Source organism: Nicotiana sylvestris, chromosome 1, assembly GCF_000393655.2.
Source record: "Nicotiana sylvestris chromosome 1, ASM39365v2, whole genome shotgun sequence".
NCBI lineage: Eukaryota > Viridiplantae > Streptophyta > Magnoliopsida > Solanales > Solanaceae > Nicotiana > Nicotiana sylvestris.
Window position 1 is genome coordinate 166,196,042 of NC_091057.1, and position 72,089 is coordinate 166,268,130.

The following is a 72,089-nucleotide window of genomic DNA, read 5'->3' on the forward strand; positions in this document are numbered from 1 at the left end:
GTTTTAAACTAACAAATTTTGTTTGGTTTGAAACAGGTAAAAGAAATGGCATTGATGTCGGAAAATGCATGCCATAAGGGAGATTGTAAAACCTGGGGCAGAAAATTTTCCTTTCATTTGGAAAATTTTCTGGAAGTCAGGTACCCATTCGAGGAAGAATAAAAATAACACCAGTCTCAAGGGAAGTGGTCTTTGAACCAGTGTTGCCCCAATATAATAAGTTTCAATGGAGAAGTTGTTCCCCAGCAGACATAACAAAGGGATGACACTTGTGCTCAGAAAAACAAAAGCCATTATCATCCGCAACAGCTTCCATAAGAATGAAGCATCGATTTGAAGGGATAAAATTCCCCAGCAGCGTTATCCTCAACAACGTTATCCCAAGAAGGTAACACTTTTATCTCAGCAGTGTTGAGAGAAAATAAAAATAAAAAGAAAAAAAAGAAATGTTTTTTTTTTGAAATTTGAAGGAGGGGAAGAAAGAAGACTCCCACAGTGGTATTATCCCCAGCAAGCAAGAACAAAGCAGCGCAAAGGAAAAAGAAAAGAAAAGAAGAAATTGCAAAGGTAAGTTTCTCAAATCATTGATCTTTACATTTTCCTCTTAGGATAAAAAGTCCTAATCTGATGAATTTCCCTCCCGATACAATCTTGGTCCGATGAAATTTTTCTCCCAAGATAAGATATCAAATCTTAGTCCGATGAAATTTTCTCCTAAGATAACAAATCTTAGTCCGATGAAATTTTCTCCTAAGATACCAAATCTTAGTCCGATGAATCTTTCTCCTAAGACAGAAATCTTAGTCCGATGAAATTTTCTCCTAAGATAACAAATCTTAGTCCGATGAATCTTTCTCCTCAGATCACAACAAAATGGACCTAGTCTGACGATTTATCTCCTAGAGTCAAAATCTTGGTCTGATGAAATTTTTCTCCCAAGATAATATAATAAAATCTTAGTAGGATGAATCTTTCTCCTAAGATCACAACAAAATGGACCTAGTCTGACGATTTATCTCCTAGAGTCAAAATCTTGGTCTGATGAAATTTTTCTCTCAAGATAATATAATAAAAATCTTAGTCGGATGAATCTTTCTCCTAAGATCACAACAAAATGGACCTAATCTGACGATTTATCTCCTAGAGTCAAAATCTTGGTCTGATGAAATTTTTCTCCCAAGATAATATAATAAAATCTTAGTCGGATGAATCTTTCACCTAAGATCACAACAAAATGGACCTAGTCTGACGATTTATCTCCTAGAGTCACAATCTTGGTTCGATGAAATTTTTCTCCTAAAATAATAATAATATCCAAATCTTAGTCTGATGAATCTTTCTCCTAAGATACTAAAAAAAAAAGAAGTTTGAATTGAAAAAAAAATGGTTGAAGTCAGGAGCCCCCCTGAAGAATAGAATGGCGATTTAATGGTTGAAGTCAGGAGCCCCCCTGAAGAATAGAATGGCGATTTATTGGTTGAAATCAGGAGAAACCCTGAAGAAAGGAATGGCGATGTATTGGTTGAAGTCAGGAGCCCGCCTAAAGAGAGGAATGGCGATTATTTTCAAAGTTGTTGTTGAAGTCAGGAGCCCGCCTGAAGAGAGGAAAGGCGTTTTTAAAAAAGTTGTTGAAATCTCGCCAACCTAAAGAAAGGAATGGCGATGTATTGGTTGAAGTCAGGAGCCCGCCTGAAGAGAGGAATGGCGATTATTTTCAAAGTTGTTGTTGAAGTCAGGAGCCCGCCTGAAGAGAGGAATGACGCTTATTTTTAAAAGTTGTTGTTGATGTGGGGAGCCCGCCTGAAGAGAGGAAAGGCGTTTTTAAAAGTTGTTGAAATCTTGCCAACCTAAAGAAAGGAATGGCGATGTATTGGTTGAAGTTAGGAGCCCGCCTGAAGAGAGGAATGACGATTATTTTCAAAGTTGTTGTTGAAGTCAGGAGCCCGCCTGAAGAGAGGAAAGGCGTTTTTAAAAGTTGTTGAAATCTTGCCAACCTAAAGAAAGGAATGGCGATGTATTGGTTGAAGTCAGGAGCCCGCCTGAAGAGAGGAATGGCGATTATTTTCAAAGTTGTTGTTGAAGTCAGGAGCCCGCCTGAAGAGAGGAAAGGCGTTTTTAAAAGTTGTTGAAATCTTGCCAACCTAAAGAAAGGAATGGCGATGTATTGGTTGAAGTCAGGAGCCCGCCTGAAGAGAGGAATGGCGATTATTTTCAAAGTTGTTGTTGAAGTCAGGAGCCCGCCTGAAGAGAGGAAAGGCATTTTTAAAAGTTGTTGAAATCTTCCCAACCTAAAGAAAGTAATGGCGATGTATGGTTTGAAGTCAGGAGCCTGCCTGAAGAGAGGAATGGCGATTATTTTCAAAGTTGTTGTTGAAGTCAGGAGCTCGCCTGAAGAGAGGAAAGGCGTTTTAAAAGTTGTTGAAATCTTGCCAACCTAAAGAAAGGAATGGCGATGTATTGGTTGAAGTCAGGAGCCCGCCTGAAGAGAGGAATGACGATTTATTTTCAAAGTTGTTGTTGAAGTCAGGAGCCCGCCTGAAGAGAGGAAAGGCGTTTTTAAAAGTTGTTGAAATCTTGTCAACCTAAAGAAAGGAATAGCGATGTATTGGTTGAAGTCAGGAGCCCGCCTGAAGAGAGGAATGACGATTTATTTTCAAAGTTGTTGTTGAAGTCAGGAGCCCGCCTGAAGAGAGGAATGGCGATTATTTTCAAAGTTGTTGTTGAAGTCAGGAGCCCGCCTGAAGAGAGGAAAGGCGTTTTTAAAAGTTGTTGAAATCTTGCCAACCTAAAGAAAGGAATGGCGATGTATTGGTTGAAGTCAGGAGCCCGCCTGAAGAGAGGAATGGCGATTTATTTTCAAAGTTGTTGTTGAAGTCAGGAGCCCGCCTGAAGAGAGGAAAGGCGTTTATTTTAAAAGTTGTGTATTTGAAGTCAGGAGCCCGCCTGAAGAGAGGAATGACGCTTATTTTTAAAAGTTGTTGTTGATGTTGGGAGCCCGCCCAGATAACAGAGGCATACATTTCAGTCTTTACATTTCAGTTGTTGAAGTTGGGAGCCCGCCCATAGAACAGAGGCATACATTCAGTCTTTACATTTCAAGCATTGAAGTTGGGAGCCCGCCCAGATAACAGAGGCATACATTTCAAGTCTTTAATTTTCAAGTATTGAAGTTGGGAGCCCGCCCAGATAACAGAGGCATACATTTCAAGATCAAGTCAGAGGACAATAAAACAGAGGGTTACAATAGGAATCCCCAGCAGGAAACAATAAAATTCCCCGGCACCGGGAAACAGAAGGTTGCAACAAGAGGTCACAGTACAAACTCAAGTACATGTGTCAAAAGAAGTAAAGCACCGAAAGAAATGCAAGCAGACAAGGAAGCAAGGCAACAAAAATAAATTGTACTCTAGCCTAGCTTCTTGTTTTCTTTTAAGCATGGTGTAACAAGGAGATCGGTAAGCAGTGGTAATAGCATGCAACAACAGTAATAATGCAGTCCCACGGTAGTCCCAGCTACCAAAATTTCCCGAACTACATTGACCTGATTCCTGTTTAGCCCAGGATATGTAGGAAACCTTTGAAGCAAAGGTTCGGTCAAATCTTTTTCAAAAAATGCTTCAACAGAGTACTCGGATGGGCAAAAATCGCTCGCTTTATCTTTGCACGAAAACCCTTCGTGTCTCCGGGCAAAGAGGGGCAGCTGTAAGCACGTGATTTTTGCCCTATATGAGAATTACTCCCAAAAAATTCAAAAATAAAATGATTTTTCTTTGGTGTGCAATTTTGTGATATTTTGTGATATTTTGAATAATTATTTGTATTTGTCTGTGCATGTTTATTTGCTAAATTAATAAAAAATACAAAAATATGTCGCATTTTGCATGTAGGATTTAATTCTACAATTGTTAGTAATTAAATTTGTTTTACAAAAATTAAAAATTACAAAAATAGGCATCGTTTGCATTTTTAGCATTTAATGTCCAAATATACAATTTTATGCTTAATTATTACTTAATTGTGCGTTAATTGTTATTGGGAGTTAATTTGCGCTTTTATAACTTAATTTAATTCTTAATAATAGTTTAAGTATTTTTATAATTTAGTTTTAGAGAAATAAAAGAAGAAAGAGAGCGAAAATATAAAGAAAGTCGGAATTGGGCCTCTTCTTCGATTTCAAGCCACAGGCCCAAAAAATGGCCCAATCTTCCCTACGACCCAGTCCATTTCGAACTGGGTCGACCCAGTCCATAACCCAAAATACCCAAACCCCCTTTGTCTTTCATTTTTTACAAAACAAAAAACAAAACAAAAATAAAATAAAAGAAGAAAACCCTAGACTAAGTCATTCGCCCCCACCCCTCCTATCTTCTTCTTCTTCCTCTCTTTCTCCTCCTACCCCAAGCTCCTCCCATGGCAGCCCTTCCCCCTCACACCCCTGCCCCCCTCATGTCAACACACACACAACACAACCACTCTCACTCCCACGACATCCCCTCGCTGCCATGGCTGCATTTTTCAAATTCGTCGAGCAACTTTTTACGCCACCATTGTTGCCCGTAGTTGCTTCTCCTCCCGCTGTTGCGTTTTCTTCTTCTCCGACACTGCTTCTGATGCGTTTTTCATCCTTCATGTTGTAGCTGCGTCGTCCAAACAAACCACCACAACTGCTGCCCGCCGCGTCCAGCCATGGACGAGCTTCATCGAGCTCGAACTCGAGCTCCCATGGCTGCCGTTGCTTCTTCTCCAACACTGCTGCTGCTACTGTTTCGTGCTGCTACTGCTTCAGCAGCATGGCAGCAATGTGCTGCTGCTGCTTCAGAACCCCACGTTGCCAAACACCCCTCCGTCGAGCTTCGTCTACTGTTTAAGTTTCCGAGCAGATTCGAGTCGATTTTGGTGCGATAATCGCTTCCGGGCAGATTTGTTTTGTTCAAGTTCATCATTGTTTCGATCCGGTTAGTGGGTTTTTGAGTTTCATTTTTTGTCCATAATTTGTTTGATATTTTTTTCGGATCCAAAATCGATAAATGTTCAAGTTTTGTTCGTTGTTCATCATTTGATTAATTTTTAGTTTGTTCATGTGCTTTGTTAAATTAATTTTCAGATTTCAAAATAGAAGTTTAATTAGTTGTTTTCATATTCATTTCATGTTTGTATTATTGTTTAAGTGAATATTTGTTAGATTCAAATTGAAATTTAATTAACTATTTCTTCAATTTGTTTCATTTGTTTATGTATTGTTAGAAATTGTTAATATTGTTAAGTTCAAGCTTAAGTTCATAATTGTTTATTCGTCGATCTTGTTATTTGTCTAAAAGAATTTAGTTGTGTTAGGGAAATATGTTGGTTTAATCGTTTAAATCCATCATGTTTGTTATAGATTTAATTCATGTTCATACTTTGTTTGATTGTTCTTGAATCCGAAATTTGTATAGCTTGATTTCTTGTTTACCATTTGTGATTATTTCTTGAATTTGTCTCATAAAGTTTAATATAGGAATTGTTGGTTGTAATGTTGTTAGAATTGATTTTAAGTTCAATATGATTGAATTTAGAAATCTAAATATACTTGTTTGTTGTTGTTGAATCCGAAAATAGGATTGTTTGTTGCTAAAATATTGTTCAATCAAATTTTAGTTGTTCTTTGTTGTTCAATTTATGTTCATGTGATTTGTTGTTGAAATGTTGTTGAAATCATGTTCATGTGCTTTGTTGTTGAAATGTTGAAGAAATCATGTTCATAAAATTTGTTGTTTGAACATTGTTAGAAATTAATCATATTGTCTATATTTTGGTTAAGTTTGATTAATTGATGTGTTATAGCTGATGGGTAGTTTGGTAATTTATAGTACTTTCGGGGGGTAAAATAGTAATTTGTAATAGGATCGGAGGGGTAGTTTAGGAATTGTACATTTTGTAATTGTTTATATGAAGCATGAGAGACAAAATGAAATGGGGTGGGTTGTGATATAGTTGTTTAATATAAAGGGGGGACAATACAAAATTTAGTGGGGGGAATCTTGTATTATTTTATGTTAGCATGGGGGACAAAATATAATGGGGTGGTGTGATATGTTTATTTAATGTAATGGGGATGAGTGGGAAGATAATGAGTTGGGTAGAGAAAAAGTATTGATTTTAATTAATTGAAAGATTTATGGGATGGGTTATATATAGGAAGTCTTGAAATCAGATTGAGGAGAGACAGATAGAGAAAAACACACAGAGACAGATACGAGAGAAAAAAAAAATACAGATAAAAGAAACGAATCTGAAAGAAAAAATAAGAGAGAGAAAAAAAGGTTGAACATTTAAGAGGGAGAAAATTTCGAAAAATATTTAAACTTTCAAAATAAAAACTAAAAAAAATATTCTGCTTTCTTTCATTGTTTGAAATCAGAATTAATTGTTGTTTCATCAAAGCTTGAAGCTTTTGTTTTTGGGATTACTACTCCACCGGTCTGTTACTGGGTTGTTACTGTTGCTGGGCAGTTGTTGTTGCTGTATTGTTATTACTGTTGCTGATTCTCATCTTCATTTTCTTTTGCTTCCAATATCAGGTACACAACTGACACGCTGGTTATTGTAATCCGAAATATGAAGCATGAATACATATGAAGAATGAAATTTTGAAGTTTTAATTTCGTTTTTCTTTATTCCTTTTGTTGATTGTATTTAAGCTATTTCATGTATTACTAAATAATAATTGGAATAAGAAAAAATAACATAAGTTAGTCTTTAATGAATCAGTTCGGCAAAACAGGTTAATTCACTAGTTATGAAGGTTTCAAGATTATCAACAGTAGGTTAATCATGAATAACTAGCTAAATTTAGCTAAGACATGAATTTAAATTAAAACTTCGTAAATTAGGCATTAAGGCATGACTTGAGTTCAAGCAAGACTAGAAGAACGTTTAAGTTTAATAAACTTTCTAATAAGCTTTAGTAATTATGGTTAAATCAAGTTTCAAATGGTTGTGAATAATTAATCTCAATAAATTTTTTTTATAACAATGCTGAGTTTTAATCTAGCTATATTTGATTCTTTTGGATATTAGTTGTTGAACTTATATTTTATTTATAATTTTGAAATTAAGAATAAAATTCCTTTTTCATCAATATTTGTATTAATCAAGCAATTAGCATGTCATGTTTTCTTAATAATAATAATAAATAAATAAAAAAACGTAATTAATTAGGAGTTTCTTTATTCATTTTAGAGACTAATTTTAAATAGCAAAATGTAGTCGCTTTAAGATTTGTCCATTTAAAATAAATGAGACGAGCCTCGCCAAATAAAACACACAAATTGCGGGGCCCTCGATAAAAATTTAATTGATTACTTAAACTTCGGGATGAGCCGTTTAGCAAATTTCACGGCCCTCCCCAAAGTAATAAAGCACTAATCGCTTTAGGCGCGATATAATAATAATACATTCTTAAACACGGGTACGCATTTATGCGACCCAAATCCAAATCCCAAAACATTGAATAAAAATATGTTCCGGATCGTGGATGCATTTTATGTAACGCAATCCAAAGACATGTTTTTAAACGATGTTCACATTCTTTAAAAATATAATAATAACAATAAAAGCGGTTAAAAGTTAAAATTGCACTATAGTTTTTGAACATGTATTAAAATCAGATATTTTAGCCATTACAACAGTTTAAGCGACCGTGCTAGAACCACGGGATTTGGGGGTGCCTAACACCTTCCCTCGGGTCAACAGAATTCCTTACTTAGAATTTCTGGTTCGCGGACTTCATTTGGAAAGTCGAATATTTTCCTCGATTCGGGATTAAATTGGTGACTTGGGACACCCTAAATCTCCCAAGTGGTGACTCTGAAATAAATAAACAAATCCCGTTTCGATTGTCCTTTAATTGGAAAAACTCCTTTCACCCCCCACGGGGGCGGAAAAAGGAGGTGTGACAATAGTATCTTGATCTACTCCTGTAGTCGAGAGGAGCACGAGCAGCATCTTCAGATGGCACTTCAGACTTTGAGAGACAGCCAATTATATGCGATATTTTCAAAGTGCGAATTGTTGTTTGACTCAGTCGCTTTCTTGGGACACGTGTCAACAAAGGGCATAAAAGTGGATCCTAAGAAGATTGAGGCAGTTTAGAACTAGCCTAGACCCACTTCGGCTACGGAGATCCGGAGTTTCTTGGGTTTGGCGGGTTATTACCATCGGTTTATGGAGGTTTTTCATTCATCGCAGCCCCATTGAACAGGTTGACCTAGAAAGGCACCCCGTTCAGATAGTCACATGAGTGTGATGGGAGATTTCAGAAGCTCAAGACCGCCTTGACTACGGCGCTAGTGTTGGAGTTGCCCACAGGTTCATGATTTTACACAGTGTATTGTGATGCATCTCGTATTGGGCTTGGTGCAGTATTGATGCAGGATGGTAGGGTGATTACACATGCATCGTGGCAATTGAAGGTTTATGAGAAGAATTACCCTGTTCGTGTCTTAGAGTTGGTAGCCAATGTACATTCGCTAATGATTTGGAGGCACTATCTTTGTGATGTATCGTGTGAGGTATTCACGCATCATTGGAGCTTGTAGTATTTGTTCAAACAAAAGGATCTCAATTTGAGGTAGAGGATGTGGTTGGAGCTATGGAAAGACTATGATATCACTATCTTGTATCATCACGTGAAGGCCAATGTAGTGGCTGATGCCTTGAGTTAAAATGCAGTGAGTATACAGTCTTGCGTACGTTCCAATCGATAAGAGACCGCTTGTATTAGATGTTCAAGCTTTGGCCAATCAGTTTGTGAAATTAGATGTTTCAGAGCCCAGTCATGTTCTAGCTTGCACAGTCGCTCGGTCTTGCTTGTATGAGCGCATTAGAGAGCGGCAATATGATAACCCTTATTTGCTTATCCTTAGGGACACAATGCGTCACAGTGGTGCCAATCAGGTTACTGTTGGAGATGGTGGAGTTTTGAGGATGCAGGGTCGTATTTCTGTGCCCAATGTAGATGGACTTCGTGAGTTGATTCTTGAGAAGGCTTACAATTCCCGCATTCTATTCATCCAGATACCACCAAGATGATCAGGACTTGAGCCAGCACTATTGGCGGAGAAGGATAAAGAAGGATATAGTTGAATATGTATCTCGGTGTCTAAATTATCATCAAGTAAAGTATGAGCATTAGAGAGCTAGTGGTTTGCTTCAGAAGTTAGAGATTCCTGAGTGAAAGTGGGAGCGTATCACTGTGGATTTTGTTATTGGACTCCCACAGACTCAGAGGAAGTTCGACGTGGTATGTGTTATTGTGGACAGGCTAACCAAGTTAGTGCATTTTATTCCTATGGCAGTTACATATTCTTCTGAGCGGTTGGTTGAGGTTCACATCTGTGAAATCATTCGTCGTCATAGTGTGCCCATGTCTATAATTTCTGATCAAGGTACGCAATTCACATAGCACTTCTGGAGGGCAATACAGCTTGATTTGGGCACGCAGTTTGAGTTGCGCACATCATTTCATCCCCAAACGAACGGACAGTCCGAGCGCACTATTCAAAAATTGGAGGATATGCTTCGCGCCTGTGTTAAAGATTTAGGGGGTTCTTAGGATCAATTTTTGCCACTTGCGGAGTTTGCCTACAATAAAAGCTACTAGTCGAGCATTCAGATGGCTCCCTATGAGGCATTATACGAGAGTCGGTGTCGTTCGCCAGCTAGATAGTTTGAGTCGGAGGAAGCTCGGTTGTTGGGTACAGATTTGATACAGGATACTTTGGCTAAGGTTAATATTATTCAGGATCGATTTCACACAGCCCAGTCCAGGCAAAAGAGTTAAGTTCGTGATATTGCATTCATGGTTGGGGAGGGGTTTTTGCTCCGGGTTTCACCCATGAAGGGTGTGATGAGGTTCGGAGAGAAGGGCAAGTTGAACCATAGGTATATCGGACCTTTTGAGATTCTCGAGAGAGTGGGTGAAGTGGCTTACAAGCTCGCATTGCCACCTAGTTTATCAATAGTCCATCCGGTGTTCCATGTATATATGCTCCAGAAGTATCACGGTGATCCATCCTATGTGTTAGATTTCAGCTCAGTCCAGTTAGACAAGGATTTGATTTATGAGGAGGAGCCGGTGGCTATTCTAGCCCGATAGGTTTGATAGTTGAGGTCAAAATTTATCCTTTAGTTCGAGTGCACTGGAGGGGTCAGCCGGTCGAGGAAGCTACTTGGGAGTCCAAGTTGGACATGCAGAGTAGATATCCCCACCTTTTCACCAATCTAGATACTTTTTTATGTCCGTTCGAGGACAAGCGGTTATTTTAGAGGTGGAGAATGTGATAACCTGGTAGGTCATTTAGAGTTTTAAACCTTAATTCTGTGTTTCAAAATCTTCAATATCTCATTTTAGCCTTTCTCTGTATGCGTGCAATCTTTTTCCTTTTCCGAGAGGCCTTTATGTTAAAAATCGATAAAATGTGAAATTATGCCTTAAAAATCTATTTGAGTTGACTTCGGTCAATATTTTGAGCAAACAAACCCGGACCCATATTTTGACGATTCCGGTGGATCCGTATCGTGATTAGGGACCTGGGCGCATGCTCGGAATCGAATTCGGAGGTCCCTAGCTCGAGTTATCACATTTTGTCGAAATTTAAATTAAAGGTTTAATAAATTCAAAGATTTGACCAAATTTGACTTTATTGCTACCAGGTGTGGATTTCGGTTCCGGAACTTGGTATATGTTCATTACTATATTTATAACTTGTCTGCAAAATTTGGTGAAAACGGAATTAGTTTGATGTGATTTGGATGTCCGGTTGTTAAAACGGAAATTCTTAAGTTTCATAGAAAATTTCATTTGATTAGGTGTCCGATTCGTAGTTCTAAGTGTTATTTTGGTAATTTGATAGCGTGAACGAGTTCGTATGATGTTTTTGTGCTTCTCTGCATATTTGGTTTGGAACCTTGAGGGCTCGGGTGAATTTCAGATAGGCTACGGAGTAAATTCAGACTTAAAATCATAGTTGGTGTTCTTCTATTTCTTTACAGGTCTCCGACCTCGCATTTGCGAGGTCTGGCTAAAATCTAGGATTTGCAAGGTCTGGCTCACAATTGCGACCAATTTCTTTACAGTTACGAAGTGGGCTGGGGAAAGCAGTGTTCGCATTTGCGATCAAAATGGTCGTAATTGCGAGGAGTTCAAGTTCGCAATTGCGAACAAACCATCGCAATTGCGATGACAGTAAAAATGTGAGACTTTTGCAATTGCGAAGGATTTCTCGCAATTGCGACATGTGCACCTGAACTTAAGATGGAAAAAACGAGATTTTAGTTCATTCTCTCAAACTTTCAAACCTAGAAACCTTAGAGGCGATTTTTCCAGGAGCCCTTCTTTCCCAATTCGTTGTTAAGTGATTCTAATCTACTTTCTTTCAATTACCCATCGCTTTTAATAAGATTTCAACCTAAAATCTAGGATTTTTATGGTAAAAATTGAGAATTTGAGTAGGATTAGGGTTTTTTGTAAAATTAGAATTTAGACCTCGAATTGAGGTCGGATTTCGAAACAAATTGCATAACCGAGCTCAGGGGTGAATGATTAATCGAGTTTTGGCCTGAATTTTGGGTTTGGACCAAGTGGGCTCGGGAGTTGACTTTTTTGACCTTTTCAATAATGACCTAAATTGAACCTTTTCATTCATGTGTAGTTCCGAAGGCTTATATGGAATCATTTCGTTGATAATTTGCTAGACTTGGTTGGTTCGGAGGCTTGTTCGAAAGGCAAAGCCATGGTTGAGCTTTGAGTTAATTTTTGGAGCGAGGTAAGTGTCGTGGTTAACCTTGACTTGAGGGATTAGGACTTGTTTGCTTATTTGCTAGATGTTTAAATATTGGATACATCGTATAAGTGAGGTGAAGAGTACTTATGCATTGTTGTTGGGTTAAAGTATGTGGGTGAGACTTGTTTCTTGTAATTTACTCCCTTCTTTGATTATGATATCCATGCTTAGACTAGTTTATTACTAAATTGATCATTCTTTCCGCATTTATGGGCTATTTGTGATAATTGAGTATTTATTTTGAAGTTGAGGTTTGTATTGTGGAACTGTTGTTGACGTAAGGTTTATTCTTGCTTATTTTATCTCCCAAATTGTTATGTGTTCATTGTTACATGGTGAGGGGGAGTGTTAAAATACGAAGGGTGATGCGGTGCCGATTGTTATTGTAATTATTGATTTATACATAGTGAGGAAGAGAGTTAAAGCACGAAGGGTGATGCCGTGTCGTATTTATTATTTCATGATGGAATTTAAAGTAAAAGCATGAAGGGTGATACCGTGCCGTATTTATCATTTTATGAAGAGATTAAGAGTAAAAGCACGAAGGGTGATGCCGTGCTATTATTGTTGTTTCATGGTGAGGTTGAAAGTAAAAGCACGAAGGGTGATGTCGTGCAATTTTTATCCATTTTGTTTATCCGTTTCATTAGCTGAAGTTTATTGATTGTTTCATGTTGTCATTTCCTGTTGTAGTTACCTTATCTTGTACCCCATTCGCATGTCCCCTCCCAATAATATATGTTTAATTTTTATTTGTCGTTAGGTTGTATGTATATTTTCGTCTGTTCAAGTTTAATTACGTGGGTGTCCTGTCATAGCCTCGTCACTACCTCGTCGAGGTTAGGCTCGACACTTACAGAGTAAATTGGGTCGGTTGTACTCATACTACACTCTACATCTTTTGTGTAGATTTTGGTACTGGTCCTAGCTGTATGTGAGGTACATTAACTCAGATTAGCATTTGGAGACTCGAGGTAGATTTGCTGGTGTCCGTAGACCTTGAAGTCTCCTTCTTCTTTCCCCTATTTATTGTTGTTTTCATTCGAGACAGCTGTACTTATTTCAAACCTATTTATAGAAAAATTTAGAAACTCGTGTACTTGTGATTTCAGATCCGAATTGTATTAGATGATTGGATTATTATGCTACTTGTTCAATTTAGTTTCATTTATGTTTAAATTGGTTAAATTGTTCAAAGTGTTCAAAATTTATAAAGGAATTACTCTGACATTGGATTGTCTAGCAGTGAAATATTATGCGTCATCACAGCCCCAAAGGTGAGAATTTCGGGTCGTGACAAGTTGGTATCAAAGCATTAGGTTGCCTAGGTCTCACGAGTCACGAGCATGCTTAATAGAGTCTGGGAGATCTGTACGGGGACGTCTGTACTAATCTTCCAGAGGCTATAAAAGTCTCGTTCGTTCTGAATATTTTTGATTGTTATAATAAAGTGTTGTTATAAAAAATATATATTATAACATAACATGAAAATTAAGTGTTTACGTATAATACTTTCATTTTACGTACAAAAGAAAAGAAGTTCCATCTGATTGAGATGAGCATTGAAGAACAAATTAAAACTGGAAAGGAATTATCTGTAATTAGATCCAAAAGTAGGACGTTATTGTCGCATAACAAAATTTGGAAGAGAGTCCAAAGTTAACTCTAACTCCTACTTCTTCTTTTTTGTATAAAAGAAGAAAGTCAAAGGGGACAGTTCGGCGTTCAAAGCAGCCTGTGAGGCGTTTCATTTGTGGTTCCAATAGGGAAATGCCACGTCGGATTTCGTGATGCCAAACGTAACGGCCACAGTATGAATGATCTCACCACATCTACAATAAGTTGCATAACAGTAATAAAATGTGTTGAGTAATTATAAATGTTAAAGAAGAACGAATTTCAATCAATTACATCATCGACACCTTTGGCGGTAAAAAGCTTTTACAATTTAAAATTGATAATAATAGTCTTAGTAGTTAAAGAAAATGTTGGTCAAAATAATTCGTACAAATTGAGAATCAGTAACAGTTAGTAACGGCGGTAAGACCGCGCCGTCCGATTCTTGTCTAAAGCTTGTGGTGTGTGAAGGAAGCAAAGGACAGAAAGGCTTTACTTGGACCCACAGATGACAAGCCACGTGTCACCGTGAAATCCCTTAAATGACTGCTTGCTTACGTTAGAACAGTCGGTTCTTCACCAAACACAAGAAGCTCAAGGCATAGTACTGACTCATCTCATTCAGTGAGGTCACCTTTTTATTATTGTTTTTTTCTTTTTTCTTTTCCTCTTCTATTCGACACCACGACACGTCTAGCTACTCTAATTTGCAAGTTCTCAACGGTTAAGCAAAACTCCGAAGGCTCGTTCAGAGGATTAGTTATGTTGAAATTAATTATATTAAGATTAGTTATTTTGATTTAAATTTTTATTTACTGTTTGGTATGTTGTATTAATTCTAAAATCAGTTTTATTGTTTTATCATGAGATAATTTATTCTTGGATTGGTATTTTACCCTCTAACAAATATAATTTATCATGCTAATATTTTAATCATATGGTAACTTATCCAATATTGATAGCCAAATATAAGATAAGACAATATTAAGTTTTTAATTTAAGATTATTTTTGCTTATCTATCTATCGTACCAAAGGACCCCTTAGGATGGCTAGCCGAGTATCTCGGGACCAATAGAAACCCATCAAATAAAACAAGATAAAGTTGATAAAGATCTCGTTTGGATAATTTGATATCTTAATAAAATACTAACAGTGTTAATCTTCGGATTGTAATTGTGACGTGCGTTTTCCGTATTATCACTTAGTTATTTTGTTATGTATGGAGCAGTTGTGCATCAAATGTGGTAAATTGGTGACCCTCTATAGGAAAACTATTATTGGAAAAAAGAAATTTGGTGGGAAAGAAATTGAGGCAGAAGATTGTTGTACCTTGAACCTTTGACCACTGAGGGGGAAAAATAAAAAGCGATTTTAATAGAATATCAGATTTGGAAATTGGACAAAATTTCATCGAGAAGAAAAATGGTATGACCTTAACTACTCAGAATCTAGAAACTAACAATTTCAAAGATGTGGTGCATCCCCTGTCTGTTTAATTTGTACTAAGTACATTGCCTTAACGTCCTTTCTAAGTAAAGAAAATGACGTTATTTGATGGTTTGAGACTTTGATTTTGTATGTTGTCGGACAGCTGCTACTCTCTTTTATTTATTTAAATTTTTCATTTAATTGTTTTTTGGATTGCCCTTCATAATACTAGCACCAAAAAGGTAGTTAATGAATTTATTTTCATTTTTAGGCGGTGGTAGAGGCACTCTTAGGCTTTATTTTTTTTTCTTTTCAAGATTAAGACGTCTGAATCTGAATACATATTTGAATATCAAAATGTGTATTAAGATTAAGATATCTGAATTTGAATACACATCTGAATATATTAAGATGTGTATAAAGATCTGAATATTAAAAATTAAGACTGTTTGATTTATAACATCTGAATGTATAAAATTTATCTTTATTTTAAAAATAATTAGCATAAAATTCAAATGAAATACTAACTAATCTAATATTCTATCAATAAAATATATAATTTTTAAAATATGATAGTTGTTGATGGTGATGACTAACGGGTGAATGCCGACTAGAGGCGGTTGTTGGTGGTAATTTTGGTTGATGATGGTGGTTCATGCTAGTGGCTAGAAGTGATTGGTTGTTGTGGCGATTATGATTGAGGATGGTGGTGGTGGGTAATGATAATTAATAATGACAGGTGGTAGTCTGTGATTGAGTAAGATGGTGGTAGGTTATAATAATGGGCGGTGCCGGCTGTGATTGTTGATAGTGATGTGATGTTTAGTTGTGGTAGTTGAGGTGGATAAATATTGATTGTGGGTGAGAATGATGGTGGTCGGAGTGGTGTAGATGGTGGGTGGTGATGGTTGATAATAGTGGCGGGTATGGTTGAGGATGATGGTGGCGTGGTGGTGGTTGAGTATGGTGGTGGCGGCGGCATGGTGGTAGTTGATAATGGTAGGCGGTGACGCCAGTTAATAATGGATATGTGATAGCATCTTAATGAAATTAAGTCTCTGTTATAGATCTTAATCATACAGACCTATTCAAACCCATTAAGTGGTTGTAAAGTAAAACAAACAAACACACTTAATGATTAAGATCTGAATAATTAACATTCAGACTTTAAAAACAAACACACTTAATGTCTGAGCTCTGAATGATTAAGATTCAGACCTCCATTAAGTGCAAACAAATGAGGCCTTAATCAAGTAAGGGTCATCCAACAGTGTTTCGTTAAAAAAAATTGTTTTATATTGTGTGTTAATAATACAAACTTTAGCTATACCAAAACTAATAAATGTAATATTAGTGAGAAAATAAAATCTTAAAATCATTGCAATCTTAAACTCTAACTAGCTAAAAATCGAACTTTGAATATCCGCTTTATTGACAAAGGTAGTTAACACTTCATGCAAGTCACAACATCCATACAGTACTCTTGTAAAAGTTTAATTTCTAAAACCTAAACATGATTTCTCTCGTTTGTTTTTCTCTTTCTTTTGTGGTCAAAAAAGCAAAAAGAATAATTGTATCGGTCAAAATCTGACCGCTACGGTCGATCCAACCGACATTCCATCCAAACGCGAGACAGTGAAAGACGACATGGTTTATTCTAAATCCCGCACTCATAATACCCGCCAAGTCAAAGAACAACGCTCAGAGGATGACGAAGACAGACGTAGTAGGAAAGTGTATCGAACAAAGCACATAGCAAAGATGTCATAACTATATATATGGGGGAAATCTTTCTGAAAAAAGGGGGTTTCTTCTCTTTCTCTTTCCTCTTCTCCGTAACCTTCATAATAGAAGGAAGAAAAAAGTAATCATGTTTTTCTCCGTCGATTAATGTGAGGCAAAATGAAAAGCTTCAAAAAGATTGTTCACCTCTATTTCGTCTTATGCATTATTTTCTAATTAAGTTTATAGATCTGGAGTTTATTACATTTGACTAAGATTTACCTCTTCATCTTCTTTAATTGATTTAATCAAAGATGTTTCAATATCTTTTGGGTCAAACAATTTGGTGCCGTCTGCGGGGATTTCTTAGTGAAAACTTCCCAATCTCCTCCAGATCAAAAATCAGAAACACGATCATCCATCGAAGCGAATGGTAAGTAAACATCACACGCCAACCCAAATCATGATGCTATAGACAAGCAAAGGTTGCAACCAACATCCTCCCTCGCACGCCGAGCAGCCCACGAGCCATCCAAAACGAGCCTAGCTCGCACAAGATGATGGCAAGAAAAAAAGGGGGAAGGGAAAAAGACCCGAATACGGCTACCGAGTTCAAAAAAAAAAACATCACCTCCGTCAACCATTGAAACTCCAAGCAAAGCAAGCAACGCCACAGGATCCACCTTCTGTTGTTTGCTCAAACAAAAACACAAGCATCGCGCGGGCAATCGCGTGAGGAAACATCCCAAATGAAGAATAGGGAATTGCTACAAAGTGACCAAAATATCGTCCGCCAAACGAGCCCAACTCTTAGGAAATGATACCCCTTGAGTGATACCTCCTCTCCCTCACTAAGAAGTTGTACCGAGAAGGCCATACCAGGGATTTAAAGACCGGGCCGACGAGGGAGAACTCCCCAAGATCAAAAGGTCGACGAGGGAAAAACTCCAACAAGAGTGAGAAATGAGTGCTAAGTAAAGCAGCATCGTTTTCTACTCTCCAATACCACATTCCCCGACTCAAATAAAATAAGGCGAACTGGGACTCCCCCAGAAGATACCCAATTCTCCGGAAAACCCGGAACAACGACGGGTTAATGTTTCAACGGAAGTTAGAAATAACACCCTAAAGTCCAAGGGCCTTCGCCAAAAAGAAGAGTTCGACCTCGATCGAACAACGACGGGTTAATATTTCGACAAAAGTTTGAAATAACGCCATGAAGGCCAAGGGCCTTCATCAAAAAGAAGAGTTCGATCTCAATCGAACAACGACGAGTTAATATTTCGACGAGAGTTCGAAATAACACCCTAAAGGCCAAGGGCCTTCGCCAAAAAGAAGAGTTTGACCTCGATCGAACAACGACGGGTTAATATTTCGACAAAAGTTTGAAATAACACCCTAAAGGCCAAGGGCCTTCACCAAAAAGAAGAGTTCAACCTCGATCGAACAACGACAGGTTAATATTTTGACGAAAATTCGAAATAACACCCTAAATGCCAAGAGCCTTCGCCAAAAAGAAGAGTTCGACCTCGATAGAATAACGACAGGTTAATATTTCGATGAAAGTTCGAAATAACACCCTAAAGGCCAAGGGCCTTCACCAAAAAGAAGAGTTCGACCTCGATCGAACAATGACGGGTTAAAATTTCGATGAAAGTTTGAATAACACCCTAAAAGCCAAGAGCCTTCGCCAAAAAGAAGAGTTCTACCTCGATCGAATAATGACGGGTTAATATTTCGACGAAAGTTCGAAATAAGACTCTAAAGGCCAAGGGCCTTCACCAAAAAGAAGAGTTCGACTTGGTCAAACAACGGCGGGTTAATATTTTAACGAAAGTTCAAAATAACACCCTAAAGGCCAAGGGCCTTCACCAAAAAAGAAGAGTTCGACCTTGATCGAACAACGACGGGTTAATATTTTGACGAAAGTTCGAAATAACACCCTAAATGCCTTGCCTTCGCCAAAAAGAAGAGTTTGACCTCGATCGAACAATGACGGGTTCATATTTCGACGAAAGTTCGAAATAACACCCTAAAGGCCAAGGGCCTTCACCAAAAAGAAGAGTTCAACCTCGATCGAACAACGACGGGTTAATATTTCGACGAAAGTTCGAAATAACACCCTAAAGGCCAAGGGCTTTCACCAAAAATAAGAGTTCGACCTCGATCGAACAACGACGGGTTAATATTTTGACGAAAGTTCGAAATAACACCCTAAAGGCCAAGGGCCTTCACCAAAAAGAAGAGTTCGACCTCGATCGAACAACGACGGGTTAATATTTTGACGAAAGTTTGATATAACACCCTAAAGGCCAAGGGCCTTCGCCAAAAAGAAGAGTTCGACCTCGATCGAACAATGACGGGTTAATATTTTGACGAAAGTTTGAAATAACACCCTAAAGGCCAAGGGACTTCACCAAAAAGAAGAGTCCGACCTCGATCGAACACCGACGGGTTAAAATTTTGACGAAAATTTGAAATAACACCCTAAAGGCCAAGGTCTTTCGCCAAAAAGAAGAGTTCAACCTCGATCGAACAACGTCGGGTTAATATTTCGATGAAAGTTCGAATTAACACCCTAAAGGCCAAGGGCCTTCACCAAAAAGAAGAGTTCGACCTCGATGGAACAACGATGGGTTAATATTTCTACAAAAGTTTGAAATAACACCCTAAAGACCAAGGGCCTTCGCCAAAAAGAAGAGTTCGGCCTCGATCGAACAATAACGGGTTAATATTTCGACGAATGTTCGAAATAATAACCTCAAGGTCAAAGGCCATCACCGAAGAAAATTGGGACTCACGACGGGATATTATTTCAGTGTAGGCTCGAAAATAACATCCCTGCAACTAAGATCGTTGTTACAAATAGAATTGGATCTCTTTCAGGCTATGACAGGATAGTACCTCGACATAAGCCCAAAAGCATCATCCCGACGGTCAAAGCCGTTATCAGGGTCCTACTCTACCTATGTGACATTAAATTCCCTAAGAGTCGAGAACTCATCACATGGGAATCTACTACTTTGCACCAAAATTATGAAGAGCAAAACAGGAAAGGAAGTACAGAAAGCATATGACAATGGAAAATCCCTCTTTATACAAAGTTACTGCACAAATAGCCGCAGATTACATACGGCTAAAATCAATGGAGTCCAAGAAAAAAAAACAATAAACAACAACAGAAAAGAAAAAAAAAAGAAGACAAAAAGAGTCTTTCACTCGGCACCATCTCCAGGAAGTCCTCCCTCATCATCCCCGCCCTCATCAGCCTCTGGTGTCGCGGAGTCATATCCACAGTTAACACGAGCCTCTCGTTCCTTCACCCGTGCTCCTTCATACGTGGCCTCGGTAACATTTCCCGCCTCCCACGGACTCTTATATATATCCCGCTGGGCTTCAGCATGAACCCAAAGCTCGTGCAAGTGGCGGGGAACAGCGGCATATGAAGACTCGACTTAAGCCAACAATTGCTCCTTTTCGCCCTCTAGAGCGTCGACCCGATCCCCCAAGGTTGATGCTTCCCATTCGATCTCACCAATGCATTCCTCAAGCCTCGCCTCCCTTAGCATGGCTGTTGCCCTCTCCGATTCCTGCTCGGATTGGAGGACGCAGATAGTGTTCTCCAGGGCCGCCGCCCTTGCCGAAGCCGCTCGATGTTCTCCAACCCGGTAACCTTTCTCTCCAACTCGTCCAATTTTCCCATCCACTCCGCGCTCATCGCCTCGACCCGGATAAGGTTCTGATCCATCTCAGACTTCATTGACCTCAGCTTTCCCTGAAGATATTCATACTCTGCAGCAAACCCTTTGCCTAACTCAAGCTCCTCGTCCTTTGCATGAAGTTGCTCCTCGAGCATGCTACTTCTGGGAATGGCCTCCATCAATTTCTGGTCCCTCTTCTCCAGTTCCTCGCCAAGGGATCAAGCACCAGGATTCTCCTTCAGGCGCTCATGCATCTCACGACACTTATTGCGATAGCGCCGATATTTCTCCAACACCTTCAGGAAAATCTTAGTCCGAATGTCAGCCCTACGAGCGCTCTCAATATCCAACATGTACGTCTGAAAAACGAAAAGATGGGTTAAGACCATATCGTCAAGAAAAATAAAAGGAACATGAAAGAAAGGCAGAATGTACCCTCAAGCCCATTGCGGCCATTTGATGCATTAAGTCAATATCAGGAACATTCCGAAGGGCCTCATTCTCGATAGCGGAACACAAAATGTCGAACTGCGGCACCAGATCCTCCGTGTCCCCCAAGAGATTAATATTCGATGAGATCTCAAGAATAAGGGACGGGCCTCCCGCATGAACCACCAAGCGAGTAAGACCTTCTTCAAACATCCTAACATCATCGGGATCGAGGTCCGACTCAAATTTGTAGTCATCGACTACGACGCCTTTTACCCTCTCAACAGCCGAGGAGGAAGCACGACCAGGTATTAAGGACGAAGGCCCGTTCGAAAAAACAACAGCAGCCTCAGAAATCTGAGCCCCCATCGCGGCAGGTTGCTGATCAATGACAATGGCAGAAATCTCCATCGATGGGGCAGATACAACGGCTGGCTCTATCTCTACAGGCAGAATGGTATCAACCCTCGCCCCAGATTCCGCCAAGGGAGATTCTTCCTCTAGATGTATTATAGCCGGAGATGTTGTTCCGGACTCCACTCGTCGCCTCTTGAACGACCCCTCTCCTTCCTCAACACGGGAAGATTCATCAGCCGGGTAAGCGGCACGACTCAGAACCTTAGTTTAAGAGGTGGCCTCCGTAGGTATGACCACAGTCGTAGACTCAACTGAAGTAGTCCTCGACGAAGGTCGAGCTGTAGACACTACAGCAGGGCGAGCAGACGATGCAGGCTAGCAAAAAGCTAATGGAGGAGCCCCCGCTCTCCGCACTCTCCCTGACATCGACGAATAGCACATACGAAATCAAGTAAAAAAGGAAAAGGGAAAAATAGCGAACAAAAAAACATCTCACCTGTAAGAGGCTTGCATCCATATTTCTCATAGAAGGTCGACCATGTGCAGATCCCTGCCGTCTGAGGAAGGATAACACTCACCCACTCTCGGATACCTTCAACAGGTGCAGTGGGTAGTTTCGCAGCTGTAAAAACATAATGGTGTTTAGTACTACAACGGAAAGCGGTAGGACATCTCTCTCACTAAAAGTATAGAAACTTACGTGCAAAGTTCCACTTCTCAGGGAACCCCGTAGGATCCGCCACAAGGTGCTCGGTCCGTACATAGAAGTAATTCTCATAAAAGCGACGGTTATCCCTATCGTCCATCTTTACCACCAGACTCTTCGACCCTCGATAACGCATGTGAATCATCATGCCGCGAATGAGCTGAGGGGCGAAAATACTGAGCATGTGCCCCAAAGTGATCTCGCGACCGGCGAGCTCCACAAACTTGAGCAGCATAATGAACAGTTTATACAGGTACGTTGAAAGTTGAGCGGGGAATACCTTATAATAGCGGCAAAAATCTACCACCAGGAGTGGAAGAGGAAGCGTGTATCCAACAATGAAGAGGTAGGCGTAGAACACGCAATACCCTGGACGGTCAAAATGGACTATGTCGTCCCCCACCGCTTGCAGTATTTCGACGTAGCGAGGAATTCTCCACCTAGCCTTTAAATCTACGATCCCCTCTTCATTTATAATAGAGGAGGCAGGTTCCGGCTTCTCCCTAGTGGGTCTGTAGAAGTCAGTCCATGCTTTCCCAAGGCGAGGCAAGATCTAGGCCACCGATGGGATCTCCTCATCCTCTGCCACTTCTGCTCCTCCGGTGGTCAGAATATCACTTTCGGACGCCGGAATTGAGACATGGAGGTTAGCACGAGAAGAATCACCAGCCATTTGTGTAAATTTGGTAAAGCAAATGGATAAAGAAAAGGAAAGATAAAAGTTTTCGACTAACTGGGGAAAATTAAAAATTCAAAGTATCAGAAGGAAAGAATATTCGCAAAGTTCTTTCAAGTAAACCGCAAAGGAGTGTGCCAATCGAATGATGTATTCCTTCTATTTACAAGAGACATAAATCCCCAAGCACGAAATCCAAGAGTCACCAATCGAATCTGATAGGGCATGAAAAGTTTCACTTTCCTGGGAACGTGTGTCAAAATGGAGGCAACCACGAACAACGTTTCGATCCAAATGACGTTTCGGTTCTGAAACAGCCGCAACGGTCCAAGGGTATTAAAAGAGCGTTGTTACCTTACTTGAGCCTAAGGATCATACCCAAGGGGCAGGTAGTCAGATTTCTCTATGATATGTAACAATCATAGTCCGTCCGCCAGGCCCGACAAGGGACAACCCCGGCGGACGGAGGGACTAACTGTATTGGTTCAAATCTGACCGCTACGGTTGATCCAACCGACATCCCGTCCAAGCGGCGAGGCAGTGGAAGACGACATGGTTTATTCTAAAACCCGTACTTACAATACCCGCCAAGTCAAAGAACAACGCTCAGGGGACGACGAAGGCGGACGTAGAAGGAAAGTGTATCGAACCAAGTACATAGCAAAGATGCCATAATTATATATATGGGGGAAAACCTTCTAAAAAGGGGGGCTTCTTCTCTCTCTCTTTCCTCTTCCTTGTAACCTTCATAATAGAAGGAAGAAAAAAGCAATCTCCAAGGGAGCATGTAAAATGTTTTTCTCCATCGATTAATGGGAGGCAAAATCAAAAGCTTCAATAAGATTGTTCACCTCTATTTCGTCTTATGCATTATTTTCTAATTAAGTTCATAGATCTGGAGTTTATTACGTTTGACTAAGATTTACCTCTTCATCTTCTTTAATTGATTTAATCAAAAAGATTTCAATATCTTTTGGGTCAAATAATAATATAATTAGCTTATTAAACCTCTTAGTTAATCGATCATATTTGGATGACGCTATATATTTCATGGCCCTACAAGTTTTCTTTCATTTTATCTAATGGCTAAAGGTTTGATTCTCACTCGTGTGGTCAAAACCTTGGAAACATAAAACTAAGGACTATAGTCTATGTATATTTTAATAAAATTGAATGTAGTCTAATCTAAGGTATTATATTTTTGGTTTTATTTAGATTAAAAGAATATAAGAAACTACCAAATTTCTGGAAAGAAATTGTGTTTTAAATGACAGGATGTCACCCCGACATACGGCATGGTGGGTGTTCATTGTAAAATCAGTTTGTTTCTGTGGCTTTAAGAAGAAAGGAAGCCCTATTATTTAGTGTTCTTATCTAATTATAAATTAATAAAAGATTATTAAATTAATAAAAGGGTACTGAATAATTAAAGGAGTCAAAGTAGAGGTAACAGGACTACTTGAAGTTTGAAAGTAATGCTAATCATGGTTATTTTCTTAGAACGACTTTATGACCTTAAAAAGTAGATTTGGTCAAGTGCTCTCTTCCTTCATCTGAAGAGCTTTTTTTTTTTTTTTTAGTTTTATTTATGAGGGAATATTTTACACCAAGTTATCGGGAAAACATGTTGTAATCTAATTTTATATAGAAAAATTAGAATGCGTGTAGTATTATAATACATAATCATCTAATTCCTTTTTTTTTGGTGGGAGGAAAATAGTGTGAATATAAGTATAACCATGAGTTCAACAAAATTTAGTGCTTCAGTCGATGCTACCCTGTCAGCTCAAAACACACACTGTTAATTCTGAATCCGTCAATAGAAAATAAAGAAATTTGACTGTGTGATTTGGTATGCCTAAAATAAGCGCAGAAAGATCCACACACACACATATTCCTCACTACTCCCTCATTTTTCATCCCACTTCCTCCTGCGTATAATAAAAATTAACAAAATAAAACTTGATTTGAAGATTATGACCCTAAAAAATCCTTAAAAAAACATCTTCATTTCCTAGAAATTTAATTCTGTTAAATAACGTAATATTTGCACCACGTGACACTAAAATTAAAAGTAGATAATTGCTCTAATACTAGTTTGCTTTGAGGTCAAGGTTATCAGGAACAAGGTACGAATAAAAAAGGGCATGATAAAATTGTAGATAGCATAGGAACTTCATTTGTTGAGATGTAACGTAAATCCCTTTTCTTTTTTGTTCTAATGTTATAGATATATAGTTGGTCGATATAGCAGCCCCTGTATAACAAATTTTAAATTCCCAAAAATCTTTCGGACACGGAATGAAAGTCCAACACAAATAGAAAGTAACACCATTGAATCATCTCTTCTAGTAAAAGTAAGATGACAGTTTTTAGTAGAGAAATTTTCATAAAGCACTATTGTTTAGTAGTTATTAGCTATTTATAGATACCATTTGTTATATTACGGCTTGTAGATACATTTTCTGTAATTATAAGATGTATTTGATGTATTTAAGCTACTGTATTCATGAATACAATAGCAAAAATAGGCGTGAATCAGGGGAGGCTAGCTAATCAGTTATTGTATTCGACTATATTCACGAGCCGTATTCGTGAATATAGTAACGTAAATTGCTTAAAAAAAGGACCTGTCAACTATTTTAAAAACGGAAACAGAATCAATTAACAAAATAGTCTCCTAATATAACTCAACTAACACAATTATATCACCCATAATCTGTAATTCACGCTTCCAGAAAGATATTCAATCCGAAAAATAGCAAAAAAATAGAGCAATCTCTGGATTTTCTATTCTCCCTTTTTTCTATTGTTCCAGTTTATACCCAGTTCTGTTTTCAACCACGAAAAATCGAGATTGATACAATTGTATACAGAAATTCGATTTAATTCGAGTTTATATATGACAAGTTTAACCGTGTTATTATGTCATTCTGGCAAGTGAAACGGTGAGAGTAACTACGTCAATTATTCGATTGAGGGAATACTGATAAAGGAGTATGTGTCGTATAATGATTTGGTTGCGTCAATTTCTAAGCAACTGGACATAGATTTGAGCTCAAAGTCCATTAAATTCAATACAAAGTAGAAAGAAATTGAACGCCAATGAAAATACACAATGATATGGGTTACAGGGTGTATGTAGAGTTGAAAAAAAAGAACAAAGAATTCGGAATGTATCCTTTGTGCATAACAACAATTGACAAAGAAGTTGTAGCCGGAGGTAGTTTAATTCAAGGTAACATTGTGCAAATAGACGAAGAAGTTCAAAGGTATAAATTTTATTACAGATAATACACTTGCTGTTGATGTTGTCAATTCAGGCTAACCAATTGGGGTGTTCGAACTGGACAAGGATTTGATAAATTCAAAAGCTAAGCAAAGGGAGGTTATGGCTGGAGAAGTATATAAGGATAAGGCTACATTAAAAGAGGTGATGGAGCATTATGCTATATCTGAAAGGTTTCAATTCCGGGTTGATAGGTCTAATGCTATCAGGTTTGAGTGTTCTTAATTATTCATTATTTTTTTGTATATTGTATTCATGGTAGGAGTTGTGAATGGTATATAGATGTATTTAGGTGTATTTGGGAATTTTTACTTGACCTTCACATTTGTACTTTTCTATTTTTTTATGTATTTCAAATACATGTATTCTTTTGTATTATACTGGTAAAAACTTATTACAGTGGCTCTCACTATTTTTTTAGATGTATTAGTTGCATTTAAATATATGCATATAACTATAGGCGTATTCAGAAATATTTAAATGTATACCATTGTATATATTTGTGTTGTATGATAATTTATATATATAGATGTAATAATATATTCAAATGTATATGAGTGTTTTTTTTGTAAGCATTTATACTGATCATATATATATTGATAAATTCTTTGCAGCTATGAATTATTATGTATGTTAGAAAATTGTGAATGGAGGTTTAAGGCTTATAGCATTAACAAATCACAACCATTCAAAGTGAGAGAGTTCAATGATAAGCATACATGTCCGTTGAAGGACAAGATATATGAGCAATACCAGGCAAGTAGCAGCCTTATAGGTTGTATGATTACGCCCAAGCTTACTAATCATAAGAGGAAATACACCCCAAAGGATATAATTAATGATGTGAAATAAGATTTAGGTGAAGATGTTAGCTACGTGTTGGCGTGGCGGGCTAAAGAAAAGGCAATGAATTTTTTGAGAGGTAAATCGGCTGATTCATACAAAAAATTATCAGGATACTTATATATAATAGATATGACATATCCCGGTTCGCACATTAGATTGGTAAAATGGCCAGAAAATAAGTTCATGTATGTGTATATCTTTGTATGCCTTTATAAAAGGGTTCGAGCATTGTCGACCCATTGTGGTTGTGGATGAAAGTCACCTAAAATCTTATTACACCGGAACATTCGTCTCGGCCAGCACGTTGGATGGTACAGGTGAGTATGTGGATTATAATAAAATTTGTTAATATTAATACCTATGTCAAATAAAATGAGTTCCATTTTAAAGATTGAAATACATATTTTAAAAATATGTATGCAATTGTCTTTACAGGTGATATATTGCCACTAGCATATGGTGTTATTGATTCAGAGAACGATGCTGCTTGGTCGTGGTTCTTTGATCAATTCAAGAAAGCATATGGTGAAAGGGAAAACATGTGCATCGTTTCAGATAGGAATGAGAGTATCATCAAATCTGTATCGAGAGTGTATCCAGATGTATCATATTTTGCTTGTATATGGCATCTGTGGAATAACGCATATAAGAAATTCAAAAAGAGCCATGTAGAGTTGAGCGAGATATACTTCTCGATGACAAAAGCATACACACAGGCTGAATTTGACAGTCTAATGGAGAAGGTGGAGAAGGTAGATATTAGGGTGAAAGATTACTTGGAGTTAGTTGGATACAAAAAGTGGGCTAGGTTGTATGCACTTGTTAACAGGGGATGGACAATGACGTCAAATATTGCTGAGTCAATCAATGTTGCACAAGTGTCAGCAAGAAAATTGCTAATATACGACTTCCTCGAAGAAGTTAGGAAGATGTTTGGATGTTGGAATCGCAGAAACTGGAAAGTAGCTACACAGACATACACAACTCTTGAAAAAGAATTCCAGGAGATGCTTACTTTGAATGAGGCAATGTCTACACGCATGACCGTAAGTTTTATTTTTATATGTTATTGTATCATATATTTAGCCCGTGTACAAGGTTTAATTTTTTCTAACACAATTTATACTATTTGAAATACAGTCCATATGTTTAGTGTATTGTTAATTGAATTTAATATTTTTGTTTCTATCCATATGCATTTCATAAGCATATATTTAATGTATATAAATATATTCAAAAGGTAAGATATCATTATTTTTGAAATAGGATGTATTCTTCTGTATTCAAACAATTTCATTGTATACAACTGCATATTTCTGAATTCTATATACAAAAATATATTTGTATTAAATACATATTTGATTTAATCCATACTGCTGTAAATTTAATACGTCTATTATATGGTATATAAATGAATTTTTTTTGTTTATATGTGTTCAAAACTTATAGGTCTATGTTTAAATGTAGGTGGTACCATCGACTGAATACTTGCATACAGTGAACGATGAAGAGAGGCAGTACACCGTGTGCCTGTTAGAGAGAAAATGTATTTGTGGGAGGTTTCAAGTTAACGAATTACCATGCCCGCACGCTTGGGCTGTATTGAAGAGAAAGTTTCTAATGCCAGAAGATTATTGTTCTAACTATTACAAATCAAATTCTACTGTAATGACATACAATGTACATGTGTATCCGTTGCCGGACTGAAATAAATGGAATATACCAGCACATATTTTAGAGAAAGTTGTATTACCACCCAAATGGAAAAGACCTCCTGGAAGGCCACAGAAGAAACGCGATAAGCCATTTAGTGAATTGTTGCAGCAGAAAAATCAACATTCATGTAGCATATGTGGGCAGGGAGGACATAATAAGAGAACGTGTAGAAATGCCCCAAGTAGGACTTAGTTCACATTCTGACTTGTATTAGTGCTACAACGATGTGTCATAGATTCAAGTGACATTTTAAAATAATACATTTTGGATTTTTTCGTGAATAGATTCTAGATATAGTTAGTTAGTGTATTCGATTTTTGTGTGAATACATAATTCAGGGTACACTCATAGTCTATATTCGAATACGTCTGACTACATACGGAAAAAAACTGTTATAAACATATGAATATGAGTGTATTATAAAAAGATTTCATGTGTCATTCAGCAATACATAAGTCATTCATTTTTTTGAATACATCTAAATAAATCTAGATACAAAATGTGTTTGGATTTGAGATTGTATAATCTTTCTAAATATACAAACCAAACAAATACATCTGTATACATATGAATACAGTCTGTTAAATTTTGCTAAACACTACTTATTGAATACATTCGAATACATCCTGTTTAATACATACTTATACAATCTATTATACACTGTGTCTGATTTGAATATACAAATCCAACCAAATACATCTGAATACAGCTACATAGATTTGATTCCATATGAATATACCTGTTTACAACAACAACAGACCTAGTTTGATCTCAGCAGGTGGGGTAAGGGTGGGCATCGGTCGGTTATTATGAAAGTACGGTTCGGTTTATCAGTTTTCGGTTTTGTAATATTAATAACCAAATCAAACCAAAGTATTTACGGTTCGGTGCGGTTTTTTCAAAGTTCGGTTCGATTATTTCCAATTTATTTTTTTGGTTTTAAACGGTTCAAGACAAAAGCTGGCCAGACAGAAATACAAAATTTAGTAATGACACGCTAAAACAACTAGGACTACGTCCAATTCCAACACAATATCAGACAAAATGAACCATGAGCAAAATGACAGTGAAGTCCAAGAATTCATCAATCAGCACATTTACTCCACAACACAACTCAAAATGGACTTATCAGGTTCTGTTTCAATCATATTGGGATTGCTTGTTCCGATTCTTCAAGAGACATTTCGCCAAATCCTAAAGAGAATTTCTGGCATTATGGACTGGAAAGTAGAAAGAACAAACAAGAATTTAAGCAAGAGGTTAGATGAGATAGTGGCAAAGAGGATGGAGGAAAAAGATCATAGTTCAAAGGACTTCTTATCGCTTATACTGCAGGCAAAGGAGTATGAGAAGTTAGCTAAGAATGTTTTCACCTCAGATTATATCGGTTTTTCTGTTTAATCGAAAACCAAAATACAAAAACCGTAAACCGCACTGAAAAATTGAAAATTAATAATTTTCAAACCGTGCACCGACCGAAAAACCAAAACCGAAAAACCTAAATTCACGGTTCGGCCGGTTTTTTCGGTTCGGTCGGTAAATGCCCACCCCTAAGGTGGGGTCTGGGAAGGGTAGTCTGTACGCAGACCTTATCCCTACCTAATACAGGTAGAGAGGCTGTTTCCAATAGACCCTCGGCTCAGGAAGGGCAAGAAGAAGAAGAGGAAATCAAGGAAGAAAGAAAGATGGAAGATAAAAGAAAAAGGGAGAGATAAAGGATAAGTGGTACCAAATAATAGCAATAGAGAATACAATACCTGAGGCGAACAAAACCACATAACGTAATAAAAATCTAAGAATATGAAGGGACATGCATGCTACTAAGACTATGGATGAACAACTATAAATTTCCTACTAACCTTCTACCTTAATCATCGACCTCCATACCCTCCTATCAAGGGTCATGTCCTCAGTGAGCTGAAGCAGTGCCATGTCCTGCCTAATCACCTCTTCCCAATACTTCTTAGGCCTACCTCGACCTCTTCTCAAACTCTCCATGGCCAACCTCTCACACCTCCTAACAAGAGCATCAATGATTTTTCTCTTAACATGTCCGAACCATCTCAGCCTCGACTCCCGCATCTTGTCCTCCACGGAGGCTACTCCCACTCTGTCCCGAATAGCTTCATTCTTAATCCTATCTCTCCTGGTACATCCATACATCTATCTCAACATACTCATCTCTGCTACTCTCATCTTCTGCACGTGGGAGTTCTTGATTGGCCAACACTCAGCCCCATGCAACATAGATGCACCAAGGCACCTCCCCTTGGATGTGACGCGACACTACATCCATCGCCAAGGCAAATAAAAATGGGATAAGAGCCGATCCCTGGTGCAACCCCATCACCATAGGGAAATGCTTTGAGTCAACACCCACAGTCCTCACCCGAGTCTTAGCATCATCATACATATCCTTAATCACACTAATGTACGCTACTGGAACACCGCTAACCTCCAAACACCTCCACAAGACCTCCCTCGGAACTTTATTGTATGCTTTCTCAAGGTCAATAAACACCATATGCAAATCCTTCTTCCTCTCCCTGTACAGATACACTAATCTCATTACCAGATGAATCACTTTCGTAATCGAACGCCTCGTCATAAATCCAAACTGATTCTCGGAAATAGACACGCACCTCCTCACCCTGGCCTCCACCACCCTCTCCCAAACCTTCATAGTGTGACTCAATAACTTGATACCCCTATAATTATTGCAATTTTGGATATCACCCTTGTTCTTGTAAAGCGGAACCATTGTACTCCACCTCCATTCTTCGGGCATCTTCTTTGTCTTAAAAATAACATTAAACAACCCAATAAGTCACTCCAAACATGCCCGCCCCACGCTCTTTCAGAATTCCACCAGGATTTCGTCTGGCCCCATCGCTCTGCCCCTGCACATCTTACACATCGCCCCTTCCACCTCCTTTATCGTAATCCACCTACAGTACCCAAAATCCCATCGACTCTCGGAGTGCTCCAACTCACCCAGCACAATGCATCTATCCCCCTCTTCATTCAACAGTTTATGGAAGTATGTCTGCTATCTTCTCCTAATAAGTGCATCGTCCATTAACATTTTTCCATCCTCATCCTTGATGCACTTGACTTGGTCTAAGTCGCGAGCTTTCCTCTCCCTCACCTTGGCCAACCGGTACAACCTCTTGTCCCCGCCTTTGCCCTCGAGCTCCTTGTACAAACGAGCAAACGCCTCGTTCTTAGCCATCGTAACTGCTAACTTCGCCTCTTTCTTTGCTTTTTGTAACACTCCCAATAAGCCCTTTTTTCCTCCTCGTTTGTACTCTTTACTAGCTTCAAATAAGTAGCTTTCTTAGCTTCTACTTTACCTTGAACCTCTCCATTCCACCACCAGTCCCCTTTATGACCCCCAGGAGAGCTCTTCGTGACCCCTAAGAACTCTCTAGCAGCTACCCTAACGCAATCTGCAGTCGTGAATCACATACTAGACGCGTACCCTTACTTATCCAGGCCCTCATAGACAATAACTTCTCCCCTAACTCCTGAGCTTTGTGCTTGGTCAAGTTACCCCACTTGATCTTAGGTTACCTGCTATCACACCTCCCTTTTACCTACTACCGGAAAGGGTATAAGAGAGTTTTCTCCAATTTAAGTGACAATCAAAATGGGATTATTTTATTTAGAAATCAAAGTCGCCACTTCGGATGATTTATGGTGTCCCAAGTCACCGGTTTAAATCCTGAATCGAGGAAGGTTGACTATTATCTTATGGTCTGCGAACACAGAAATCCAGATAAGGAATTTTGTTAACCCGGGAGAAGGTGTTAGGCATTCCCGAATTCCGTGGTTCTAGCACGATCGTTTTGATCATACTTGGCTTATTAAATTGTCTAATTACTCATTTTAGAACCTATGTGCATTTGCCTCTTTTAACTAAGAAATTATCTTAAAACAGGTCACGCGTTCGTGTACCCATTTGTTTGGCGCATCAAAAATTATGTCACGCAAACGTGTCCACAATTAATAACGCTTTATTATTATTAAGAAAGTTTGGTCGAAGTTGCGCGAACGTATACTCCAGTTTTGTTTTTAGAATCGTAATTATGTCACGCGAACGTGTACACAACCACGATAGTTTGATTAAATGCGTGCCTAAAAGAAACATTTCTACGGATGTTTATTCTTAATAATCTAATTACAGCATTGGTGAGGGTCATAAGTGATTTAATTAAATGGCACACCTCAATCTAATTAAAAGAGTTACTCTAACCAACGTAATATGAGGCCACTCTTGCACAACTATTAGCTGAAAGGAAAATGGTATTTGTACTAGGCCTTTAAGTATTTGGGCCACGTCTGTTTTGGGCTTTTATCCGCATAAATGGTTTAAAAAGAGAACTAGGCTCGAAGGCGAGCCCAAGGAATGAGATTAAGCAAACGTCCGCCCATCTCCAAACGACACCAAAATCCAGGCCCAAAGTAAGCTAATTCTGATGAAAAGAAAAGGCTGAGGGGCGTGGGACTCAAGATCGAGTCCAAACAGAGCGGAGGAAACATCTGAAGCCTAAGAAAGCTAGTTGAGCCCATTTGACTCTGATTAACATGCAACAATATGATGTACAAAGCTCTAAATGCTACAACGCCCAGATAACCATATCACACATCTAAAAGAAACACTGTTTTGAATTTAATTGAATTAGTAACATAAGGATAAGGCTATGCAGCGTTCAAATCTCAATTTAGCTCAAGCTGAATTATAAACAATTTGATGAAATTCACACCTCAATTTAACCTTTCTAATACAAACAGTAGTGGAAATCTTACACAATTGGAATATTTAGCACTTGTCAAACTAACAACTTATTGCTTCTCAAGAACACAAATGTTCAAACCATACTATAGAAAGAAATAAGCCAATAGATTGTAATGTGACCAACCCTGAATCTGAAAATCCATACTGGCTTCAACAATCTTAAACAAAACCAAAAAAAAAAGTGTTCAACCTAACTTAGACCCCTACTTCAAGAAGTTCAAACATTCTACATATCCAACAAACAAAGCCTTAGCCAATTTACAAACCAACATGCTAAACTAGGATATTGATCCAGACTTACAAGCGAGATTCAAACCAGTAACATAAATGAGCAAATAAAACACATAAAGGAAAACTAAACTACTACAGAAACTGAATGATCTAAAAGAACATAATAATAGAATTTAACAAGCAACATCAACAATGGGATTTCCAATGTTGGATTACATATTTGCACTTCAACATGTCATTCAGGGTCCAAGAAATACCTGTATGTCAAAACAGAGCAAATGAAAGTGAAGGTTTCAGCAATAGTAGGAAACAGGGACCAAGCAACAGATCAACATCAGGATTTTGCTTCTTTTAAACTCTTTTTGAACCCATAAAACCCAGAAATTTCATGAAGAACCCTTTAAGTACTCTAAGAAGAAGAATCAGAAAACAATTTGAGGCAGACTGATCAAAGGAATGTAGAGAATTTTAGGGTATTTTTTAGAGTGTCAATTTTCAGAGAGTGATTTTTTTGAGTCTAAATCCCTCTGTGAAGTCTGTGAATAGGAGTCCCTTTATAAGGGAGAAAAATCTCAGCTCCTCTCCCATGTTCCCTCTCCCCAGAAAAAGAATATTTCCTAACCAATTTTACAGCTGTCCCTTTCTTATCCAATCCCAGCACCTTTTTTACAACAAATCGGGACAGCTAGTGCTATTCTAGAACCTTCCTAAAACAACCAGCCCAGAATTTCATTTTTTTACTTTCCAGTTAACCCCCATCAGACTTTATTTCTTGCAAATAACCCCCTCAAACTCGACCTAATTTCTAATTTTCAGACGCCCTAAATTTCCATATTACCTTAACCCCCTCAAATTTCAACAAACAAATGGATATGAGCAATTTTAGCCAATCACACTACTTAACAAATAATTGATAACTTATGCAACTAATTAGACATACATGCACTAACTGATTATGCACTAAAACAAAATATATTCACCGAATTTGGATATCAATCCGGCCAAGACAGGCAGACCAAACAAGAATCAATAATTAAACCTAAACCATGCAATTAGCTATTTCCTAACACACGAGACCATCCTAACAAACCACAAATTGTTGCTACTTGAATTTCTTTATCCGGTTAAAAAGAGAAAGAGAGAAAACGAAATAGAAAAATAGAAGGATCGGGAAAGGAAAATAAAGGAGGAGAAGAAGAAAAGGAAACATAGAAAGAAAAAGAAGAAAGGAGAAACAGAAATACCTAAAATAGGTAAATAGATGGTTGTCTTGAACGGACCTCCGACATTCTCCAATTTAAACCAAAATTAGTATTAATCGAATGTTCTTGTTGAGAACAAACGATCAATACAAGTTTCAGGTCAAATCGTTCTTGGAAACTTAGAAGAACTGGAATAGATCTTTCCTTTTTTTTAGATCTAAAATTGGTCGGATTTTGTGGCGATTTTGTAAAGTTGATATGGAATTAAGGCTTAGGAGTGTGAGGTGTGAATTCAGGGATGTTTGGAGGCATTTAGGGAGTTTCCACCGACAGAGAAGGTGAGGGGTTTGGGGTGGCTAGGGTTAGGATGTTTGAGAGAGAAAGAGACAGAGAAATGAAGAGGTTCGATGAGGTTTGGGGGATTTGGGGGGGGGGATGGGGGAGGTTTTGACAATTATAAGGAAAGGGGGAAGTGAGTTCCCAGCCATTGGATCATCAAAGATAAACAATTGGGATGAAACGTCTCAAACGACGTCGTTTCAGGGTGAGGCAGGATTGGATCGGATATGCTGGAATTGGGCTGGGTCGGATTGATGGGAAAAAGGGGTTGGGCTTTAGCATTTGGTCCAAACAACAACCCTTTATTTTACTAATTCTCTTTTTCCATTTGTTTTTCTTTTCCTTTTTAATTAATTAAAACACCTAAATTAACCTCAAATTAATCTAAGTTGTAAAATTAAACTAATTATCAAATTACAAAATTTATAAAAATTACGTGATTTTTATTAAAAGGTAAAAATGTAAAATGATCCATTTTTTGTGATTTTTATTTTTTAATAAAACAAATAATTAACTCATTAATCCTAAAAATGTAAAAACAAAACCTAATTGCAATGCATGGTATTTTTGGAATTTTCATGATTTTAACAAAAATAAACATGCACAGAAATGCAAACAATTAGCGCAAATTCCCACAAAATTCTATAATTACTATAGGGCAAAAATCACGTGCTCACAGCTTCCCCTCTTTGCTCGAAAACACGAAGAGTTTTCGTGCAAAGATAAATTAAGTGGATACAAGCGATTTTTGCTCGTTTGAATACTCCGTGGGAAGAAATTTTGAAAGATTTGACCGCACCTTGCTTCCGAGGTTGCCTACATATCCTTGGCTATAAAGGAATCAGGTCAGTGTAGTTCGAGAAGTTTTGGTAGCTGGGACTACCGGGAAGTTGTGATTTCACTGTTGCTGCTGCTGCTACAGCTTGCTGAACTCCTTATTACACCAAGACAAAATAAAAGAAGGTAGACTAAACTATGATCTATGAATTAGAAGAATCCTATCTATAATCTTCAAACTTGATCTTGCAGTTTCTGCTGCTCTATTGACTTGTACTCTCCAGGTGAGATTCCTTTGCTACTGCCTTGAATTGCATTCTGAAGTGAATTCCCTTATTCTCCAGGTGGCACCTGATTGCGAACATTTGTACTGTATTCCCTTGTTCTCCAGGTGGGCGCCTAATTACCAAAATTTGAAATGTATTCCCTTTGTTACCTTAAACTGTTTTCCCTTGAAACCTGTGATGTCTTCCTTTGAAACTTGAACTGCTTTCCTTATTCTCCAGGTAGGAGCCTGATTGCCAAAACTTGAAATGTATTCCCTTGCTCTCCAGGTGGGTGCCTGATTGCCAACATTTGAACTGTATTCCCTTGTTCTCCATGCGAGCGCCTGGTTACCAAAACTTGAATTGTATTCCCTTTGTTACCTTAAACTGTTTTCCCTTGAAACCTGTATTGTCTTCCTTTGAAACTTTAATTGTATTCCCTTGCTCTCCACATGGGCACCTGATTGCCAAACTTCAACTGTATTCCCTTGCTCTCCAGGTGGGCGCCTAATTGCCAAAACTTGAACTGTATTCCCTTGCTCTCCAGGTGGGCGCCTGATTGCCAAAACTTGAACTGTATTCCCTTGCTCTCCAGGTGGGCGCCTGATTGTCGAAACTTGAATTGTATTCCCTTGCTCTCCAGGTAGGCGCCTGATTGCCAAAACTTGAACTTCTTTTCCTCAAAACTTGACTTGTTTTCCCTCAAAACTTGAACTGCTTCTCCTTGTTCTCCAGGTGGGCGCCTAATTGCCAACACTTTAACTGTTTTTCCTTGAGACTTGAACTGCTTCTCCTTGTTCTCCAGGTGGGTGCCTGATTTCCAACACTTGCACTACTTTTCCCCCAAAACTTGCCTTGTTTTCTCTTGTTCTCTAGGTGGGCTCCTAATTGCTGAACTCGAACCGTCTTCCTTTCCTCTGAAACTTGAATTGTTTTCCCTTGAAGCTTGAACCATTTTCCCTTTTCTCTAGGTGGGTGCTTGATTACTGAGCTTGACCCACTTTCCTTTGAACTTGTGCCGTCTTACCTTGTTCTCCAGATGGGCGCCTGATCGCTGAACCTGAACTGCTTTCTCTTGAGACTACTTTTCCTTGGAACTGTCTTCCCTTGTTCTCCAGGTGAGTGCCTGACTGCTGAACCTGAATTGTCCTCTTCTTGAAACTGCTTTTCTTTTGAACTGTCTTCCCTTGTTTCTCCAGGTGGGTGCCTGATTGCGTGAGCATGAACTACTTTCTATTCTTGAAACTCGCATTGTTTTCCCTTATTCTCCAGATGGGTGCCTAATTTCGACAAAACAGATAAAACAAAAGAAATTTTTCTGCCCCAGTTTGATATTAGGAACATCTGTGAGTGTCAACCGATTCTTGTTATCAAATGAATTCTAAACTAAATTCCTTTATCCTGAAAATTTCAGATCAAGCCTCATCTCAAAAGTGAAAAACTTAAATGCCGAATTATACTTTCCAAAATTAGACCTCTCGTCAGACCTTTTTCATTTGCGAGGGTCTTAAAACTTACTAAATTCTCTTATCCAGGGGGATACTGGAGCTTACTACCGAGCATGTTTGGCACCTGCTTTCCTCACGGAGGGTTTCTCCGAAACAAACGAAATTTCCTGCCCCTGTTTCAACCAAAGAAAAATCTTGTCAGTTTGAAAATGTGGTGGTTAGTTTGCGACATTCTTGCTGAGGGTGGCCTTTCCACTGCCGTACTTTGTTATGCTCAGCTGCATCTGACTGACAAAGAGTTATTTCACCTTCTAATTGAACCTTAACCACAAAATTTTGAATGACCCGAGCGCCCTATAATCGACCTGCTGTTTTTAATATGTCTGTCTCTCCCTCATCTGAACCTCTGTGTTTCTCCCCCACAATTCACGAAACCACTTGATCACTTGAACCTCGGCTAACACCTTATTTTCCATTTTTCATTGTGCTATTTCTGGTATGCTGTGGCCACACTTTGCTTCCGTGCAATTTGAAAGTTGGTAATATGCTTTGCAATTCTTTCGTTTGCTTAACAAGGCTAACATCGAAAAAGCCTTAGAGAAATAGACCCAAAAGGAAATGAAATGCAATGACTTCGAGAGTTATGAATAGAGAAGAGAATTAAAACAGAAGACTATTTGAAGAAGAAAGGGAAAAATGACTTATCTGAGTGAAGCTGCTGACATCAATGGTCATGACATGCACTTCGAGTTAATCATCCTAGTCCATTCAGTCAATCTTCTTTCAGTCTTCACACTTTATGCTTGAGGTTCCCATAATCCGACTCCTTTGCAAAGTCAACAACCTTATTTGGCTTGCGGTGCCCTGAATGGTTTTCACCAGAAAACCTCTCTCATTTATTCATCTCTCAACTCACCGTTACCTTACGATTCCCGTGAGAGTTTTTACCAATAAGACTCTCTCATTTTTTATTTTTTCTACTTAGACCGGAGTGTTTCCCCTGATATGAATCACACCCCTACTTGCTCGACTTGGCATCTCCCGAAGACTGATCAGAAGGTCTTTCTTTGAACCGTAATGTGGGCTTTTGGATAGGGTTAGAAAGAAAGGGTATCACAAAGGCTCAAAATAGCTTGAATGAGTTCAAAATTACAACAACACAACTTTCCGCCCCAGTTTCTTTGCTTGGGGACTTTTGAATTTTTATTTTGATGGGACCGAACCATAAGGCTGCCTACGTATCCTTAAAAGGAATCAGGTCGAATGTAGTTCATAACATAGGAATTTCTTTGTTTTTGTACTTTTCTCTTTTCTTTCTCTTTCTCTCTTTTTTTATTTTCCTTTCTCTTTTTCTTTTTCCTTTCTCTTTTTTTCTTTTTTTCTTTTTCTTTTTTTCTTTTCTCTTTTCTTTTCTTTTTTTTTCTTTTTCTCTTCTCTTTTCTCTTTTCTTTTTACTTACCTTTTGCGTTCGTGCTTCTGAATTTTGCTACTGATTCCAAAAGAGGGGTATGAAAGGGAATAAATAAGGCTCAAAGGGGTAACGAAGGATAAAGTGTTTAGATAGCAGAATAAAATGCCTTCGCCATTCCAATCTTCAAAATAAGCCAAGTACAAATAACAATTAAACAAACCAAAGAAATCATACATAATATCTTTTGACTGCGTCAGAATTGATAGCCATGTCTACACATTTGCCTTCTATATCTGTTAAATACAAAGCACCATTGGACAACACTCTTGTTACAATGAACGGTCCCTACCAATTTAGGGCGAACTTGCCTTTCGCTTCAGCCTGATGTAGAAGGATACGTTCCAATACTTGCTGACCCATTTCAAACTTTCGCGGGCACACCTTCTTGTTGTATGCTCTTGTCATTCTCTTTTGATACAACTGGCCATGACACACTTCTGCCAATCTTTTCTCATCAATCAAACTCAATTGCTCCAGACGGGTTTTGACCCACTCATTATCATCAATTTCGGCTTCAACAACAATTCGAAGGGATGGAATTTCAACTTCCGCGGGTATCACTATTTCAGTGCCATATGCCAACAAATAAGTAGTTGCACCTACTGAAATGCGAACACTAGTGCGATAACCCAACAACGCAAAGGGCAACTTTTCATGCCATTGCCTCAACCTTGTACCATTTTCCGAAGTATCCTTTTATGTTCTTGTTGGCTGCCTCAACTGCTCCATTTGCCTTGGGGCGGTACGGGGTGGAATTTCGATACGTAATCTTAAACTGTTGACATACCTCTTTCATCAGATGGCTATTAAGATTAGCACTATTATCTGTGATGATCACCTTTAGGATCCCGAACCGACAAATGATATTGGAATGAACAAAATCGACCACTACCTTCTTGGACACAAATTTGAAAGTTTTAGCTTCAACCCACTTAGTAAAGTAGTTAATGGCCACCAGAATAAACCTATGCCCATTGGATGTTGCTGACTCAATTGGTCCGATGACATCCATACCCCAAGCAACAAAGGGCCATGGTGCGGACATTGTGTGCAATTCAGATGGCGGAGAATGAATCAAATCTCTGTGTACTTGGCATTAATGATATTTGCGCACAAAACCGATACAATCTCGCTCCATGGTAAGCCAATAATAACCTACTCGGAGAATTTTCCTTGCCAGAACATACCCATTCATATGTGGCCCGCAAACCCCGGAATGCACTTCGGTCATGATAGTTGTGGCTTGTCTAGTATCTATGCATCTTAACAATCCAAGATCTGGAGTTATTTTGTACAAAACTCCTCCACTGAAGAAATATCCACTTGCCAAACTTCAAATTGTTCTCTTTTGATCCCCCGTGGCTTGTACCAGATATACCCTCGACCTGATGTACTCCCTGATATCGTGGACCCAAGGTTCACCGTCAAGTTCTTCTTCCACCATATTACAGTAAACATGCTGATCACGGACCTGAATATGAAAGGGTCAATATAAGCCTTATCTGGATGATGTAATATCGACGCCAGAGTAGCCAATGTGTCAGCAACCTCATTGTGGATCCTAGGGATATGCCTGAACTCCACTGATCTGAACCACTGACAAAGATCTTATACACATTGTCGATACAGTATGAGCTTCAAATCTCGAGTCTCCCATTCTCCCTGAAACTAGTGCACTAACAGATCTGAATCTCCCAAAACCAACACTTCCTGGATTCCCATGTCCACAGCTAACCTTAACCCCAAAATGCACGCTTCGTAGTCTGCCATGTTGTTGGTACAATAGAAATAGAGCTGAGCAGTGATAGGGTAGTGGTACCCTATTTCAGAAATAAGTACAGCTCCTATTCCAATGCCTTTCATGTTAGCGGCCCCATCAAAGAAGAGTTTCCAATCAGGCTTTTCATTCTTCTCAACCTCGTCAATATGCATTACCTATTCATCAGGAAAGTAGGTCCTCAAAGGTTCATATTTTTCATCCACCGGGTTCTCGGCCAAAGCTTGGGCTTTCATCACCGTCTGAGTCAAATATACGATGTCAAATTCTGTGAGCAAGATCTGCCATTTTGCAAGCCTTCCTGTGGGCATGGGCTTCTAAAAGATATACTTTAAAGGATCCAGGAAAGAAATAAGGTAAGTAGTGTAGGATAACAAATAATGCTTCAACTTCTGTGCTACCTAAGTCAGGGTGCAACATGTCCTTTCAAGGGGTGTATACTTAACCTCATAAGATGTGAACTTCTTGCTAAGATAATAGATGGCTTGCTCTTTCCTGCCAGTGATGTCATGCTGACCCAACACACAACCAAATGAGTTATTCATGGCTGTCAAATAAAGAATCAAAGGTTTGTCGGGTTCCGGCGGGACCAACACAGGTGGGTTTAACAAATACTCTTTGATCTTATCGAATGCTTCCTGGCACTCATCAGTCCATTTAACCACAACATCCTTCTTTAGCAACTTAAAGATGGGCTCACAAGTGTCGTGAGCTGAGCGATAAACTTGCTGATGTAGTTCAGCCTCCCTAGCAGACTCATCACCTCGGTCCTGTTCTTTGGCGGTGGCAATTCCTGGATAGCTTTGATCTTTGACGGATCCAACTCAATGCCCCACCAACTGACTATGAACAATAACAGTTTCCCAGATGGAACACCAAATGTACACTTTGTAGGGTTGAGATTAAGATTGTACCTGCGGAGCCTCTAGGAAAACTTTCTCAAATTTCTGACGTGGTCAGACTGCTTCCTGGACTTTATGATCATATAATCCACGTAGACCTCAATCTCCTTATGTATCATGTCATGGAATATGGTAGTCATTGCCCTCATGTAAGTTGCCCTAGCATTTTTCAAACCAAAGGGCATGACCCGGTAGCAATATGTTCCTCACGGCGTGATGAATGCCGTCTTTTCCACATCTTCCTCATCGATTAAGATCTGATGATACCTCGCATATCAGTCCACAACAGACCCAATCTCGTGCTTGGTACAACTGTCAATCAAAATGTGGATATTTGGCAGTGGGAAATTGTCCTTTGGACTTGCTTTGTTGAGGTCACAGTAGTCAACACACACTCTAGTCTTACTATCTTTCTTTGGCACAGGCACAATATTGGCTAACCACGTGGGATACTGCGTGACTCAAATGACCTTTGCATCAAGCTGCTTTGTGACTTCTTCTTTAATCTTCACACTCATATCATTTTTGAACTTTCTCAACTTCTGCTTGACGGGAGGGAATGCTGGATCAATTGGCAATTTGTGGACCACCAGATTGGTACTCAAGCCTGGCATGTCATCATATGACCATGCAAAAATATCCTTATATTCCTATAATGCTTTAATTATTTCTTCCCTGATTTGTGGTTCAAGATGGACACTTATCTTAGTTTCTCTGACATTATCTGGATCCCTTAGATTGATTGCTTCCATATCATTCAGATTAGGCTTGGGTTTTTCTTCAAAGTGATTTAGTTCCTTACTAATCTCTTCAAAGGGCTCATCCTCATCATATTCTGATTCTTCATCACACTCTATTTCTTGGATTATTATTTCAGAATTAGATTGACTTTTATGATTTGGCCAAAAATTCCTCATGCATGTGATGTCATTGAAACCAGCATAAAAAGAATTGTACAGAGAAGAAAGGAAACAAAAATAAAACTATCAGGAATGATGGAAAAAGGGGAATTGTATTTCATTGAAAATAAAAGATAACAGGGTTTGTACATCAACAAGCAAAAAATTAAAGTCTAGGTCTAGAATGACTCAGATAGAAAGGAAAACAAAACAAACTACCAAGGCTCCTTCCGAGTAGGGAGAGGAGTAGACTTCCAATTGTTAAGCTTTACATTCGGCCCGACGAACTGCACGCCTGCTTTGCTAGAACCTTCTCCAACTTCTACCATGTTCACATCATCAAACAACCTTTGGAACCTTTCAATTAACTCTTCATCAATGTCAACCACAAAACTTGGAACTATCGTCACGGGGCGCTTCTTGGCACCGAGCTTGACAAAAGACCTGGAGAGACGCGGGATAGGCTTCAGAAGTGCCCACGCCTTCAGTTTCAACTTTCTAACCCTTTTCACATCTGTCGCTGTAGATTTGAATTAGAGATCGAACGTACTTAAGTTTTCAGGGAGGGACACTGGTTGTATGATACCCTGCAAGGATGCACCCAGACCTTTACCTGGCACAAAGCTATTTTTTAGCATTTCAGAGGCCACCATGACGGATGCAGAGTCTATCTTTGGAGTTGGAACACCTTTCACTTCTGGAACCTTCTCGACCGGCACTGTTTCAAAAACTTGATAGACCCGGGGCCCTTTGTCATCTTCAGCCTCAATGAACGAGACGGAGGCATCACTGTGAGCACATAAATTCTCCTCACCATGCACGACGATCTCTTGTCTATCCCACTCGAACTTGACCATCTGGTGCAAAGTGGACGGGAATGCTTTGGCGGCATGTATCCAAGGTCGACCTAATAGCAAATTGTAAAAGGCGGCTACGTCCAGTACCTGGAACTCCATGGTGAATTCCACTGGTCCTATTGTCAATTCAAGTACTATATCACCAACCGAGTGTTTTCCTCCGCCATTAAAACCTCGAACGCATATGCTTTTTTGTGAATCCTCTCATCATCAACTTTTAACTTGTTCAGAGTAGAGAAAGGGTAGATGTTTGCACTGGAACCATTGTCAACTAACACCCTGGTGACCACAGAATCTTCACATTTTACCGTAAGATAGAGAGCTTTGTTATGTTCAGTACCTTCCACATGCAACTCGTCATTAGAGAAGGTGACACTGTTTACCTCAAATATTTTATTGGCGAACTTCTCCATATGTTTCACTGAAATTTTGTCAGGGACATGAGCCTCGTTCAGGATTTTCATCAGGGCCCGATGATGCTCGTTTGAATAGATCAGCAATGATATCAAGGAAATCTGAGCAAGTGTCTTTCTCAACTGCTCCACGATGGAGTAATATTGTACCTTCATTTTCCTTAAAAACTCCTCCGCCTCTTCTTCGGTGACTGCTTTCTTCACTAGAACTGGGTTATCTCTGGATGTTTTAGCTTTCCTTAACTCTTCCGGGGCAAAGCATCTTCCCAAACGAGTTAATCCTTGGGCCTCATTGACTTCTTCTTTCACTTCCTTTCCCTTATAGGTCACTATCACCTGTTCATAGTTTCATGGGATAGCCTTGGTGTTGATTACCGACAACTAGGTTACAGGCTTGATAATGACAGGATCCGTACGGGCACCCTCTACAATTATGATAGGCTTGTTTGCCTACCCTAGCATGACCATTTTTGACTTTTCTTGCTTTGCTATAACATCACTTGGGGATCTTTTCTGTCACGATCCCAGTTCGCCCTACGTGAGCCATCGTGACGACACCTAGTCTCTACGACTAGGTAAGCCTAAATTGTGGAAGATAACCAAAACTTGTGGAAGTAAACAATTTAAAAACAAAAATAAGGCAATAACAACGTTTAAATGTGTCGCTCGGCATACACCATATATAAATCTCAAAACCAATATCCAAATCCAAGACCCGGAAACCTATGAATCACAAGCTAAGAAAAGGAAATACTACATAGCTCTAACTTCGGAATTTGTCTAATAAGAATAGAAAGTACACAAGGGCTAAATATTAAATGACAGGAATAGAAAGGGACTCCTCGGTCTGCGAACGCGGCAGATGTACCTCGAAGTCTCTAAGTAGTCGCCTATCTCAAGGATGGTAGGCTTGAGTAGAAGTACCTAGATCTGCACATGAAAAACATGCGCAGAAGAGGCATGAGTACACCACAACGGTACTCAGTAAGTGCCAAGCCTAACCTCGGTTGGGTAGTGACGAGGAAGGTCAGGGCCCTACTGAGATTAAATAAATATAGAGAATATGAGACATGATAGTATAGATAAGCAGTACAGTTGAAAATCTACAGTAAGAATCTACACAGGATAATAAGGAGTACAATAACGGAAACAGAAATAATGACAAACACCAGGAAGTACCACTCATAACAAGGATGATAACCGGGGATCTCTCAGTATCCCGAGGATCTCTTAGTACCCTCAATATATGCCAAGGATCTCTTGGTATCCCGAGGATCTCTCGGTGTCCTCAATGTATGCTAAGGATCTCTTGGTATCCTCAATAAATGCTAGGGATTTCTTGGTATCCCGAGGATCTGTTGGTATCCTCAATAAATGCTAGGGATCTCTTGGTATCCCGAGGATCTATTGGTATCCTCAAATAATGTTAGAGATCTCTTGGTATCCTCAATATACGTGCAAGGGATCTCTTGGTATCCCACACCTCAGTCCAGATCATAAATACGTACAAGGGATCTCCCGGGATGTCGTCCCGTAGTCCCAAATTAAAAACACATAGAAGCAACACAATAATACACAATTAAATGCAAAATTTCATACCAAGTAACAGTTAATTCTAGCCTAACATGCTTCACGTAATGCAATTAAGGCAGTTTAAGCAGATAGACAATTAAATCAACTAGACATGCTTTTCTAAACTATAACAGGCTAAATTCGTAAGTAGAATAAAGCAGGAAAAAAGAACTCAATTGAAATACTTAAAGTAAAACCAGATTTTCAACAATTAGCTCAAGTACGCACTCGTCACCTCACGTACAAGACATTTCAATTACCAAATATATCATATCCTAAAGGGAAGGTCCCCCACACAAGGTTAGACAAGCCACTTACCTCAAACCGACTCAAAATCAACCTGAAACCATGCTCTTGCCACGAGTACTCGACTCCAAATGGCCCAAATCTATTCAATTCAATTTCATAATGTAAATAACACTTCAAGCACCTGATTCTACAATTAAATTCTAAGCTAATATGCGAAATTATTTAAAATGACCAAAATGCCCCTCGGCTCACGTCTTGGAATCAGGTAAAATTTACATTTTCAAAAACCTCATACTCTCACGAGTCCATACATAACAAGAACACTAAAATCAGAGTCCAAATGACCCCTCAAATCCTCATTTAAAAGCCTCTTAAACTCAAACCCTAATTAACTATTTTTCCCAAATTTCTCACCACTAATTAGGTCTTTAATCACATAAAAATGAGTTATGAAGTCAAATATGTTACTTGCAAGTGATTCCCCTTTGTTTTTCTCAAATATCACTCTCAAAATCTTCAAAAACGATTAAAAATGGTGGAAATAAACTCCCAAGTCGCGGAACCCCTTTATAAAATAATGCCCAGCAGTTTCCGCATCTGCGGTCTTGGGACCGCATCTGCGGAACAAATGTCGTATCTGCGACTTCCCACTTAAGGCCAGATTCCGCATCTGCGGCCCTTTACCTGCAGGTGTGGTACCGCTTTTGCGGAAAATATACCGCATCTGCAGTTCCTGCAGAGATGGTCAATTTTCGCTTCTGCGGCTCCTTAGCCACTTTTGCGGCTCCGCATCTGTAGTCCCCAAACCGCAGATGTGAAAATACCAGAAGCAGCAAAAATACAACAGCTGCAACAATTTCTCAAATTTCACGTCAACCATCTGAAATCACCCCGAGGCCCTTGGGACCTCAACCAAAAGCACCAACATCACCTAATACCTTATTCAAACTTGTACCAATCCTTAAAACATCTAAAACAACATCGAAACCTCGAATTAACCATGGATTTAAACCTAAGAACTCCAAATTTCTCAAAATACGCTTTCGATAAAAAGGTCTATCAAACCTCGTCCGAATGACCTGAAATTTCGCACACACATCCTGAATGACACAACAGAACTACTATAACTCTAGGAATCCCATTCCGACCCTCGGATCAACATCTCTATATCGGACTAAAAACATCAAAAATTCAACTTTCGGCATTTCAAGCTTAAATTAGTTACGGACCTCCAAAAAACAATCCGAACACGCTTCTAACCCCAAAATCACCCAACGGAGCTAACAGAACCATCAGATTTCCATTCCGAGGCCGTTTTCACACTGTTCTAACTACGGACAACTTTCCAACACTTAAGCTCTCATTTAGGGACTAAGTGTCCCAAAACTTCCCGAAACTCAAAACCGAACATCCCGGCAAATCAAAATAGCATAATTAAACTTGGGAAAAGCAATTAATAGGGGATTGGGGCATTAATTCTTAAGACGTTCGGCCGGGTCGTCACATCCTCCTACACTTTAACATTCGTTCATCCTCGAACAAGTATAGAGACATACCTGAAGTAGTGAAAAGATGAGGGTAACGACTGCGCATATCCTGCTCGGTCTCCTAGGTCACCTCCTCGACCAGTTGGCCTCGCCACTGAACCTTTACCGAAGCAATGTTCTTTGACCTTAGCTTTCTAATCTGCCTGTCCAATATTGCCACTGGCTCCTCAACATAAAATAGATACTTGTCCAACTGGACTGAACTGAAATCCAACACGTGTGACAGTTCCCCGTGATACCTCCAGAGCATCGAAACATGGAATACCGGGTGAACTCCGGCCAAGCTGGGAGGTAAGGAAAACTCATAAGCAACCTCCCTAACACGCCTCAATATCTCAAAAGGGCCAATAAATCTTGGACTCAACTTTCCTTTCTTCCCGAATCTTATGACGCCTTTCATAGGCAAAACCCGAAGCAGAACCCACTTTCCAACCATATAGGAAACATCACGAACCTTCCGGTCCGCATAACTCTTCTGTCTGGACTGGGCTGTACGGAGTCTATCCTGAATCATCTTAACCTTCTCCAAAGAATCTTGAACCAAATCTGTGCCCAATAATCTAGCCTCACCCGGCTCAAACCAACCCACTGGAGATCTACACCGTCTACCATATAAGGCCTCATACGACGCTATTTGAATGCTGGACTGATAACTGTTGTTGTAAGCAAACTCCGCCAATGGCAAGAACTGATCCCAAGACCCTCCAAACTCAATCACACACGCACAAAGCATATCCTCAAGAATCTGAATAGTGCGCTCGGACTGTCCGTCTGTCTAAGGGTGAAATTATGTACTCAACTCTACCCGAGTACCTAACTCATGTTGAACGACTCTCCAGAACCGTGATGTGAACTGGGTACCTCTATCTGAAATAATAGAAACTGGAATACCATGTAGACGAACAATCTCTCGGATATAAATCTTCGCAATCTGCTCCGAAGAATAAGTAGTACACACATGAATAAAATGAGTGGATTTGGTCAGCCAATCCACAATCACCCAAATGACATCAAACTTCCTCAAAGTCCATGGGAGCCCAACTACAAAGTCCATTGTGATCCGCTCCCACTTCCACTCCAAAATTTCTATCTGCTGAAGCAACCCACCCGGTCTCTGGTGCTCATACTTCACCTGCTGACAGTTGAGACACCGAGCTATGAATCCAACTATATCTTACTTCATCCGCCTCCACCAATAGTGCTGCCTCAAATCCTGATACATCTTCGCGGCTGTTGATACCCAACTTTTTTCCCGTATATTTTTATATGTAAAATGCCTTTCAAATAGCATGTATATGCATATATAAGTATACCCTAAGGCTATATTATTTTTTCTTAATTTTTTTAAAGATTTTTAAATCAATTTACTGCCCTATTTTATCAAGAAAAAACTAATAATTATCCCCAAAATTATCATCTTGGTGATTCATTTATTGGATTCTCATATTTTTACCAAAATATAGCTAAGAAATTTATTTACACATTTTTACAAATTTATTTGGTATTTTAAGGATAAAATTGCATAATTGCAATATTAGCCTCTTTTATGATTTGATTGAATTTATACTTATAAAATTAAGTCCAGTATTTTAAAATTAATAATTATATGTTATAAATCATTTTAGTACATTGAATTTATTTCCAGGATTTAATTTACTATTTTTATAAAAAATAAAAAGGGAAAAATGGCTGTTTAAAATCTAGCCATATTTCATTTCGATTGTAGCCTAAATTCTACCCCAATTAAACCCAATTGAACCCCAACCCAATTCCTAAAATTACCCGACCCATAGCCCATTTGAATGACCCGGCCGATTCCTCTTTTAACCCAGGCCGTTGATCGAAACCCCTCATTCTCTCAAACTCTCTCGAAGCTTCTCAAACCCGCTTCCGCCCTGAAAGCTACTGGAATCCATGGCTTCCAAGGCTTTGGAAGCCCTATACCCGCCTCATCTTGCTCCTGTATGCCTAGTTTTTGAAAGTTCAAGGCTTGACCACGACGAAGTTTGGCCCAGGCTTCGTTCGATTCAAGTTCCATGGCCATCTCCAGCCTTATTCTGGCGCACCATAGTTGTTCGAGCCTGATTTTGACCTTTCCGACTTAGATCAATGGCTCTTCAAAGCCTTTCTCATTTCTAGGGTTCTTCTGAAACCCTAACCCTTCGAGGTTTTTCCGATTTCCTTATATCTGTTCCAGATCAATGCTTTCCTTAAGGTCTTAAACGATTTTCCTGACTTTTATTTCAAAAAATAACTACTTTGAAAATCTTTCTTTTCCGATCTAGGGTTTTTCGGAAAATATTTAAATATTTCTTTGACTTCCTTCTTCCTTTTTTGTGTGTATTTGCCTCTATTGTGTCCTTGCATTTTCTTCTACCATGTTCTTATATGTTGCTTCTGCTGTATTTTCCTATACTGTGTTCTCGTATACTTTTTCTACAGTATTTCTTCTCTACTTTGTTCTGGTGTATTTCTCCTACTGTATTTTTTCATTACTACTGTTCTTATCAGTTTTTTCTCCTACTTTCTCATACTTTCATTACTACTATAGTATGCTTTTTCTACTGTTCTTATCATTTTTTTCATTATTTTTCGTATTAGCTTCTTCTACTCTATTTTCTTTGAATTCTTCTACTATGTTCTGCGTATTACTTGCTATCATTATTTTTTCATGAGTTTCTGCTGCTGAAAGAAACATGCAAGAGGTTTCAGTTCTTCTCTGAGACCTCTGAGCCTGTTTCGATCACTTGCCTTCTCTGGTGGAAACTCTAGAATTTGGGGGTTCTTCCAAGTTTGGTTATGTGATTTGCTTGAACTCGGGTTTCATTTCAAAACCCCTAACTCTTTCAGACTATCTTCAAGTCTCTGAACCGAGTTTGGACATCCGTGTTTGCATATGATTCTGACCTCTGGCTAAACTCTTCTAAAACTATTTCTTCACTGGATTTTTCTATTAATTTTTGCAATGGCACAACATTTTCTTCCAACTCAACGTGTTTGTGCGCTCTTTGTATGTGATATCTTCCTCTAAAAAGGCTTTCAACTCGTGATTGATTCAAATTCCTTCTAAATAGGTCTAATTGATTCCCTTTCCATTGTTTGCTGATTTCCCTTAAGTTAAAAAACCTTTCCCATCTTTTTAACTCGGTTCAATCATACAAGATCCCTGACCTTTGATTTACTAGTTGTTAATTGATTTTCTTGCCTTGTTTGTGCAATCACGTATTTAAGAAATTCTGTCCTTAAATAACCTTTATGTATTTACCCTTAATTGCATGTTGTGCACAAAGTGCTTATTCATTTTTCTTTCCTTAAATTGTTTTTACCCGTTTGAATCTGAATCCCTTAATTAAGGGAAATCTTGTGTAATTGATTGACAATCAGTTTCTTGACTATTTTCTTACCTTACTTCTTCATGATTTTTACACTATAAATGGCACGACCCTTTTTCACAAAGAGGACATGAGAATCCTTCTGAACTCATACTCTCTCAATAATATTCTCTTCTTGTCTGCACTGTGGCCTGCTTACAAGACCTACTGCATTTCCTTTATTTGTTTCTTTGAAAGTGGTATGTCCTAATTTAAGCTTCAACATCACAACAATGTGTTTTCCATATTTATTTGCTGTTTCTGTAGAGTTCAATATTTAAACTAGCATGTTGATTTCTTTCTATCTGTTTCTGCTATGAACCCCTGCTCCCTACCCCCTTATGTGTTTTGAGTTATGGTTTAAAACATGGCAATATATAAGTTGTTATCCATGGATTGAACTTGATCCCTTAGGGTTTCCTAACCTCCAAACAGTGTGTTCTAACATGCTTATGGGTGTGCCAGCACTTCCCATTACTGGGTATGCCCATCAGCCTGTCTTTGCCTATTTACCACCTCCCCATTCCCTATACCCCTATGTGTATTGATGTAAGCTGTTTTCCCTTTCCCTTTCCCCTCTCAGAATTCTATTCCTGCACTCGCACTTTCTCTTAGTCCCTAAGTTCTGCCCCTCTTTTGTGAGCCTTGCCTTGGGACCTTGAGTTCCCTCTGAACTTGGACACCTGAGAGCTGGCCCTTCCACACTGCACCATGTCTTAATCTGGTAATACATTTAGGTGTAAGCACTGCCCAGAGTTCATATGAGACTCTTAGGGAACTTTGACACACCCCAAATGGGAGAAAAGCTTTAAAATATGACCTTTTGGAGTTGGTTTACTTCATAATTCAGACAGGAAGTCTGAATCAGGCTCTCATTGGTGGTACTTTTTAATTTTCGATGTATTTTTTTTCTTTACTTTTCTGGGCTGTAATAACTTTGTAGTAAACTCTCGGGGATGGCAAGTGAAAAAGGGAGGGGTAACCATATATGCAAAAGGGGTAGATATCCTGCCTATAGGAGTTTCTGGATTTCTTCACTCTCATATATAGATACCATGTCTATACGAATCCTGCATTCCTTCATATATAGATACCATGTCTATAGGAATCCTGCATTCTCTCATATAGATACCATGTCTATAATTATCTAAAAATCTGAATTCTGCATATGCACATAGAGAATATGCCTATAGGTCTTTTGAACCTTGCACATCCATTCTTCATTAGGCAATCATGTTTGTAGGTCTTAATAATCAACCGCAATTAGATATCATGTTCATAGGTCTTAAATGAAATTCAGCACCTAGATATCATGCTTACAGGGTTTCTGCATTTTGCTATGTCTATGAAAGTGTTTAAAATTAACAACGCATAGAAAACATGCTTATAGGAGCTATTAATCAAGTCTGAACTGTTTCACTCGCTTATAAGTCTAAAATCGGCAATAATGATGCATTACCAGTTGCAGAACTTATGATCTTTTGCTAAAACTCGCCCTTCTTTAATAACTGACATCTTTTCTTAAATCAGTATGTAATCATCTCATATCCTTGTTCCTGAAGTCTGTAGATATCACGCCTATAGGGTTTTTCGTCTAACACTTAGGCAAGCCATAGGGTAAAAGTTTATAAATTGAATCTGTTGTTATTAACTACAACCAGCAGGCAGCCTGATTCGGGTTTCTTATCTGAATTATGTGATAAATCAGTCTGCCTCAACCTTTAAGTTTAATCAGGCCCTAAATAGTACGTGTAAGTCATGCTGATTACGTGCTTCTTTATTCAAGGAGGTATATATGAGCCTTTCCACTTGCTGTATGTTTTTCCCAATTTGCTATACATGTTTTTGTATATCGCCTTAGTATTTTACCCTTTTGAAAACACAAATAAGCCCAATATATCCCCCTTTTAGGATTAGTAGTCCCAAATACCTCTGGGAATGATAGGAACGGGACGGGTAATAACATGCAATAAGTACACGAGACCATTCCACGCTTTAATACCTTAAACAAGGAAGGAAGGGTAGATATGGATATGATGACCACGCGGTAACATCACGTGTAGCCTCTCACCGAGGAGTGATTACCGGATGTTGTGTGGGGTGATCCATATTATTAATAAACCTAGGACCCCTCCCCCTTTTCCTTTGTTTCTTCCTTTTAAACATTTTAAACTGTTTCTTCAAAATCAACTCTTTTAGTTTTCTTACTTGTAACCCTCATGTGCAAAATCCTCTCTTATTTGAAGTCTTATTTGCCTACGTGTTGTTTGCGCTTAAAGTCACAATAATTATCTGGCCGACAACCACACTATTGGATCTTGAGGGGTTCCTAATACCTTCCCCTTAGGATAATTTCAAGCCCTTACCCAATCTCTGGTTACTTAAAACAAACCCTTGTAGTGTCTTAATGCACTTTAATCATTAGGTGACAACTCTTCTATGCAAACCCAATTCCCAAAAGGGAACGAGTTGTCCTCCCAAATGTCATAAACCCAATTTCTCGAGAAAAAGGGGGCACGACAGCGTGGTAACTCTGCTCGGGACTTTTAGGCTTTTACCATTTCAGACTATTATTGTGAATTTATGCTTCTTTATGCGCAATTATTTGTTTATTTATTTTAAGCATTCAATTTCCTTTTCGATTGCAAAACTGACTTGTCTTTTTGTTTCTTTCCTTTATTACTTTCCTTTACTGCTTTCCTTTACTACCGCTTTAAGTTATGCAAAACTATTGTATTACTGCTTTCCTAATGTGCAAATACGTGACAATCTACTTTAGTTATTGTATAATCATGCTCAACATCATATTCCACTCGTGCCAAACAAAATGCCATAGCAACACTTATAATGAGTGGTTGCGCTCTTCCGATATTATCACCCCTAAATTTAGAAAAGGCATATTTACGGTAAAACCAATCGATCAACGGTGTAGTCGACGGTTCCGTGCCTTCCCCCTTGAGTTGTCCGCTCAAGGGTACCAGTCTAAAACCCCATAGAAACCTTACCCTGTTTAACTGTGCATGCATCATGGTCAAACCTAGCCGAGTCAGTTGTGTTGTTCGCATAATGACTCTTTAAGATAGCCTTGTCCAAAGTCCACCGGGTTTCCCTGAACCCAAATGGACATCACCACGTTCTGTGCATTTATTTGGAGAACTAAATGCTTTATGCTAATTGTTGGTATTTAATAGTCGAGTATGGTGGGGATAAGGGCCTAACCCTTTTGTCTTGCATAAATATGAGGCACGAGGTCCCCAGTTTCGGTATGATTAGCACACTCCCACTCTTGCTGGACTGGCGGAGGAGTCTTCCATCAAATGACCAAATCAACGAGTGGAAAGAGAAGGCCGCCAAAGCTAGCGAAAAGTTGGAATATCTGGAGTACAGTCTGCTGGAATTGGAAGGGAAAGTGAGGAAGAGAGTCACCGACTGCTAGAACGCTGAAAGAAATAAAGGAGAACACATGGCAAAGGCATTTCTACAGGTGACCTACGCGAGCTGGAGGATTTGATTAACGAGAGCATTCAACCTGAGGAAGGTCCTGCTGGATAGGAGTTTGTTCTTTTGCTTTAAGAAATGTAATAAGGCCAATGGCCACTAGTGACATTTTATTTGGTGTCGTTTTGGGATTCTTCTACTTTGATCAATAAAATGAGGCATTTAGCATTCTAAGTTCTCCAAATCAATTTGTCGCTAGGCCTACCTCGGGCACAACGAGGCTCCCAAATTAGGACACGATTTACATTCTTGCACTATGTGTTTAAATATCACAACATCTTTTCCTTATAATCCTCACTAACTTGTTACCTTTTGTTTTATTTTTCATTTTTATTCCCCTCCCTAAAGGTTAGTTCGTGCACTCTAGCATCGTCATCATATTCCACAAGATCAAAGGGCCCTCCACCCACTCCTCCTCTTAGTCTTATCATAAACAAGAACAAAGGGAAGATGGAAGATTCGAACAAAAAGGAAAACTCAACTGAACGGGTAGAGGTCACTCATGGTACTCAGGTTTCCAAAGAAGGTGCATCCCAGCTTGAACAAAAGCTGCTGAAATTTCAAGAAGAACTTGATCAGGTTCAAAATCTAGCGAATCTATCATTTTCCCTCACCACTCCCGACATTAATTCCCCGAATGCTCAGAGCCTCACACCTCCACAAAATATCCCAAAGTCACGAAACTATCCCGCTCCTCACTACCGCTGCAATACTTGCCACACTCCCAACAATACTCCACTGCTCATCCCGAAACCTTTGAACTCCACAAATGACCACTTCCACGCTCATCATAACACCCCCATCTACGTAGAAACCATGCCACACTTCTCCCAACCCATTTCAAGCACACCCGAGTCTGATGATAAAGACTCACTCATCAGGAGTCTGGCTGAAGAACTTAATAAGTTGACTAGCTAAATTCAGGGTGTCGAAGGAAGTAAGGGGATTGAAGGGTTGAACTATGAAGATCTCTACATACAGCCCGATGTTGAACTGCCCGAGGGGTACAAACCTCCAAAGTTCGAAATATTTGATGGTACAAGAGATCCAAGGATCCATCTGAGAACGTACTATGACAAGCTGGTTGGAGTAGGGAAAGACAAGAGAATCCGCATGAAGCTTTTCATGAGAAGCTTGAAAGGAGATGCTTAGTCAAACTGGGTAAGCATGGCGTCCGACTTTATGGACAGATTCAGGTTCAATACAGAAAATGCACCAGATGTGTTCTACTTTCAGAACCTAAAGAAGAAGCCCGCGGAAACATTCCGTGAGTATGCCACTCGTTGGAGATCAGAAGCCGCTAAGGTCAAACCTGCTCTAGAGAATGAACAAATAAACAAGTTTTTTGTCCGGGCTCAGGATCCTCAATATTATTAGAGGCTAATGTTGATTGAGAACCATAAATTTTCTGACATCATCAAGCTGGGATAAAGGATCGAGGAAGGCATCAAGAGTGGTATGGTTACAAACTTTGAAGCCTTGCAAGCTACCAATAAGGCTTTACAGTCTGGTGGTACGTCTAAGAAAAGGGACGTAGGTGCTGTAATGGTTGCACAGAGGACCAAATCCCCTATAAAATACCAAGCCTATACAATGCCTCCACTCACATATAAACCTACTCTGAACTACCAAGCACCCTCACCCTCTCACTAAACTCTACCACCCACTTATCAATCATCCCCAACTCACACATATCAGCTTACTTCGCCCAGATACTCCCAACCCGCACATGTTTACCAATCCTACAATACTCAACCATCCCACTATGAATTGCCTCCCACATGTCAAAACTTTCCTAAACCTCGACCAAATTTTGACCGCAGGCCTCCCAAACAGTATACCGCCATTGCTGAACCCATTGACCAACTGTACGAAAGGCTCAAAGATGCTGGTTATGTCACCCATATCCCTGCTATAACCCCTGAAAACCCTTCTCAATGGGTCAATCCAAATAAATCATGTGCATACCATTCCAGCATGAAAGGGCATACCATTGATAAATGCCGCTCTCTAAAAGACAAGATTCAGACTTTGATTGATAGCAAGATCATTGTGGCAAAGGAGCCTACTCCGAATATTCGCAACAACCCTCTGCCGGACCATAAGGGTGTAGGTGTTCACATGATTGAAATAGAGGATGATTGGGACCCCAAAAGATCGATCGGTTTAATCACAGAAGGTGACGAACCAAAAAAGCCAATAGTCACCCTTAATCCGATTGTAGTCTAGACTCAGCCTTTTGGGGATGTCGATAAACATGTATGTACCACTTGAGTTTGAAGCACCACCCCCTGGAAAGACGGAAACACCAATTGAGGCCGAGTTTGGGTCTCCAGCAAACGCACCTGCACCGTTTGAAGTTGTAGTTTTACACTCCAAAATACATGCTCTGTTCGGAGTAAAGGTGCCCATTCCAGTAGCAATGTCGGCCATAACACCGTTCCATACAAATGCCATACCTTGGGATTACACAGCCGAGGCGAGAAGGAAAGGGAAATCCAAGTTTGGGGAAATAGTTGTGGCACAGGGTATGACAAGAACCGACAGGGTTAATACTCCGGAGCATTTAGCTGAGTCGAGTAAGCAGGCCTCTGGTCGGCCGACCATCACTTAAACCGAGCCCGATGATCTTTGGAGAAAGATACAAGCCAAGGAATACTCAGTCATTGATCAGTTGAACAAAACACCGGTACAGATTTCTATCCTAGCTTTGCTGCAAAGTTCCGATGGACATAAGAATGCCTTGTTGAAGGTGCTGAGTGAGGCATATGTACCAGGCAACATCACCGGAGGAGAAATGACAAACATGGTAGGGCAGGTATTGGAAAGTCACAAGATCACTTTTCATGAAGATGAGCTGCCACCAGAAGGGTTGAGTCACAATAAGGCGTTGCACATTACCGTACAATGCGAAGATTATTTTATCACCAGAATTCTGATTGATGGAGGGTCCAGCCTCAACATTTGTCCATTGGTAACACTCAGGACATTAGGAAAGGGGCTGCACGAGATAAAGGACGGAGCCATCAACGTGAAAGCTTTCGACGGTTCCCAAAGGTCCACCATTGGGGAGATTAGTCTGTGTTTCCAAATGGGGCCAACTTGGTTCGATGTTGATTTTCAAGTGATAGACATGCCGACATCTTACAATTTGTTATTGGGACGACCGTGGATTCATGCCGTTGGGGCCATAGTGTCAACACTACATTAGGCACTGAAATTTGAGTGGAACCACCAAGAGGTAATCATTCACGGCGATGGTAGCAATCCCATATACAGTTGCTAGACCATCCCAGCAATCGGAGGCAGAAAAAAGATAGCCAGGGAGACCTATCACCATATCGAGCGAGTCAACGCCGTCAACAAGGACAAATGGTGTGACAATAAAATTGAAAGCATATTGAACTGGAGTGGATACGAACCTGGCAAGGGGCTTGGCAAGAACCTCCAAGGAATAGCTAAGCCTATCACACTAAAGAAACATGGCACCACCTTCGGTCTGGGATATGAGTACACTTGGGAAGAATTCAACAACTGGTCGCCACCATGGCGTGGTTTTTATTATCTGCTGGAGCAACCAATACCACATTTGGAGCAGACTTTCTAGCCAGCCGATGTTATCTATGGGTCAGAAAAAGAGGAAGCACTGGCAACATCAAGGAATTTGTTCCTATAAGACGATGATATGGACTGTTGTGTTGTTCTCGAGGAGGAGGGGGATGAAGGCCCTTCCATACAGGTAGTAAGCAGAGGAGCACGCCTCAATAACTGGACCATCAAAATCACCAGAGCCTGGAAAGCCTCGGGGTAGCAAGGCTGAACAAGCATCATGCATTATCTTTTATTTTTACTAATTGACTTTCCTTTTGCATTTTTAAATTTCGCAATAAGATCTTCAATGTTCAAAACAGTTATGGAATTTATTAAAGCATTTCGATTTTCCCTGTAAATCCTACTCTTATTATTTTTCTCTCATTACTTTACTTATACAGCATTACTATTACTTATCTTAATGAACCAATGACTGTGACATGCAACGAGACAACGCAACAAACGGACATAGATTCATAGGAAGACAACATACCGGAAGAGATTGTTAAAGAAGTCGAGAATTTTGAGAACAAACCTAAGTCCAACCTAGACGAGACTGAGATTGTTAACCTAGGAAATGCAGAGAACGTCAAAGAAACACAAATGAGGCCATAAGAGAATTCCTTTGAGGCCATAAGCGAATTAATTAAATAGCACACCTCAATCTAATTAAAAAGGTTACTCTAACCAACGTAATATGAGGCCACTCTTGCACAACTATTAGCTGAAAGGAAAATGGTATTTGTACTAGGCCTTTAAGTATTTGGGCCAAGTCTATTTTGGGATTTTATCCATAGAAACGGTTTAAAAAGGGAACAGGGCTCGAAGGCGATCCCAAGGAATGAGATTAAGCAAACATCCGCCCATCTCCAAATGACCCCAAAATCCAGGCCCAAAGTAAGCTAATTCTGATGAAAAGTAAAGGCTGAGGGGCATGGGACTCAAGATCGAGTCCAAACAGAGTGGAGGAAACATCTGAAGCCTAAGAAAACTAGTTGAGCCCATTTGACTATGATCAACATGCAACAATATGATGTACAAAGCTCTAAATGCTACAACGCCAATATAACCATATCACACATCTAAAAGAAATACTGTTTTGAATTTAATTGAATTAGTAACATAAGGATAAGACTATGCAGCGTTCAAATCTCGATTTAGCTCAAGCTGAATTATAAACAATTTGTATGAAATTCACACCTCAATTTTAACCTTTCTAATACAAACAGTAGTGGAAATCCTACACAATTGGAATATTTAGCACTTGTCAAACTAACAACTTATTGCTCAAGTTATAGCTCCTCAAGAACACAAATGTTCAAACCATACTATAGAAATAAATAAGCCAACGAGATTGTAATGTGACCAACCCTGACTCTGAAAATCAACACTGGCTTCAACAATCTTAAACAAAGCTAAAAAGAAGAGTGTTCAACCTAACTTAAACCCATGCTTCAAGAAGTTCAAAAATTCTACATATCCAACAAATAAAGCCTTAGCCAATTCACAAACCAACATGCTAAACTAGGATACTGATCTAGACTTACAAGCGAGATTCAAAACAGTAACATAAATGAGCAAATAAAACATATAAAGGAAAATTAAACTACTACAGAAACTGAATGATCTAAAAGAACATAAGAATAGAATTCAACAAGCAACATCAACCATGAGATTTCCAATGTTGGATTACATATTTGCACTTCAACATGTCATTCAGGGTCCAAAAAATACCTGTATGTCAAAACAGAGCAAAGGAAAGTGAAGGTTTCAGCAATAGTAGAAAACAGGGACCAGGCAACAGATCAACAGTAAGATTTTGCTTCTTTTAAACTCTTTTTGAACCCATAAAACCCAAAAATTTCATGAAGAACCCTTTAAGTACTCCAAGAAGAAGAACCAGAAAACAATTTGAGGCAGACTGATCAAAGGAATGCAGAGAATTTTAGGGTATTTTTTAGAGTACCAATTTTCAGAGAGTGATTTTTTTTGTGTCCAAATCCCTCTGTGAATTTTGTGAATAGGAGTCCCTTTATAATGGAGAAAAATCCCAGCTCCTCTCCAAAGTTTGGACACAAAAATTTCAAGCCCTTACCCAATCTCTGGTTACTTAAAACAAACCCTTGTAGTGTCTTAATGCACTTTAATCATTAGGTGACAACTCTTCTATGCAAACCCAATTCCCAAAAGGGAACGAGTTGTCCTCCCAAATGTCATAAACCCAATTTCTCGAGAAAAAGGGGGCACGACAGCGTGGTAACTCTGCTCGGGACTTTTAGGCTTTTACCATTTCAGACTATTATTGTGAATTTATGCTTCTTTATGCGCAATTATTTGTTTATTTATTTTAAGCATTCAATTTCCTTTTCGATTGCAAAACTGACTTGTCTTTTTGTTTCTTTCCTTTATTACTTTCCTTTACTGCTTTCCTTTACTACCGCTTTAAGTTATGCAAAACTATTGTATTACTGCTTTCCTAATGTGCAAATACGTGACAATCTACTTTAGTTATTGTATAATCATGCTCAACATCATATTCCACTCGTGCCAAACAAAATGCCATAGCAACACTTATAATGAGTGGTTGCGCTCTTCCGATATTATCACCCCTAAATTTAGAAAAGGCATATTTACGGTAAAACCAATCGATCAACGGTGTAGTCGACGGTTCCGTGCCTTCCCCCTTGAGTTGTCCGCTCAAGGGTACCAGTCTAAAACCCCATAGAAACCTTACCCTGTTTAACTGTGCATGCATCATGGTCAAACCTAGCCGAGTCAGTTGTGTTGTTCGCATAATGACTCTTTAAGATAGCCTTGTCCAAAGTCCACCGGGTTTCCCTGAACCCAAATGGACATCACCACGTTCTGTGCATTTATTTGGAGAACTAAATGCTTTATGCTAATTGTTGGTATTTAATAGTCGAGTATGGTGGGGATAAGGGCCTAACCCTTTTGTCTTGCATAAATATGAGGCACGAGGTCCCCAGTTTCGGTATGATTAGCACACTCCCACTCTTGCTGGACTGGCGGAGGAGTCTTCCATCAAATGACCAAATCAACGAGTGGAAAGAGAAGGCCGCCAAAGCTAGCGAAAAGTTGGAATATCTGGAGTACAGTCTGCTGGAATTGGAAGGGAAAGTGAGGAAGAGAGTCACCGACTGCTAGAACGCTGAAAGAAATAAAGGAGAACACATGGCAAAGGCATTTCTACAGGTGACCTACGCGAGCTGGAGGATTTGATTAACGAGAGCATTCAACCTGAGGAAGGTCCTGCTGGATAGGAGTTTGTTCTTTTGCTTTAAGAAATGTAATAAGGCCAATGGCCACTAGTGACATTTTATTTGGTGTCGTTTTGGGATTCTTCTACTTTGATCAATAAAATGAGGCATTTAGCATTCTAAGTTCTCCAAATCAATTTGTCGCTAGGCCTACCTCGGGCACAACGAGGCTCCCAAATTAGGACACGATTTACATTCTTGCACTATGTGTTTAAATATCACAACATCTTTTCCTTATAATCCTCACTAACTTGTTACCTTTTGTTTTATTTTTCATTTTTATTCCCCTCCCTAAAGGTTAGTTCGTGCACTCTAGCATCGTCATCATATTCCACAAGATCAAAGGGCCCTCCACCCACTCCTCCTCTTAGTCTTATCATAAACAAGAACAAAGGGAAGATGGAAGATTCGAACAAAAAGGAAAACTCAACTGAACGGGTAGAGGTCACTCATGGTACTCAGGTTTCCAAAGAAGGTGCATCCCAGCTTGAACAAAAGCTGCTGAAATTTCAAGAAGAACTTGATCAGGTTCAAAATCTAGCGAATCTATCATTTTCCCTCACCACTCCCGACATTAATTCCCCGAATGCTCAGAGCCTCACACCTCCACAAAATATCCCAAAGTCACGAAACTATCCCGCTCCTCACTACCGCTGCAATACTTGCCACACTCCCAACAGTACTCCACTGCTCATCCCGAAACCTTTGAACTCCACAAATGACCACTTCCACGCTCATCATAACACCCCCATCTACGTAGAAACCATGCCACACTTCTCCCAACCCATTTCAAGCACACCCGAGTCTGATGATAAAGACTCACTCATCAGGAGTCTGGCTGAAGAACTTAATAAGTTGACTAGCCAAATTCAGGGTGTCGAAGGAAGTAAGGGGATTGAAGGGTTGAACTATGAAGATCTCTACATACAGCCCGATGTTGAACTGCCCGAGGGGTACAAACCTCCAAAGTTCGAAATATTTGATGGTACAAGAGATCCAAGGATCCATCTGAGAACGTACTATGACAAGCTGGTTGGAGTAGGGAAAGACAAGAGAATCCGCATGAAGCTTTTCATGAGAAGCTTGAAAGGAGATGCTTAGTCAAACTGGGTAAGCATGGCGTCCGACTTTATGGACAGATTCAGGTTCAATACAGAAAATGCACCAGATGTGTTCTACTTTCAGAACCTAAAGAAGAAGCCCGCGGAAACATTCCGTGAGTATGCCACTCGTTGGAGATCAGAAGCCGCTAAGGTCAAACCTGCTCTAGAGAATGAACAAATAAACAAGTTTTTTGTCCGGGCTCAGGATCCTCAATATTATTAGAGGCTAATGTTGATTGAGAACCATAAATTTTCTGACATCATCAAGCTGGGATAAAGGATCGAGGAAGGCATCAAGAATGGTATGGTTACAAACTTTGAAGCCTTGCAAGCTACCAATAAGGCTTTACAGTCTGGTGGTACGTCTAAGAAAAGGGACGTAGGTGCTGTAATGGTTGCACAGAGGACCAAATCCCCTATAAAATACCAAGCCTATACAATGCCTCCACTCACATATAAACCTACTCTGAACTACCAAGCACCCTCACCCTCTCACTAAACTCTACCACCCACTTATCAATCATCCCCAACTCACACATATCAGCTTACTTCGCCCAGATACTCCCAACCCGCACATGTTTACCAATCCTACAATACTCAACCATCCCACTATGAATTGCCTCCCACATGTCAAAACTTTCCTAAACCTCGACCAAATTTTGACCGCAGGCCTCCCAAACAGTATACCGCCATTGCTGAACCCATTGACCAACTGTACGAAAGGCTCAAAGATGCTGGTTATGTCACCCATATCCCTGCTATAACCCCTGAAAACCCTTCTCAATGGGTCAATCCAAATAAATCATGTGCATACCATTCCAGCATGAAAGGGCATACCATTGATAAATGCCGCTCTCTAAAAGACAAGATTCAGACTTTGATTGATAGCAAGATCATTGTGGCAAAGGAGCCTACTCCGAATATCCGCAACAACCCTCTGCCGGACCATAAGGGTGTAGGTGTTCACATGATTGAAATAGAGGATGATTGGGACCCCAAAAGATCGATCGGTTTAATCACAGAAGGTGACGAACCAAAAAAGCCAATAGTCACCCTTAATCCGATTGTAGTCTAGACTCAGCCTTTTGGGGATGTCGATAAACATGTATGTACCACTTGAGTTTGAAGCACCACCCCCTGGAAAGACGGAAACACCAATTGAGGCCGAGTTTGGGTCTCCAGCAAACGCACCTGCACCGTTTGAAGTTGTAGTTTTACACTCCAAAATACATGCTCTGTTCGGAGTAAAGGTGCCCATTCCAGTAGCAATGTCGGCCATAACACCGTTCCATACAAATGCCATACCTTGGGATTACACAGCCGAGGCGAGAAGGAAAGGGAAATCCAAGTTTGGGGAAATAGTTGTGGCACAGGGTATGACAAGAACCGACAGGGTTAATACTCCGGAGCATTTAGCTGAGTCGAGTAAGCAGGCCTCTGGTCGGCCGACCATCACTTAAACCGAGCCCGATGATCTTTGGAGAAAGATACAAGCCAAGGAATACTCAGTCATTGATCAGTTGAACAAAACACCGGTACAGATTTCTATCCTAGCTTTGCTGCAAAGTTCCGATGGACATAAGAATGCCTTGTTGAAGGTGCTGAGTGAGGCATATGTACCAGGCAACATCACCGGAGGAGAAATGACAAACATGGTAGGGCAGGTATTGGAAAGTCACAAGATCACTTTTCATGAAGATGAGCTGCCACCAGAAGGGTTGAGTCACAATAAGGCGTTGCACATTACCGTACAATGCGAAGATTATTTTATCACCAGAATTCTGATTGATGGAGGGTCCAGCCTCAACATTTGTCCATTGGTAACACTCAGGACATTAGGAAAGGGGCTGCACGAGATAAAGGACGGAGCCATCAACGTGAAAGCTTTCGACGGTTCCCAAAGGTCCACCATTGGGGAGATTAGTCTGTGTTTCCAAATGGGGCCAACTTGGTTCGATGTTGATTTTCAAGTGATAGACATGCCGACATCTTACAATTTGTTATTGGGACGACCGTGGATTCATGCCGTTGGGGCCATAGTGTCAACACTACATTAGGCACTGAAATTTGAGTGGAACCACCAAGAGGTAATCATTCACGGCGATGGTAGCAATCCCATATACAGTTGCTAGACCATCCCAGCAATCGGAGGCAGAAAAAAGATAGCCAGGGAGACCTATCACCATATCGAGCGAGTCAACGCCGTCAACAAGGACAAATGGTGTGACAATAAAATTGAAAGCATATTGAACTGGAGTGGATACGAACCTGGCAAGGGGCTTGGCAAGAACCTCCAAGGAATAGCTAAGCCTATCACACTAAAGAAACATGGCACCACCTTCGGTCTGGGATATGAGTACACTTGGGAAGAATTCAACAACTGGTCGCCACCATGGCGTGGTTTTTATTATCTGCTGGAGCAACCAATACCACATTTGGAGCAGACTTTCTAGCCAGCCGATGTTATCTATGGGTCAGAAAAAGAGGAAGCACTGGCAACATCGAGGAATTTGTTCCTATAAGACGATGATATGGACTGTTGTGTTGTTCTCGAGGAGGAGGGGGATGAAGGCCCTTCCATACAGGTAGTAAGCAGAGGAGCACGCCTCAATAACTGGACCATCAAAATCACCAGAGCCTGGAAAGCCTCGGGGTAGCAAGGCTGAACAAGCATCATGCATTATCTTTTATTTTTACTAATTGACTTTCCTTTTGCATTTTTAAATTTCGCAATAAGATCTTCAATGTTCAAAACAGTTATGGAATTTATTAAAGCATTTCGATTTTCCCTGTAAATCCTACTCTTATTATTTTTCTCTCATTACTTTACTTATACAGCATTACTATTACTTATCTTAATGAACCAATGACTGTGACATGCAACGAGACAACGCAACAAACGGACATAGATTCATAGGAAGACAACATACCGGAAGAGATTGTTAAAGAAGTCGAGAATTTTGAGAACAAACCTAAGTCCAACCTAGACGAGACTGAGATTGTTAACCTAGGAAATGCAGAGAACGTCAAAGAAACACAAATGAGGCCATAAGAGAATTCCTTTGAGGCCATAAGCGAATTAATTAAATAGCACACCTCAATCTAATTAAAAAGGTTACTCTAACCAACGTAATATGAGGCCACTCTTGCACAACTATTAGCTGAAAGGAAAATGGTATTTGTACTAGGCCTTTAAGTATTTGGGCCAAGTCTATTTTGGGATTTTATCCATAGAAACGGTTTAAAAAGGGAACAGGGCTCGAAGGCGATCCCAAGGAATGAGATTAAGCAAACATCCGCCCATCTCCAAATGACCCCAAAATCCAGGCCCAAAGTAAGCTAATTCTGATGAAAAGTAAAGGCTGAGGGGCATGGGACTCAAGATCGAGTCCAAACAGAGTGGAGGAAACATCTGAAGCCTAAGAAAACTAGTTGAGCCCATTTGACTATGATCAACATGCAACAATATGATGTACAAAGCTCTAAATGCTACAACGCCAATATAACCATATCACACATCTAAAAGAAATACTGTTTTGAATTTAATTGAATTAGTAACATAAGGATAAGACTATGCAGCGTTCAAATCTCGATTTAGCTCAAGCTGAATTATAAACAATTTGTATGAAATTCACACCTCAATTTTAACCTTTCTAATACAAACAGTAGTGGAAATCCTACACAATTGGAATATTTAGCACTTGTCAAACTAACAACTTATTGCTCAAGTTATAGCTCCTCAAGAACACAAATGTTCAAACCATACTATAGAAATAAATAAGCCAACGAGATTGTAATGTGACCAACCCTGACTCTGAAAATCAACACTGGCTTCAACAATCTTAAACAAAGCTAAAAAGAAGAGTGTTCAACCTAACTTAAACCCATGCTTCAAGAAGTTCAAAAATTCTACATATCCAACAAATAAAGCCTTAGCCAATTCACAAACCAACATGCTAAACTAGGATACTGATCTAGACTTACAAGCGAGATTCAAAACAGTAACATAAATGAGCAAATAAAACATATAAAGGAAAATTAAACTACTACAGAAACTGAATGATCTAAAAGAACATAAGAATAGAATTCAACAAGCAACATCAACCATGAGATTTCCAATGTTGGATTACATATTTGCACTTCAACATGTCATTCAGGGTCCAAAAAATACCTGTATGTCAAAACAGAGCAAAGGAAAGTGAAGGTTTCAGCAATAGTAGAAAACAGGGACCAGGCAACAGATCAACAGTAAGATTTTGCTTCTTTTAAACTCTTTTTGAACCCATAAAACCCAAAAATTTCATGAAGAACCCTTTAAGTACTCCAAGAAGAAGAACCAGAAAACAATTTGAGGCAGACTGATCAAAGGAATGCAGAGAATTTTAGGGTATTTTTTAGAGTACCAATTTTCAGAGAGTGATTTTTTTTGTGTCCAAATCCCTCTGTGAATTTTGTGAATAGGAGTCCCTTTATAATGGAGAAAAATCCCAGCTCCTCTCCCATGTGCCCTCTTCAGAAAAAGAATCTTTCCTAACTAATTTTACAGCTATCCCTTTCTTATCCAATCCCAGCACCTTTTTTTTACAACAAATCGGGACATCTAGTGCTATTCTAGAACCTTCCTAAAACAACCAGCCCAGAATTCCTTTTTTTTTTACTTTCTAGTTAACCCCCATCAGACTTTTTTTCTTGCAAATAACTCCTCAAACTCGAACTAATTAGACATACATGCACTAACTGATTTTGCACTAAAACAAAATATATTGACCGGATTTGGACATCAATCCGGCCAAGACAGGCAGACCAAACAAGAATCAATAATTAAACATAAACCGTGCAATTAGCTATTGCCTAACACACGAGACCATCCTAAAAAACCAAAGATTGTTGCTACTTTAATTTCTTTATCCGGTTAAAAAGAGAAAGAGAGAAAAAGAAACAGAAAAATAGAAGGAACGGGAAAGGAAAATAAAGGAGGAGAAGAAGAAAAGGAAACAAAGAAAGAAAAAGAAGAAAAGAGAAACAGAAATACCTAAAATAGTTAAACAGATAGTTTGCTTGAACGGACCTCCGACATCCTCCAATTTAGACCGAAATTAGTATTAATCGAATGTTCTTGTTGAGAACAAATGATCAATACAAGTTTCAGGTCAAATCATTCTTGGAAACTTTGAAGAATTGGAACAAATCTTTCCTTCTTTTTTTAGATCTAAAATTGGCCGGTTTTGGTGGGGATTTTGGGAAAGTTGATATGGAATTAAGGCTTAGGGGTGTGAGGGGAGTGTAGGGTGTGAATTCAGGGATGTTTGGAGGCATTTAGGGAGTCGTCGCCGGCAGAGAAGAAGAGGGGTTTGGGGGCGGCTAGAGTTAGGATGTTTGAGAGAGAGATAGAGAAGTAAAGAGGTCCGGTGAGGTTTGGGGGAATGGGGGGGGGGTCTAGCAATTATAAGGAAAGGGGCAGTGAGTTCCCAGCCGTTGGATCATCAAAGATCAATGGTTGGGATGAAATGTCTCAAACGGCATCGTTTCAGGGTGAGGCGGGCTTGGAACGGGTAGGCTGGAATTGGGCTGGGTCAGGTTGATGGGAAAAAGGGGTTGGGCTTTAGCATTTGGTCCAAACAGCAGCCCTTTATTTTATTGATTATTTTTTTCCTCTCTTTTTTTCCATTTGTTTTTCTTTTCCTTTTTAATTAATTAAAACACCTAAATTAACCTCCAATTAATCTAAGTTGTAAAATTAAACTAATTATCAAATTACAAAATTTATAAAAATTACGTGATCCTAAATTAAAAGAGAAAAATCAATAATCTAAAAATTAAAACGTAAGAATGTAAAATGAGCCATTTTTTGTGATTTTTATTTTTTAATAAAACAAACAATTAACTAATTAATCCTAAAAATGTAAAAACAAACCTAAATGCAATGCATGATATTTTTGGCATTTTCATGATTTTAACAAAAATAAACATGCACAGAAATGTAAACAATTAGCACAAATTCCCATAAAATCCTATAAAATTGTTAAAAAAGGAAAAAAATTATTTTTTCTTGTATTTTATGGGAGTAATTCCTATAGGACAAAAATCACGTACTCACACCTGCACCCTGCCCTCTTCCTTCTACTCCTCTTGATCTCCAGGTCCATAACTAGGAGCCTATGTAGAGTCGTGAGATGCTCACTTGGGATGACCTTGCAGTCAATGCACAGACCTTTATCACATTTCTTGCAAAGAAGATAATCAATTTGAGTCTTGCCCATTGAATTCCAAAAAGTGACCAAGTGCTCTTCTCTCTTCGGAAAATTCGAATTAGCTATAATCAAATCAAAAGCTCTAGCAAAATCCAACAGTGATTTACCTCCCTCATTCCTAACTCCAAAACCGCACCCGCCATGCACATCATCATAACCCCTAGCACTAGCCCCAATATGGCCATTGAAATCTCTGCTAATGAACAACTTCTCTGTGTGCGGGATACTACGTACCATCTCGTCCAAATCCTTCCAAAATTGCTTCTTAACCTCCTGGTCCAACCCTACCTGAGGAGCGTAAGCCCTAATCACGTTTACAGTAAACTCACCAACTACCAGCTTAATACTCATCAACCTATCATTTACCCTCCTAACCTCAACCACGAGCTCCCTGAGGTCCCTGTCTATTAAAATGCCTACCACATTCTTACCCCAGCGCTCCCTGAGTACCAAAGTTTAAACCCGTCTACATCTCGTGCCCTAGTATCCTTCCATCTAGTCTCCTTAACATACACTATGTTGATCTTCCTTTTCTGGAGAATCTTACCTAAATCTATACACTTCCCTATCAACGTCCCAATAAATATACCTGTTTAATAGATGTAAATACAACAGGTTGAATACATACTTATATAATCTACTAAATACATACTTATAGCCGCTATCAATCTGCTGAATACTTATTCAGTTTTTGACTTGGATATACAATCCAAACGACTGAATCTAATTACATTTACTTAACTGAACACCATATACATTCGAATACATCCTGTTTAATACATACTTATTCAGTTTTTGAATAGACAAATCCGACCAAATAAATACAGTTACATACACATTTGTATAAGTATGAATTTAACATGTTTAAAAAATATAAATACAACAGGTTGAATACATATAAAACATGTAATATTCCGGTTTCTGACTTGGACATACAATCCAAACGACTAAATCTGAATACCTACTAATACACTGTGTTGAATACATATGAATATAACCTGTTGGATACATATGAATACAACATGTAGATTAAGTGTGAATACTGATGCATAAAATAATGAAACATCGATTGAATACTTGAAATGATCATATATAAACACTGTGGATACAGTGATTAAAATGAAAATATGATTTTTTTTCTTAAATGAACACCATCTTCACCAAAACAATATCCAAAAAATAGTATTCACATAAAACTACCTTCCAAAATTACATTCACCTAAAACTACTCTAAAACTATCTTCAACGAAGAATCTAACTCCGTGATTGCCTAACAATTTTTTAAGGTGCTTCGTTCTTGCTTATGGCATCAGCGTCTATCTTCCGCATAGTATAGTCCCAGAGGAGAGCACCATATCTTTGACAGAGTAAATTAGCATCAAATGTTGTTTGTGGAACCACACCAAGAGTGCTCAGAAACTCTTCGTATGCCGCAACATGCATCCCACAATCCCTGAAAATATAGATTGAAACAATTAAAAACAATTCATATTATTAGAATTATAAATGATACAAGAAAGAGGCTTGAATACATACATGCTCCCAGATTTTTGTTGAGGCAGATTTGTTATGAAAACAACATCAAAGGGATCAGTTTGTGACTTATCAGTGTATGCTAAGTCATGAGACCAATCTATGCCTTGCTTATCTCTGTAAAAATTACTGATTGATAGATACATAGGTACAAGCTTATCTATCTCAGAAGCTACATAGGCATCATGACCTGCAGATCTATATGAGTCATACACTTTGATACATCTCTCCTTGAATGAGACAACTGCCAATATCCAGTGTAGTTTGTCCTTCAGGTTGACTGGTATCAAGACATTGTTAACAGTATGCCAAGGTACATTGGATAGCAATCTGTAGCCCCTTATGTACTCACATACCACATCCTCTTCTTTGGCTACATTTGCATTACTATCTGTATCAACATACTTGTCGAAGATTTCAGCGATCCTTGTCTTGAATATACAATCAACAGTTGTATATTTGAAGTTGGTTGTTTGGTTGTACTTGCCCTTCTTTTTCAAATAGTAAAATATGACATCAATATACTATAAACAAATTTAAATACATAGCGTTAGTACATTGAATAAAATCAAGGAAAACAAACTGAATATAATAACTGAGTATAAAAGTATCAGAAGCTGAAAACAAATGGAATGAACATAATTCTATACATTAAAGGTTAAAAAATAATTGAATAAAAATTAGCATCACCTGTTAAGATACATAATGATGAATACATATACATATATATATATATATATATATATATATATATATATATATATATATATTTGATGCATAATACAGTTAAATATATTCTGTTAACTAAATAAATATAAATACTAGAATAGTTCAGAAACTAATCAAGAAAAGATACTGCTTGAATAACACATGAACAATATAAATACAAATGCATACAATTAAATACACATTTGACCCATACATCTGAATACAGTTAAATACATAGAAATCATGTAAGACATATGAATATCAGTATGTTTACATAGCAAATGAACAATATAAACATAAATTTGTGTGAGAGCTCAAATTGTGAATTATACAATTAGAAAAACCAATCATAAAAAAACGAATTAAATTGGATTTTGAAGGGGTATAGCTTACATTGTCATCCTATAGTTTACCGTCAAATGAGAGAAGGTAAAACCAATTTTTTTTAAGTGACTTGATCAACTCCAAAATCCAATGGTAAATGAAGTGTTGACTTGTTCTTCTTGTAATGGTCTTCTAAATCACTTTTACAAGGAATTGGAAAAAAATATTATATCCATTTTCAAAAATATAAATACATAATAGACATACCGGGGAAAAAACTCACTTTTGTTCATGTCTAGCGAAAAGAGCATCACGAACCCATTTCTCGTATTCCTGAATGACTAATGTAGGATGTGACCCCGTATTAAATCATCTTCAATTGGGTATCTTTTTTCAAATATGGGAGTCAACTTTACTGAGGTACCTATTGTTCATTGAAGTCATGAATAGAGACATTTAATTAAAGATATCATGGGGAAATAGATCATAACTTTATAAACCATTATTTTTGTTTAATAATTCACTAACCGACGGAGTCGAAGTTTGACTCGTAAGGAGAAGAATATCATCGACTTGGTCGCCGATTCCTATGAGATGGTAATGGGGTAGATTCAACATTTTTTGCTGCATGATGTATCACAATTCTAGTTTCAGGAATTTGACTTGGAAGAAACTTATCGTCTAGCTCAAATTGTGATACATCGAATTCTCTAGATACACCCTCTTTGCATATAGGTGGTATGTTACACGGCACCTCCGATGTAGTATTCCACTCCACTCTTACCTCAACACAAAGAGAATTAACATCTGTATTCTGGTAAATGTATACATATCTATGTTAGTGTATTATAAAAGACCTATATACATAAACACATTCATGTTTATGAATACATCTAAATACATGTAAATACAATACATGTTTGAATGTGAATTTGGGTTTTGTTGAGGCAATATTTAAATACATTTAACTACTGTTTTCTTATTAGGTAAAAATATAGTCAGAAAATAGAATACAAATAAATACATTTGCATACATGTTAAATTAATTAAATATACTGAAGTAATATGTATATACTTGTATTTCAGAATATGTATGATGTTTTATATATGATTAACTGAATAAGTGCACAAACGAGATATAAACATATACTAAAGAGGTTAAAAAATGTTAACCTCTACATTCTCGCCGACAGCTATATCACTCTGTGTTTGGCCTTTAGGATTATCTTGCAAGTTGGCATCAGATGACATTTGAATACCATCATCACGTCTCTCTGTGGTTTTCTTTCTCTGGTATACCCTTTCCTTTTGCTGATTGTCTTGAAGATGTTCAGGAAGCTTCTTAAAGTTTTCATTAATCAATGATCTCAG

The 72,089-nt window shown here is 38.9% G+C and overlaps 1 protein-coding gene across 1 annotated transcript; it reads left to right on the forward strand.

The window, feature by feature from the left end:
* Nucleotides 1-25,567: 25,567 nt before the first annotated feature.
* LOC104242582 (uncharacterized) lies at nt 25,568-28,304 on the forward strand. Its single transcript, XM_070156090.1, has 4 exons — nt 25,568-25,700; nt 26,816-26,914; nt 27,033-27,643; nt 28,065-28,304. Exons 1-4 carry the CDS (start codon nt 25,568-25,570, stop codon nt 28,302-28,304), a joined length of 1,083 nt encoding a protein of 360 aa, XP_070012191.1.
* The last annotated feature ends 43,785 nt before the right edge of the window (nt 28,305-72,089 follow it).

Excerpts from the sequence above, each read along its gene's own strand:
- LOC104242582 (XM_070156090.1), top strand. The coding sequence starts at position 25,568 with ATGAAAATACACAATGATATGGGTTACAGGGTGTATGTAGAGTTGAAA. Across the intron at positions 26,915-27,032 it reads CAGCACGTTGGATGGTACAG|GTGATATATTGCCACTAGCA; the intron begins GTGAGTATGTGG and ends TTGTCTTTACAG. Across the intron at positions 27,644-28,064 it reads CAATGTCTACACGCATGACC|GTGGTACCATCGACTGAATA; the intron begins GTAAGTTTTATT and ends GTTTAAATGTAG.